Source organism: Xenopus tropicalis, chromosome 5 (genome assembly GCF_000004195.4).
Source record: "Xenopus tropicalis strain Nigerian chromosome 5, UCB_Xtro_10.0, whole genome shotgun sequence".
NCBI classification, from domain to species: Eukaryota; Metazoa; Chordata; class Amphibia; order Anura; family Pipidae; genus Xenopus; species Xenopus tropicalis.
Window position 1 is genome coordinate 103,447,411 of NC_030681.2, and position 72,089 is coordinate 103,519,499.

Genomic DNA, 72,089 nt, shown 5'->3' on the forward strand with positions numbered 1-72,089 from the left:
TGGAGAAGTCCTGGTCATAAAGAGTGGGTGGAAGCAAATAAAAGTATGCGCAGCAGGGGGAGAAACTAAGGAAATAGGGGGAGTTAGGAGACCAACTAGAAATGCAGGAATGCAACAAAGCAGGGAGGTGCCAGTCTATGAAAAACAGAGGTAAAAAGTAAGGAGCATCATGTATCATTTACCTTTATTATGGCCCCTTGGCAATACTATGAGCATAACCATTTTGCACAAAACTAATTACTAATGAAATAGAGGGCCAGGGAATGTGCGTTAATTAATCTCCACCCTTTATTAAATATCCACAGTGATATTAGAAGTGGAAAGTAAATATAGAGTTAGAGTTGTAGAAAGGTCACCTGGGCTGTGGTGTAGGGAACTTTATGTACTATGTATATTTATTCTTTACCTAAATATGTCACACAAAAATATACTTTTTTATATGTAAGCTTCTGTCACCTTGCTTATACAAAATAAGAAGGTTATGAATATCCTTTTAATTCATGTGTAGGTATCTAACCTCTTTTACCTGCAGGAGTTAATGTGTCTTCCATAAACTGGCTGCTAGTTACTGCCTGGCACAGTGAGGTCATAATTTTGCTGCTCCCATTTAGGTGTGGAAGGAAGAACTCTTCCCAGGATAGAAGGAAGTAGGAAGTGGAAGTGATAATCAATGTGCTTGAACCAGTGTGGTTGAAATGTGCTTTCTGCTGTAAGAGAGGCTTAGGTCTGCTGTTATGTAAAAGGGACACCATCTTACATACTACTGTGAATATATATCTGGGTTATATATGCATAAACACCAAGAAATCTATCTAAAAATGTGAGGCATGTTGATTGACATGGTGCTTATGCCATACATTATAAATATATATTGCCATTGTTGAGTGAACCAACAGCAGGGTTCCCAAACTTTTTCTTGCTGCAGCAGTGTAAGAAGCCATAGTAGCCAACTCCACATTTGCTTTCATTACTTTGCTGTACTAGACTAGTCAAAGCTTGTTGTGGGTCATGTAAAATGTAGCTGCATAAATGTACAATTGGAAGTGGTCGCTAAACAGCTTCCACATTCACAAAGCCCACATAAAATTTGCGCAAAGGTAAATTTGTTTACACAGAGGCATACATTTTGTTTTAGACTTTTCTGGAAGACTCCATCCTACAAAACCTCTAGGTCATTGGTTCCAAAACCTTAGGTTATGGTGGAAAAGTGGTGCAATGGATAGCTTTTCTGCCATGCAGTGCTAAGGCCCTAGGAATATTCCAACTTCTGCACTATTTGCAAGGAGATTGTGTCAGTTTTTCATCAGTTGCTCTTGTTTCCTCCAACACTCCAAAAACATAAACAAAGCATGTTGTGCAAATGTGATAAGGGCCCTAGATTGTAAGCTTCGATATCCAGACCCACATAGTTGGTAGATTATATGTTTAGGAGCTGCTACTTCAGAGCAGTGCTGTTAACATTCACTCCCCAAAACAATATCTGACCTGGCCACAATATAAGTCACTCAGTCAGAGCCACATTAAGGTACCAGTGGGCTCTGAGGAAAATTTTATTGGTGGGCCCCCACTGCCCCAAGGAATTTGTGATAGAATAACCCTCAAGCACATGAAGTTCAATATAGTAAGGTATCAAAGAATAGTCTGCGCTAACTGAAGTAGACATGATCCCCTGGTCTGCTACCCTGGACCAACAGCCCTGGGAAAAGAAAAATGACAAAATGGTGATGCCACACAAAAAAAAGAATAAATGGAAATGCCCATACAATAGCACTCTTCCAGTTGATTAAAATAATGGGTCTGTCATCTCTGCAGGATGCTTCTGCCAAAAGTTATTCCAGAAAAAATGTGTGCTTGTGGGACCCCCCTTCTTGGTGGGCCATGGGCAAATGCACCTTTTGCCCATTCATTAATTGCCTTGCACAAGTAATTTTGATTGACTCCTATATCCCTAATTTAGAAATGTGGACACCTTTTGTTTGGTACAATAAAATCTGACTATATGGTTCTTAACAGCAAATTCCAATTATTGCCCCCAAATCAGGTGTCAGATGTATCTTGCTAAAATAATATTTTGAAAAATAAAGTTAGCCTTTACATTTACTGCATCTTTTAATAGTGTGTATTTATAAATAGTGTGTATTTGTAATAGTGTATGCTACAATGGCATTACATTTCACCAAACATCTCCACATTAACCCTGTAAATGTGGTATAATCCTGCATATTTAGCTGTGCAATAATTGAATGCATATACAGTATGTTATAATTTTGGTGTCAAAAGAGGTGTTTGCTTAAAAAAGCTGCTAAACATTGCATTAAGCCTCAATTTTTTTTTACACAATTTTTAAAACCACTTTTCATAGAATATTTATTTCTGCCTCTCTCCAAGTCACTTCAATGGGTAATGCCAGGTCTGAAGAGACAAATATAGTGTTTGTCCATGTAATGCAATTGTAAGGACAGCAATAAACTTTTAGTACAAAACTGACAGTATTTTGACTACCATTTTAAACTTCATTTTGGTTTAAATCATTTTTCATTTTCAGAGAAGAGCAGCAGCTCTCTCTCTACGCTGGCTGCCCAAAGCCAGTATGTTCATTCGTATAGCCTGGCCTTCCTACAGAAATAACTCTTACTGTAATAGTCTGGAACACTGAACACCTGCATGCCTGCTTCCTGAATGCTACATGCACATTCACAATACTCATCATAAATACAGCTGTGTTATCCTCAGCAAACAGTCTTTTTTCTGTAATGATGATTTCTTCACACTAAAAATCTATTTCTGGTTTCAGGTGGTTATTTATCCAAATGTGCCACCTGCAATACTAAGGGTAGAAAACAACAGTGCAAGCTTTTGCTGTTTATCCTATTCCCCTATTCTCATAATTACAGTATAGTTTTTTTTTGTGCAGAGAAATGGGCTCATTAACAAAGAGAATTGCTTGTGCAATTGTGTTTACTTAAATGCTGTCCACAAAGGCACTTGCACCTATACACACTCCAACATGTTCCAGTGCCCTACTTCAGCCTGCATTGATGAATGCAAGTGAGTCCTGGAATTAACAGCTGCTTTGAGAAGCCTCCATGGTTCCCTTAGTGGGTTGTGCCTACCCAAACATCAGACTCCTAAAACCTTTTTGGTACTGAACACATCAGCATGCTAAAAGTAAAGCTACTTTATTTTGATTAAGGAAACTGGCACTTCAGAGTTATTTATCAATACAGGCTTTAAATTGCACGTGTTTGTGTGCCACCTACAAACTACCTCCCTCAAAAAGCACAACTGCATGAAATTTGTAACAGAAGGCAGTAATTATACAGCAGAACTGAGTGCAACTATACAGAAGTATATGGAGCATCTTGACATAAGTACAAAACCTTAATAAAAGGGGGTTTTCACTCAATTGACTGCATTTCATGCAACTAACTGCACACTTACAAACCACACGTGTGGTTATAAATCACCCCTTGGGGCAGATTTATCAGAATGTGAGATTAGAGTTCACCATAAAAAATGTACTAATTTTCTGTTCATTTTTAGAAATGTATTTTTTAATGGGTAAAAGTAAGACTTCACCATTTGTGCTTCTAAAAATCCAAAAGAAATGAAAAAAGTGGGTACATTTTCTGTAGTGAACTCTAATCTCAACACATAATGCTGGAATGCATCTTCTATTTTCATAAGCATACTTTATTAAAGGTTATTGTTGTTAAACCTAGTTTGTTTGCACTATATAATAAGTTAGGAAGTTAAAGTGTAAATTTAAATTGTCTACTGAAGCAGGTGCCCCTGATCTTATATTCCTTCATTAGTTTATTCTCCATTTGTCTGCCAAGCACCTTGTACCTTTAAGTATCAAAATAAAATGTATGCAGTGCTTCATGAATTTCAGCCCATTTCACCCAGTCCCACACACAGCTTTTTAAATAAGAAATGAGTGTTCAAAGTGTATCCTCCATTCCATTATTGCAGCTATTATGCCAAATTGGGCTACTGTGATGACCACCTACGAATGCATTATCTTGGCCTGTAGACATGAGCTCTCCAAAATTTGTTTTGTTCTGTCTGGTGCTCAAATAAAAAGTCTTTGGGGCTTCAAGAGTTGGTAGTTAAACAGATTATGCTATGTTTAAACATGTGTTTACTAAAAGCTTAAACATACACCAATGTGCTCATACCATATAAATGATATGAGGGCCGATTTCCATCTCGTATCTCAGGAAGTTGAGATATCTCATGTAGTTATAAGTTACAGTTATTTAAAGGTTAAGTTTCTGTTTGTATATACAGAAACTGCAAGTTATCACTGAGCACATATGTAAGAGATCCATTCGCAGAGGTATACAAAAAAGGAGGCAACCCTAAGAAAGTGCTCATTCGTATATTAAAACATGTGTTCTGGGCAGGTCTCCAGTAACATAATTATTGCTTAATGCCATAGCTTCTTGCAGCAGTTAGGACAAGGCACACAATGTGCTAGAGAAAGGGTGTTGTGCATGTAAATATTGCCTCTCGCCTAACTACTGCTATAAGCTATGATATTAAGCAATAGAGGCAATTTCATTGGAATGCTGCTCAGACTACTTTATGTACAGATCAAGTGACTAGGCATGAGCCTGCAACTAGTTTCTTTTCCCATTATTAATGCTTCGGAGCTGAGTACATTATTACTAAATGCTTATTTCCAAGATGCAATTCACTTACTGCTTCTTTGACTTTATGTGAACAATTTGGGAATCAGCAATTTATTTTATATGGTTTACAAGAATTTTGCCTGTTGCTCCATGGCCAAGATGACAGATAACATACATTGATCCAAATTGAATCTTTTCAACATATCTCAGCTCATTTATTTTATTACTGTTTTTTTGGCACCAATGGTCTGCACTGCTACCCCAGTACTTTGCTGGCTATTTATACTATAGAGGAGTTAGGCTACTGAGAAAGGCATGTACACTACAGACTGCTGCTGCCATATAATTCAGGTCCAGCTGAGTCACTTACCTATCTGCTCAGAAAGCAATTGAATCATCTGTATTTGAGAACAGGAAATGTATAGTGGCACAGTGTGACTGCATCTGATCTTACTGTGTCACAGTGATGTCTGCATTTCTTTAAAACCATTTATTTAAACAATATAAGCAGAAAAGATCTGTTATTCCCAAGAACACTACAGCATTCAGAAGTTATTCTTCCCACTAAATCCACCATGGCCAGTATCTTCTTTTTTTTACCAACAGGTGAGCACCACAACAGAAAATATTTTTCCATCTATTAGACTTGGGTTTAAAATTTACAGCTAAGAGCAAAAGAATATCAAGAATAACCAAGTAAAAGGAAGCCCTTCAGTAAACAGTATCATACTGTTATGATACTGATTGGTTGAATAGTGTGACTATGAGGCATTGTTTATTTCAATATGTGTGAGAAAAACAAATGAAAAATTATTTGTATATAAATATAATGCATTCCTTATATATATGGAGCCATTTAAGATAAATGATATAAAGCACATAGAAGGAAAAGATATACCAGCAATTTGGGGGAGGTGGCATTGCCTGGGGCCTATAAAGATTCTTGTGCATGGGTACCCTGGGAGTGCAAATCATATCCCTGCTCACATAATTCTTATAGTGTCTGCAAAGATTACTATTATCCATGGAAAATAAATCATAACCGGAATAACTAGAATGTAGTGTGTCATATTTTGATATGCTGTGTGCATATCAAACAAGTACAGTAGTCCACTTAAGCTTTATGAAAGTTGCTGTTCTCAGATGAGACCAATGAGATCTCTAACATCAGCTCTATTGTATTTCTCTACAATTTAATAGGTAGTGGGACTGCCTCATATACAAATTAAATGTCAGTGTCTCTAGCAATTAGGAATGCATATTGTTCCCAATATACAATCCCCTCTTAGCACAATCAGTCAGCTGCTGAGTAAAAAATGGTCCCAATCGGTTAAACTCCCCATGTTGAGCTGATTCATCTTGCTGCCAGCATTAATATGATTATTTCTGTTGTTCTTCGGAGTACAAATCATAGATAATTGTTCTCAGGTACTTTAGCATGAATTTACATTGAAAAGATAAACAGCTTTGGAACACAAACACTCAGGTTTAGAACATAAACACTCAAGGCATGATGATTTGATAGAATACCTAGTTAGTTCCTCAGACCCATGGAGTCAGATGAATGTATTGACACTATAGCCTCATATAGTACATAGTTACAATTCTAATTATATTTAAATAGGCCTTAATCCTTAATTAAAAGTCAGACACAGTTAAGAACATAACACATCCTATTCTCAAATGGATTGCTGTAATAATACCTTTCACTCATGATGGATGTGTGTATGTGTGGGGGGAGGGCAACTGTTGATTTTTGGGCTGGTACAATTAGATTTTAGCACAATCTGTGACCTGTGGTGTGATCCAGAATGGATATAAAGTGTTATAAACTAGATATATATGATTATAATAATAAACAAATTCTAACAAATTAGAACTATGATGCTATTTATTTTCCTTTACACATTACTGCTTTATAACTGTATGTTGCCTATTAAGAACTACAAAGGACAAATCAGCCAGTTTAATGAAGAGATGATGCTGTTAGGACCACTTTGAATGCATATCAAATAAAAATGAAACAAATATGTGCATGATATTGATACTGTTTACTGTTTAATGCTTTCCTTCCAAGCTGAGGCAACATGTGAGTATAATGAACATAGAATTCTTGCCAGGCATCTCTGTAATCCAGAAAGCTATTAGCCACACAGTAGTAAATATAGAACATAGAGGCCTTATTCAGTCAGCGAGAAAAAGTAGTCTATCACCTGAAAACTTATGGATGAAATTCAATTCAAGGAGAATTGAATTCAAAGAGAATACTTTTCTTCTAATTCATTTCCAGTTTTTTCAATAGACTTCAAATTTTCACATGATGAACTGTGTAAACTTTTTCTCACAAAATTGAATCTGGCCCACAGTATGATTCTTTATGCAAACCACAAAGGCATCTCCCAGAGTGGCCCAATCATGGCTTTCTAGACAAGCCATCACTGGGACCAATCCAGTCCTGAATTGTGATGGAGCCAATCACACATAAAAATACAGAGCCTACGGGGATCCATTTGTTAAGAGTGGCCAGATTAGCCTGCATGTAGTATCCAGGCAGTGCATAGTTCTTACAAGTGGACTTGGAACCAGAAAAAATGGCCAAATGTTAAAATTTGTATTATCAACAGTTGTTTTTTTTATCACAGAGGACTCTGATATTTCTAGGAGATGTTTCAGTCAAAAGTTACAGCTATTTTAGATGGGCTGTCTGTCCTGGCAAGTCTTGGGCAAATGCCTTGTTACAGTGGATATTGTATTTTAGAACAATAGTAAATTTGTCTGCAGTTTCTCTTGGTTTTGGTTCCACTTTGTCTAGAGGAGGAATAATTGATTATTTTCTCCCCTGAAATAGTCACAGATCTTCTTCATTAATTAACTTGAAGGACATAAATTTGCAGTGGTTTTTGTGCAGCACTATCCAATCCACAAACATCCCTCTCCATTTGGGCCTAAACCTACAGATAAATTCAGTGTTCTTAACCAATGGGTGGTAATCAAAAATATGTCCCAGGGCTTTTAAATGGGTCGGCATGATCACTCTGAAAACAGTCAGAATAGAAAATTGATTTTTTTTTTAAAAAAAGTGCATAAAAGAGTCTAAATCAATTAGGCTTACAATGCAAATTTAGACCCCTTGAAAAGAAAGGTAAATAAACACTAAGGGGTATATTTATCATGCTGTGTAAAAAATAGGAATAGGAATAAGTAATCTGAATGTATAGAGCAATAAAGGAACCTTTACACAGAAATACACAAAAATAAGGGAGGGGGTTGGGCACTATAAGTGTAAGTAAAATATGTAAGCATGATGAAAGTGCAACTGATCTGGTCAAATTAGCTACAAGCATATAAAAGAAAGGGGCTTGATCAATGCACATTCCATGGTCCCCTGTTTCATTTGTATTTAGCATCTGTGTGAGTGCATGTATTAACAAAAACATCCTCTCCATCCATTAGCTTTTATAAGAAGAGTGACTGTCAAGACTGAAGCATTGGTCTTCCCCTACTTTCAGCCCAGACCGAGACCCGTTCTAAAAGGCATAAGACCACTTTTAAAGGGATATATGTGTGTGGGGGTGCTACAACCACTAAAAACCAATGCCAAGTTCTGAAGACACCTTTCCCCAAGAAATCCTACCATGCAGGGAGGTGCCAGCCTTTGAGAAATATCCGGAGGTAAATAGTTAGGACCAGCATTTGGGGTTTACCTTGGCTTGCCAATTTTATGATCATAAATTTGTTCACCTGTTTAATAAAACATACACACTTGCACAGATTCTACAGTAAATTTTCATTTGAATTAAGTTTTTTTTCCACAAATTAATGCAATCAAATCTTTCTTTAATTAGGGTTTTTTCATAAATATGATAGAAATGCCAAAACAAAATAGCCAAAAAACTTAATTTGGCTTTATCACAATTTTTAATAATAAATATGCCTTGGTGTATCATAAGTTTTTACTTAAAGGTCTATATAATTGCAATCATTATGTATTATTCATTTTTGCAGAATGATACAAAATGTTACTCATTTGCTAAGTATAATACAAATGGAATGGCTGAAGAATTTATTCCTCCTATTAATGTCTTCTTTTGTTTTGCTTTAATCCCCTCCCTCACTAAAGACCAGAAATCCATTAAATCATTTGCTGCACAGGAAAGCCTCCTAAAGAAGAGTATAGCTTAGTTTATTAGAATAAAATATTGTGTAGCAGATTAGTTCTTCAACTTGGCAACAACAACTCTAGTGGTTTAGATTAACTATAGCCTGTCCCTAATGATTTACTTTGGAGGATTGTTATGACAAAGATATATGGAAATATTTCTTTTGATATTGCATCACTTATAATTGTTTGTCTCTAGAACAGAACTATGAAAAGTGCTAAACATATTAGTAAACTGACCATACATTAATATTTAGAGCTTTTATGGCCAAGTGTTAATGACCAGAGTTCAACTGTCCAGTAGTATGGTCAAATTACTTGTAGAATGCATGCACGGGAGGGGTTATTTTATTTGGAATGGTTTGGATCCATGAGGATCTATGATTGTTTTGCTATGAATATAGATTTAAGCTATCTTTAGACAACACTGAGTATGAGTTTAGTAGTTTATTTTAGCTCCTGTTTTTTTATCTAACATCATTGGAACATTAATGTCATTAGGATCTGAGCCAGATTCTATTCAGCACAGAGATTCCCCTATGGTTATATTTACAGCTGATCATAATGTAACTAGTTATATATACAAGCAACCAGATAGCCTGGGACATTTTACTGCCTATTATAAAAAACGCATCTTCTGTATCTGTTGTAAATGTGAATGTGGGGTGGTTCCTGTTGTGGAAATAATGGTTTATCCCTTAAATATCTGTTCTGTCTGAGCAGTAATCTGGATAAGAAGTTATGTATTTGGTGTTGTTGAGTAGGAAATGTAAAATCAGGTGGATGATTCAGTGACTTGAGTGATTCAGTGAGTTGAGTTGTCTTGGCAAAATGACTAAGTTCTGTTTATGGAATAAAGTGCTTCGCAACCAAGAATTGAAGAAAGACCACAAAGGCCCTTGAATTATAAATTTGTAGGGGGTTGGTAGGTTGCCCATATTGGAATATTTTCAGTTGGGCTCTTATACTTTTATAAATATACTTTTATACTTTACAACTCTTTTGTGGGAAGGGCCACCATCTGTAATCACAGGGCCCCATACTATTAAAATATCTGTCCCCAAGGTCACAATTATTGGGCCACTGGACACCTAGAGCCTTTGGGTGGTGGGCTCTGATGACAAGCAAATTTGTGCCTCATTTTACTATAACCTCACCTTGGCCCTGGACTGGAATTCAAAACAGGCCCTGGCACTTACAGCAGCCCCTCTGGCATTTGCTAGAATCCACAGATTGCCAGGCCTGCCCTCAATTCACTGTAAGATACCCTTTTCAATCAAAATTGTGCTTGGCATAGATTTATGGTATATTTCATTTCAAGCTATTAGAAGCCTGGAGCATTATGCCACCCATGATGCTATTTTAAACAATGGTATTTAAAAATACAATTATAGTCCCATCAAATCAAATTGTTTTAGCAAGATGTAGACAGTGGTATGCTAAGCAAATGAATAATAAGCATTGGTTTTATTGCCAATGGTATTTAGATTACTTTTACATCGCACAAACTGACTATAGAAACATGGCAGTGATCTGAAAAAAAGATAAGAAAAGGGACTGAATAAAAAAATGCTAATAACAATAAAAGCCTAGTCTTGGCATCAGTCTAATACTGAATTGCTAATTGATAGAATTAACTAAATAAACAAATTGTTAAATTATTTCACCAAGGTCTAACACATTACAGTTTTGGATTCCAGGTTACTGCAAACATAGCCATTACATATACAGGTATGTGATTCCCTATCCGGAAACCTGTTATCCAGAAAGTTCTGAATTACGGAAAGGCCATCTCCCATAGACTCCATTATAAGCAAATAATTGTAATTTTTAAAAATGATTTCCTTTTTCTCTGTAATAATAAAACAGTACCTTGTACTTGATCCCAACTAAGATACAGTATAATGAATCCTTATTGAAAGCAAAACAAGCCTCTTGGGTTTATTCAATATTTAAATGATTTTGAGCAGACTTAAATTGTGGAGAACCAAATTACAGAAACATCACTTATCCGGCAAACCCCAGGTTCCGAGTATTCTGGATAATAGGTCCCATAGCTGTACTTTAATATATCCACTAAATAATTTACACCAGGGGTGCCCAGACCTTTTGGCACAGCGATTGACGCATACCCCATAAAAGCGCTGCACTTTCGCATTTGCGCCGTACTTCCACATTAGCATGCTTAGGTGCAGTCCACCAGAAGTCCACAGGGGATCGACTGGTGGACCGCGATCAACGCTTTGGCCATCCCTGATTTATACTGTAAGCAGAACAATTACAATGCAATGTTTTATCATGGGAAATCTTTTATACTCATAATTTCACCACAAAGTCAAAAGTACTTTCAGCAAAACTTTAAAGGGATATTGTCATAATTTTTATGGTATATGGTATAATTTGTATTTCTAAATACACTGTTTACATAGCAAATAATTCACTCTACCATTTAAAATGTTATTCTTGAACGAACAAATGTATTTTTTTTAGCTGTAATATAGGTGTGTAGGCAGCCATCTCAGTGCATTGTGCCTGAGTCTGAGCTTTCAGAAGGAGCCAGCGCTACACATTAGAACTGCTTTCAGGAAACCTATTTTTCTTCTACTACCATGTAACTGGAGGAGTCCCAAGCTGGACTTGGATTTCTTACTATTGAGCACTATACTGATATCTACTGGGAGCTGCTATCTTGCAACCTTCCCATTGCCTTCTGAGGGGGAAAGGGGGGGGTGATATCACTTGCAGCTCAGCAGTAAAGTGTGACTGAAGTTTATCAGAGCAAGGATCACATGGTTGTTGCACCCTGGGAAATGAAGAATATGGCTAGCCCCATGTGAAATATCAGAATTAAATAAAAAAACATTTGTTTGTGTTTTTATTTCCATGGATTTCAATGCTGGATTCTGCTGAAGAAGCTCTATTAACAGATGTGTTTTGAAAAAAAATATGTTTTCCCATGACAGTATTCCTTTAAGAAGATTCAATATTTGCTAGTGTGTACTATGTATACAGATTAGGAAATCCATACATTCATGACCAACATTTTAAGAGAAATGAGGCTGGACTCACAGTTTAAGCAATAATTGATGTGCCTCATTCCTTCATAGATTCACACATTAAGAGACACACAACAGCCAACCATAAAAGGCCAAAAGGACCATTTGTTTATGGGCTGCTCCTCCATATTCTTTATTCTGTTGTAATGATTTGAAATGAACAGATTTGTATAAACAGATCATCAATGTGAAACTAGTCTAAGAATTCAGTGAAATGACTCACTAAAGTTTGCTTTTTAAATTAAATGTTATATTTAACAACTAAAGGGCTGCCATGCATTCACATGTTTCTAGTTATAACTCCACATTTAATAAGGAGAAAATACAAACTTCTTCACACTAAAAAAGGATTTGTATTTACCTAAAAAATCTTTAAATTGTCTGTGATTATTCACATTGAATGATCAGGCCACCTTTAATATAATCACACATTTAGATTGCCACTTCCAATAGTTCCATTTCCAATTGTTCAGGCTATGGGCCAGATCTGAACTGGTAAACTGCAGAGGTTTGGTTCAATTCTAGAAATCCTAGATACACAAAAGGAGGTTGTGGGAGCACTCCAAGGCTAAAGAGAGTATACAAATACAAGTGCGACTGATCTGGCCAAATTAACCACAAGCATACAAAAACGAGAGGGGGATTGATTAATGCACATTCCCTGGTCCCGTTCAATCACCCTCTCTTTTTTGTATGCTTGTAGTTAATTTGGCCAGATTAGTCGCACTTCCATTGTATTTGTATACTCTATTTAGCCTTGGAGTGCTCACACAACCCCTTTCTGTGTATCTATATATTTTTATATATAAGTTATTCTGCAGAAATAATGGCCAAACTTCCATTTGGTTGCAGCACCTCCACACCCGTCCCTTTAATGGTGGTCTTATACCTTTAAAAAAATGGATATTGGTTAATGGGCAGTCTTCTCCTTTACAAGCTGCAAGCAGGGGAGGATTAAGCCTGTAGAACCAAGCTGTGGTCCTGGCAATCTCTCTCTATAAAAGCTGAAGGCATGGGAGTGACTAAGCCCTCTGACTCAAACCAGCCCCCAGGTCAAGAATGGCAACAGTGCACGGGAGCCTTTGAAAAATATGACCAGAGGTAAATAGACTGGACCACCATATAGGGTTTACCTTGATGTGGTGTGGTGGCTTACCAATCTTATGATCATAATTTTGTAACTAGAAGCTTCTGTTTTTTGTAAATACATGCACTAGCTTTTTTTGTAATTCTAGTAAACTGTTAATTGAGACCAACTGAGAATTGAGAACAATTGGATCTTACAGGAAGTCAGGAAAACTGTAGCTCCACTTAATTTCTCACCAATGTACCATACACCCACTGACAGAGTATATTGGCAAATTAAATATTTTTAATATGGACATATAGGTGGATTAACTAGGATACTATAGGATCACTTTATAGTCTGTTGAAACTGCCCCTGAAGTGACATACAGTACATGCTCAAAGCATTGGGCATTATGGTCAAATCTTTCATACCATGCCTGACTAAATCTGTATTCACATCCTAAGATTGAGCTTTCAAGATGAATATAACTGCAATATTACTATTAATATGAGTTTCTAGGCACAGAGGAAGATAAATGCATATCTCCACTCCTACTCACACCAGTCCCACACACCATTACCCTAGCTCTAGAAATGAGGGGATTTAGTGAAAGAATGTTAACAGTTTTCTCACATAGCATTTACAAGTGATAAAACATGAGATAAGTTTTTCTAAATTGAATTGCATCTCAAATTGAATGCATCAGTTTTCACATGATAAACCCCTTTCTGAATGGAATCTGGCTCAATGTGTGTTATAGAAGCATATCAGAAGACATTACAAATACTGGTTTGGCCTATTTTCTCTAAAGCTTGAATATAGCAGTTCTCCCTCAAATCTCTGAGCATCTGCTTATTTTTGACTGTGCACATCGGGTACCTAAATCTTCTAATGTTCCTAGTATAGCGCCTAGAGATGTAATAAGATAAATAAAAGATATCATTATTATCATGATAAAGAGACTTTCTTACATGATTTCAGGAAATCAGTTTAAAGCAGCTGTCTCCAACCAGTGGTTCGTGAGCAATATGTTGCTCCCCAACCCCTTGGATGTTGCTCCCAGTGGCCTCAAAGCAGGTGCTTATTTTTGAATTCCTAGCTTGGAGACAAATGATTGAATAAAACCCAGTATAAAGCCAAACAGAGCCTTCTATAGGCTACCAGTCCATAAAGGAGCTACCTTGTACCTTTTTTGTTTAGGAAAGGTAGTTCCCAACTCTTTCTTTATAAGGGGTTAGCTAACAATATAATCAGTAGCTCATGTTAGTTTTACAATGTGACTTTGCCAATGAAATTAATTTCACTTAATGTGAAAGGCCTTAACTCTCCTTTCAAGAGGTCCAAAATCCTTATTGAAATGTAGTCATTCTGCAGGAATCTCATTTTAAATTCAATGATTCTCCAGATTTTTCCTATAGATATTTTCCTTGCATTTTCCAAGCTTCGGCCCCAGGAAAAAGAGTGATCATTATGATTAGCTCCAGATTTGTTTTTGATCTTGTACATATTGAGTCTGACATTGATGGCAGGTATGTGATAATGATTTGTAAACTAAATTGGTAAATTTTTACACTGTGTTACAATTAAACCCCCAATGATTCCCAAGTGAACTACCCACTTTGCTCAAATTCATACACTAAAACAAGGCTATTTAGTTATATATAATTTATAATTACATTTCCTTTCAGTTATAACCCATCAGAAAACTGTTGCAGTCACTATTCTGGTATGAATAACTGCATAAGAAAGGAGGAATAATAAAAGCTCATGAATTGTAATTGTATCACAATTTTACATTATACATATATTTTTAATGGAAATGTTGTAAAATGTGCCATTGTCTGCTGATATAAAAGGTATATCCTTACAAACTATGCTTACAAAGTGATATACTAGAAATGTACAATTATATACACAAATGTGTGTTGCATTTACATATTATGCAAGACAAAGATTTACAATCTTACAATTATAAAGCTGGCAATTTGTCAATCATACAACTAGCCTGTAGTTTATATAATCAGTAGTTTATGTAAATTAGCTTTGGAAGACAAACAGGAAAAGTTCAAATGCTAGAGTCTGCTTTGGCAATGTACACTCTCCTTCTTTATGTACAGTATATAAATATATCTCTTGCTGGAGAGGAGGGAGAATGGGATGGAAAATAATGTAAAAAGAAATTTGGCAACAGACCTGGGAGAGTCTAGAGTGACAAAATAAATCCAAGGGGGCGACAAATAAGGCAAGAAAAACTTAAAAACAAGAATTGAAAGCAGTCAAAAGGAAAATCACAAGAGAAACAGGAAGAAGAGAAGTTATAAAGGAAAAAAATAGAAAATGTAATTTTTCACAACACTTCAATACTGTACCAGGAGAGAGGGATTACCTTTGTAGTTAGAAGCACAGTACCTGTACTATTAATGCTGTAGAATTTTACTAGTATGGAACCTTGCAAGGGATAAGTCCAACTGTCTCAGGCATGCAGTTCATGCAGTTTTTTAGTCTGTCTAAAGCAGTGATCCCCAACCAGTAGCTCATGAGCAACATGTTGCTCACCAACCCCTTGGATGTTGCTCTCAATGCCCCCAAACCAGGTAGTTATTTTTGAATTCCTGACTTGGGGGCAAGTTTTGGTTGAATAAAAACAAGATTTACTACCAAATAAAGCCCCCTGTAAGCTGATAGTGTGCATAGAGGCTGCCTAATAGCCAATCTTAACCCTTATTTGGCATCTCCATGAACTTTTATGGTGCTTGTGTTGCTCTCCAAGTCTTTTTACATTTGACTGTGGCTCATGAGTAAGAAAGGCTGGGGACCCCTGGTCTAAAGGGTGCATGATGGTAGTCACACCTTTAGGCTGATGTAACACGGGGAGCTTTGTTGCCTGCAAACTGGATTAATCTTGCAAAAGTGTAGATTAGGCCCGATTAGGCTGCTTTGCCTCATGTGGTGATTTCAGTTCATACAGATGGAAAGGTGGTTTGGGGTGCTTTGTTACCTACAGGAGAAACTATTTTCTCTGGGCAACAAAGTCACTCTGTGTGCCATTGCCATAACTGTTGAAGACCTTCAGGTGGCCAGAATGTTTAAATAAAGAGCATTTTGCCTCAGTATTCAGGAAAACACATCAAATGCTTTCATTAAGACAGTAGTGATTATGGTTGTTTTTCATGTCTGATAATGAACACAGGAAGGTGCAGCATAGGGGACCCTAATCCCCATGTCAGCCAATTAGAAATGTATATGACAGAAATGACCCATCACCAGAATGAAGTGCAAAACTGAGAAAAACACAGAAAGTATTGGAAGGGTTTCTATGTTTTAAATTCCCCTATAGAAGTGCTTTGTTGAAATTATGGGTGTCTCATAAATATTCTCAAAAATAATTTTTGTCTTTTGACTTTGTGATGCACTGCATGAGCAATGTCATTAGCTATGTCATTTATGGATCAGAGTATATAATATATTATATAAATATTGAATATATACTGTACTGCTGGGAAGTTGTAATTCTGAACATGTAAATATTTTTTTTAGGAAAATCTGGATGAAATTTTTTATTAGGTGTGAAGCATCCAAGTCATCAATTATTGTCTATTCCTACTTACCCCCTCTCCCCTTAAATATTTCCTATATGTGTAAATGAGTTTACCCTACTATTTATTTAATAATTCCATTCAACCAGAGTTGAATAGCTGCTCAGTTATGACATCTGTAGCTTTCCTTTGACCAAGACACATAATTATAACAGAATTTTAGCAGAGAAGAAACACAGCTAGTTTAACAGATGATTCCACTAGTGATGAGTGAATCTGTCCCGTTTTGCTTCACCAAAAAATTTGCAAAACTGAAAAAAATTACGTGGGTCAAAAAAAAATTGCTGCACACATAAAAAAAAACAATTTTTTTTTGCCACAAACTATTTTTTTTTTTGTGCAGCAAATTTTACCCACCGCGCATTTTTGCAGTTGTTTGAGAAAAAAAAACACCAATGGCGAAATGCAGAAATTCACAGCGAATTCATACCTGCTAAAAAATTTAACTCATCACTAGATTCCACACAATCCCTCTTACTGGGAATATAAAAGCAGGAGTGGCAAGGGAAAATGGAAAAGCTGAAAAAAGAATGAATCCAGTGAGGGAGGAAGAAACGATTAGACTGGAAAAATGGTGATGACACATAGTTACATAGGGTTGAAAAAAGACCAGAGTCCATCAAGTTCAACCCTTCCAAGTAAACCCAGCACACACAAAACTATACTTACCAATCTATACACTCACATACATAAACTATATTTACAACCACTAATACTAAGGGGCACATTTACTAACCCACGAATCCGAATCCGAATTGGAAAAATTCCGATTGGAAAATGAACATTTTGCAACTTTTTCGTATTTTTTGCGATTTTTTCGGCGCCTTTACGACTTTTCGGAAATTGTCGCGACTTTTTCGTTACCAATACGATTTGCGCGAAAAAACGTGAGTTTTTCGTAGCCATTACGATGATCAGATTTTTCCGCAGCGAATTTAGTTGCCTGTTTCGCAAACAATTTAGTCCATCACTAATCAGAAGCCAAGGAGTAACAAAAAGCAGTAGTGCAGAGAAAAAGAGGGAGAGACTAGTGAATAGTACAGAAAACCCTAGGCAGAAAATACACGATTTAAAGAATAGAGACAGTGTTAAAATGTGTAAATAATATGGCTACATTTCGGCACTAGGCCTTTATCCTATAATAGACTGATAAATATTTCTTATCTCAGTTCAGAGTACAGAATCTGATTAAATGGTACATATGCTTTAGTAATGATAAAAGCTTTCTGATCTAGAACTAGACGTAAACATAGTATAGATAGCCTTGGACTTTTCTGATTATTACAAGGTGATTTAAACAATTCAGGATGTAATCAGTTACTGATTTATTAGAATATAGGGCAATGTTATTCATGGAACAGCACCAGGTAAGCGGAATGCAGCTTTGTGCGAAGGGAAGGAGACGTCTTTCCTTAGAACTCTATTTTTTTAAGGCCTTTTTGCCTCTCCAGTTTCAGCTGATGATTCAGCACTGTCAGTACAGGAAATTTAACTTTTAACACAAACCACAATCTAAAAAAAAAAAACTCTTTAAATGTGAACCCAAATAGCATCATTTCCAGCAAATAGGACATCTGAAGAAACATCAGTAAACATGCTACCAGTTTGCTTTTGTTATAATAACAGTATTTCTTATAAACCTTAGTAAAAAAAAAAAAAAACAATATTATTGCTCTTTATTGAAATGTATAACTGTCCTCTGTGACTCATAACAGTTGGTCTGTTAATATTTTCTCTTGATTCCACCATCCCATATTCTGGCTCTGCAATTGACCAAGCTACTAAATGAAGTAAAATCCCTCCAGCCAATGTATTAATGCTCACTGGAGATCAGGTTTTATGTTTGCGTGTGTGCGAGACTGTTATGTAACAGCTGGGATTTCCTCAGTAATGCACTTTGCTTAATATGAACCAGTCCTTATGAGGGCTAATGGTGGCTGTGAATGGCCATTGTGAGCAACTGTGCTTCTTGCTAGCAAATTTTCTCACAGTTCTTGATATCATCTGGCAACGCTGATATGGAACCCCATTATGCTTAGCTAGAAAACCCACTGTATACTATACTGTTAAAGAGTAATGTTCCTTGATACAATGTGATCACACTTTAGTGCATGTATAATATTTTTATTTCCCCAATGTATAGTTATAGTTTTTGAGAGATAGTTTGCTAGGGTGCTTCCTCAAGCTATTTTTCCCCTACTGCAAACAACTCAACCATGGTGCGTGTCAGCAGTGCATTGCAAGTTGCTGGCTCATGTTCAAATCGGCCAATTAGAGTGGGTAAAATCTGTTGGTGACTTACAGCATGACTGTGCTGGTTGCAGCTGAAAAAAATTGTAATGAGCCTTCAATAAAATCACAGGCTGGCACAAACTGGGTCACAGTGGTCCAGTTTGTGCCAGCCTGTCATTTTATTAAAGGTTCAATGACTACTCCCTAAAGATAAGCAAGGGCCAATATATAAGTTGCCAACTGGGTCCTTCTGGCCATGTATAGGGCCCACTTACAGGTCTGCCTGATTGATACCTGGCAAATTTCAATCGAGCAGGTTTGATTTTCCTGTCAAATAAGGACTGCATAGGTGTGTTGATGTGGTCATCATCCAAGGACCTTTAGGCCCCTATGTATAATACGATAATTAGCCCATTAGACTTTTTTTGCCCAGAGTGTAGGTGGCCAAATTAGGGCCTGGTCTGCTTATTTGGAAACCTCATCAAACGAGCGTATGTGGCAGTGTACAGTATGACCAGCTTAAACTGAAGGTCTGGGGCATGATCACCTGGACCAACCATCTGTGTGGAGTCTATCTTACATTCAACTGACTTATATGACTTTTGAAAAAAAATTATGAACATCTGCAGAACAAAATAATGAAAACCATTTGCAATTTGGTGATTTTTATTATTTTAGTTCCACTTTAAATGCACATAAGCCAAATAATTTAAACAAACGTGTATCATATTTCAATAGGGGTTAATGATCAGTGCTGAGTCACAGGCTACATGCAGCCAATGGATATTTATGGCCCCTAGAAGTAGATCTACAGGCATTTCTTAATGACATAGGTGTTTCAGTATGATATGAAATGAATAGTAGATATATTAGATATTTGGAACACTATGTGGAAAACTGAAGAACCCATAAAAAAATTAAGATTTTACCCTGGCATATTTAATGGAGATTAAAATGTTTATGCCTGATCTGGAATAACCACTTTCCAAGTAATACCATCTTCATTTAACTTCTCAATCTCCTAATGACTCACTCAGCCCTGACCTATTAAATTGTAAAGCTTGCCAGGCAGAGACCTCTTTCTTTCTGTCTGTCTGTCACAATCTTATGCTGAGATCTTCCCTTCCAGTAAACTACTCTGTATTCTCCTTTGAAGACAAAGCACATTGTACCTAACTGCTTTTGAGGTTACACAAACAATATTCTTCACTTATATGTTTCAAAAGAATGTGGTTTATTATTATCTTATTGTGAAGCAATGACATATTCACTTCTAAACTATAACCCACAGAACTTTCAGTCTAACTTTTGGTGTGCATGACAATAAAGGAATAAAGTATTTTCCCTGGGTTTAACACTGTGGAGTATCAGATAAAACCTACTTTTGTGGAGATTTTCTAGCTAGACCATGGCCTAATAAGTATTCTGAAGGCAACCAAACGAGTGGAACATTATGATAGTTCATTAGGTTTTTGCTGTTGTTCTGCAATGTTTTCTCTGTCTGTCTGTCTGTACAATTAATGTATTGTAAATACGGACACTGTTGCATATAGAAGTAGCACTATATTATTATAATAATAATATTATTATATATACACATACAGATATATGATGTTACTGCCATCTATCCAACTATAAGAACTCTGCAACACTCCAGCCCAATATTTTCCATATACATAGAAATTATAAAGAAGTTTCTGCAATATTTGGGCATGTAGGGGCTATAGCTGGTCTTCAGTTAGAGATCCGTGTACACATAGAAGGTAAGTGGAAGAGATAATATATACTGACCAATATAAATACCAACCCTACTAACCAGGAAACATCTGCTGAGGCTAGTCTTCAGAACTTGTTAGAAGAAAAAGTAGAAAAGGCACATTTTTATAAAGGAAAATGGTGTGCAAAAATATTGCAGCACAATCTGCCAACATCTGCATAAGGGATTTGGGATGTTGGGTAGGGGCTTCTCCTGCTATGACTGGCCTAGATCTAGTGTGCCAAAACACACAGAAGAAGCCAATCCATCACAGAAGGGAAGTGCAAGTCACTTGTGAAAGAATGTGAGTACCATTTTATGTGTTCTATAATTATATTGTCTTTGTTATGAAAGTTAAAGATTTGTTTATGAAAGCTTGTAGGAACCAGGAGTTGGTATATATCCTCAAAAGATGAGGAATGTCTTGGGGGTATATTTGAATTTTGCATGTGGTATTGTCTTGTAATATTGTTGTAGTTGTAATATGGCTGGAGCCTTGAAAGTGTGCATGTAAGGTGGTTACAAGAGAAGGGGAAAGTCAGAGGTCATTGGAGAATTAAATGCGTCAATTTTGAGACTATGGGTTTCAGATTTCAGTTTGATGTATAAGGTGGGGCTTTACTAAAGATAGCGCTTTAAGGTAAATACTGGTACATTAGTGCAAATAAGGATGACCCTGATGATCAATTGTGATAAAAGTTGGAGTTCGGAGAAGGAGGATTAGCATAGAAAGTGGATCACTGGCAAAAAGACATACGCATTGTTCATTTTTCCAAAGTCTCACATAGTTTCAGGGAGATTAGTCGCCCGCAGTAGCCGAGATTAACCATGGTTGACTAATCTCCCCGTTTGCCATGAGCATAAACTGCTGTAGGTATCTGAAAAAAAGAAAGATCAAGTGACAAGTCACATTGAAAGCAAGAAAGTGTTGAGATGATGATGAATTTATGTGTTACTGCTGGGCAATGGACACAATGCAACAAGCCGTTATCAGACAAGTAACTGCCTCCTTCCCAGTGAACAGGGCCATAAGTATCATGCTTTGTCATGAAGTTTAGTGAGTGAAAAATGACATGGTTTTTATCTTCTCCCTTAAAAATACAGCAAGACCTTAGACCAGTGATCCCCAACCAGAGGCTCAGGAGCAACATGTTGCTCACCAACCCCTTGGGTGTTGCTCTCAGTGCCCCAAAACCGGAAGTTATTTTTGAATTCCTGACTTGGGGGCAAGTTTTGGTTGAATAAAAACAAGATTTACTACCAAATAAAGCCCCCTGTAAGCTGATAGTGTGCATAGATGCTCCCTAATAGCTAATCTTAGCCCTTATTTGTCACCTCCATGAACATTTATGGTGCTTGTGTTGCTCTCCAAGTCTTTTTACATGTGACTGTGGCTCACAAGTAAGAAAGGTTGGGGACCCCTGCCTTAGACTGTCACAGAGGACAAATGGTTGGGCTGAGCTGGGAAGCAAAGAAAGTTTTGTTACCATAGGAAAAGGTTCCCTCAAGGATACATGTTTTTTTGTGTATACATGTAAGATTTATTACCTTAATATAGAATCATTTATTCCCAGCACAGTTTAAAGTGACATAGGGACATAGCAGATTAAGAATTAGCCAGACAAGGGCTCAAATAATTCTTTCCTATTATTAATACTGGCATTATTGTTTGTTTGCTTTGTGAATTTTTTTTAATACTATAAAATTTCCTTCATTTTCATAATGATTTAGTGATTCAAAATAAGAAAAGCTTTCCACTATAGTTTGCATGAGAAATGTAGCAAACTAAAGGTTATGCAAATCCAACTGTCGCTATGTGTGCAGAATCAATTATCCTATAACAAAGCATCTAAAGAATAAACAGGAACTTCATCTTAATTTTCTTTAGCTACAGTTGTTACCAAAAAGTGCCTGTTGTCCCAAAAAATAAATTCACATGTGCATGTAACTGAGGCGAAACCTATAGTGTGTGGCAAGCAACCCAACAAGTGATGTGGTTTCGAAACACGTCTGCTTCTGGGAACAGGTACATGGTACATAGTGGGGTACGGAAGGAAGGAACTCACACCTCCTGGTTCCCACTGTGCATACTTAGGTTGAAGGGAAGTGGCCCTTATTATTTTGGTATTTTATTGAGCTGTCCTCTGAGAAACTAGCACAGGGATTTCACTTCCTTCATCAATTCAATAAGAAAGTTTCTGAGATGTGACATCATTTGCAAGCCACAGAGAAAGTTTTCTCTTTTTAATGTTATATTTGAGGTTTTCTTGTTTGCATTTTGACACAAAAAAAGACCAAGTTTAGCACCTTCTGCAGCTGTAGAGTTACCCACTTTGTCCCAGCAATTAATATGTTGTGGGTAACATAACAAATAAGTGCTAAAACTTCAGAATAAAAAATGGAACAATCATTATATTAATTGTAGTCCATTTAAAAACAAACTCTGACCATGGCCCAGTTTTACAATGATGCAAAAAATAAATAAATCTCCAAGGATGCATTCAGTCACTTCCCTTAATATATGCCATATAATTATGCAAAGATGTCACACAGTGGTATAAGAAGAACATATTACCAGAGCCAATGATGATTCTATGTTAAATATATAGGCTACGGGTCACTCAAATTGTCTTGCAGAATGAGCTTAGTACCAGTAGCAGAGCTATACATCCACGGGCCAATGACTCTGCCACCACTGAGCCCCATGAAAGGGCACGTTCAAATGCAGTCACAACCCTAGCCCGCCAGATAGTTATGTCAGTGCTTAGCACAAAGGAATACATACAATGTATGCGGTTATGATGTTATTGATTTGTACAGCCCATTGTTCCTGTGGAATATTCAGGTGATACCTATACTTGCACATACTTGCATGTTTATGACATTTTTTTGCACAGGCTAAAAATACCCTAAGGATTTTTTCTTCCTACAGAATATTTAGTGTATTGTTCATGGGGTCACAGCCCCTTCTTGCTCTAGTAGCAATTATGACACAATAGAACAGCTGAGATAGGTGTTCCCTAGCTTGCTATACAAGGTTAGTCTATGTAAGGCTATAAAAATATATATTAATCTCTTAAAGTATCGGTTCCTATTAAATTCATCTTTTTGAATAGTGCAGTGATCAGTGATCAATGACAGTGATCTTCCAGGACCTTTTATATTTGGTCTTCTGTTTTTATTTATTAATTTCATTTTGTGAACAATTCAGCAGCCAGAAAGTGCTCCCCGTGTTTTAGTCTGACTTTCAAACCACATCCTGTTTTTCCCCTTAGGGGTTCATAGAGTTTTAATGTATTTAAAATGACATCTTGGTTGGAATATGTAGTACTGTCTATGTGTTTGTTGGCAGTTACGCAATGCTGTGAATTCCTTGACAAAAAGGCCCATCTTTAGTGTACGTAATATGTGTAGATAGGCAATAAGCTGTGCTGGAAGTAATTTTTAGTAAAATACATTTTAATGTATTGTTAAGATTGTATTAAGTATATTGAAGCAGTAAGTCCCCTTTAAATGCCTTGCAGTTCTTCAAGAGGCTTTGCACTTTTCAGACAAGATAATCTCAGCAGACAGGGTTGGTGCTTTTAAGATGCCCTCTATATATTTTATGTAAGTTGGCACAGACTCATGTCCTGGAGGCCCCTTGCTTACTGATGTGCAAATCTTGAAGAAATCTTGTCTGTGGATGTTTTAGAAGCATATTCATTTCCCTTCTGGTCGTACAAAATAAATCCCTTACATTTCCAGAAATGGCTATTGATCTGCCGTCCAGTTTACAAGAGCGATCAATATGAATTTCCCCAAGCCATATATTTATTTGTTATCAACCTTTTTTCAGCATCCCCCTTACACTCCTACACAGGGCTTTCTAGTGCTGCTGTAAGCCATCCAGATTCAATGGATGATTTCATCCTTTTCCTGGAACAACACATCACTAAAAATACATCCTGTACAAGGGATATCTTTCAGACAAGCTGATTCTGAAAATCATTTGTATACAAACAATCCCCCGCCATGACATATTATAACTCTCACTTTCAGGTAACATAGCATCTGGGTGCTTGCAAAAACAAACAACATTTATTGAAAGCTTGTGGTTTAGTGCCATTAGAGGAAAGTAACCAATTACCACTACAATACAAATATCATCTATTTTAGTCATCTGGAGCCTGAGCATAAAGATGCAGAATGAAGCCCCGCAAATGTTTGCACCTACTACCCAATTTCATATGTCCTTTAGTGAGTGGGACTGAGCAGAACCTATTTTCATTTTATTGGGTTGGATTTGGTAATTGGAGAATCTGCCAGTCTATGGATAATGTATTTAAGGTATCTTCCTAAGTGGATAAAGTATGGAAATATAAAAATGAGTTTGACTTTCTTCTTTAATATTTTCAGAACATGCACCAATCTTATATGAAGGATGCCCCACAGTGAAAGAGGATCTAGTTGGCGTAAAGGCAAATTGATATTTGCTCTGGGGTCAAACATAGTCAGCTTTGTTTGGGACCAGGCTTTCACTATGTGCATGAATGGCTTTATAATCCTATATTGCTATATAATAAAAGGTGCAATGTTTGCTACTGGTCTAGCCATCTAAAGTAACCAATTACAAGGTACCTTTTAAAGGTAACCTGTTTAAAAGCAAAAATCTTGCTATGGGCTACTGAACCTGAACAAACTTTGTGAAGTAGATTACATAATGGGGCATGTATCTAGTGATATCTAAAGGCAAGGATCTGGGTAACAGACTCTAGGCCTCAGATGGTGTGAACACCTGGAAGGTGTTGGTTTCTGAATATGTCAGCCATTTCTGCAAAGGTTAAGCTTGAATGTCTTTTAGAGCCCATGATTTGCAAGTACAGGACTTGTACCCAGCATTGCCACTTTGTGGAAGACCACCGTTTTTACCACCAATCCCTCAGATTTCTAAATAAACTTTTGGCACCTTCACTATTTGTACACTTATCTGCATTGTCCCCACTGTCCCACTACTGTAGGACAGTAGTAGGATGGGTAGGATAACATTTGTAACTGGGCTGTGAACTTAGAAGGCTTGTAGGCTTTTAGGTGGGACAAAGGTAATTAAAAGTGTGTAGATATTTGCCTTTAGGTAAAGCAACACAAAAGGAAATACTTATTGTTGCACTGGGAACAGTGTGAGGGCCTTATGGGTAGAGGTTTCAGTTGCTCTCATATTGGTTTATTAAGTTATCCATGGAATACTTAGGGGCACATTTACTAATTCACAAATCCGAATCCCGAATGGGAAAAAATCGGATTGGAAACGAACATTTTGCGATTTTTTCGTCGCCGTTGCAACTTTTCCGCGAATTGTCGTGACTTTCGTCGTCGTTACGACTTTTTCGCGAATTGTCACTACTTTTTCGTATTGAGCACTCGTAAACGGCGGGCAAACCTTTGCGACTTTGCATGATTTTGGAAGCCTCTGATAGGACTCAATGGCACTCTGCAGCTCCAACCTGGCCCAAGGAAAGTCTCCCATAGGGCTCAATGGCACTCTGCAGCTCCAACCCTGCCCAAGGAAAGTCTCCCATAGGGCTCAATGGCACTCTGCAGCTCCAACCTGGCCCAAGGAAAGTCTCCCATAGGGCTCAATGGCACTCTGCAGCTCCAACCTGGCCCAAGGAAAGTCTCCCATAGGGCTCAATGGCACTCTGCAGCTCCAACCCTGCCCAAGGAAAGTCTCCCATAGGGCTCAATGGCACTCTGCAGCTCCAACCTGGCCCAAGGAAAGTCATGATACTGAAGATTGAATGGATCCGAAACTTTCGTACTCGGCACGACAGTACAATTATTTCGCAACGGTGCCGAAAAAGTCGCGACGGCAACGAAAAAATCGCAAAAATACCAATCATAACGAAAAAAAACGCATTTGGACACTTTTCGGACGTTAGTGGATTAGTAAATGTGTCCCTTAGTATAAATGAGGAGAATGTGGCCCATCTACATTTACAATTGGGAAAGGTTTCATGAACAGGTTGAGTTGCAGTTATGGGCAATTTCTATTATCTAGTCATTGTCAATAGTAATAAGATAGGCAAGTCAGAAAAAGTGAACAGGTTTGTGGATATGCTAAATTATTTATTTATTTATAATTAATTTTCTGTCTGAGCTACCTCAAAAATGTGTTGGTTTGGACCTTGCTATCGGTAATAATGCAAAATTTATCTCCAGGACTAGGGTGGGTGAGCATTAAGGAAACAGGTAATAATATGGTGTCCTTTGAGATTATATTGCACAGACAATTTTATAAAGATATGTGTAAGACCTGACATTTAAGGTATGCAAACTTAGTAGGGCAAGGCCATCTCTGCAGCATATTGACAAGGACAATATTTTCCAAAGGGTTTAGGCTAATGTTGCAAGCAGTGGTTTCTCCGCCAGCCTACCACCCTATGTTTGTGTGCAGAGACAGGAATGCAATCCCCCTGCCACTGCACATAGGGATGGATTTCAGGCCAACAAAGGACAGTGATTTTCCTGCCGTGTGTGACATGACTCTATGCACTGAAGGTTAATGTAATGTTTTTAAAATACAGTTAAACAAATAAACACTGTACCCTCTGTATTCTTTAGATATAAAGAAAAAATACATCCATTATAACAAAAGAAGACAAAGTAAAGCAAAAACTGAGATAAAATGCTTTCGAGGTAAAACATGTATATATGAACATTGAGTTAGCTGGGTCATGTAAGCTTTATTAAGTAAAAGGAGGCCAGCTGAGTATGCAAAAAAGTAGGCAAGCAAAATTTGAAAGTGAAAAAGATGTTGCAAATAAAAGTAAAACAAATCCCAAATTATATTTTCAATATATAAATAGTAAAGGAATAAACAAGATACTGGGAACCATTAGTATCATAGTAAGGTAAATTAGTTTTTTGCCAAAACAAGGAGAAGGCAATAGTTTTGAACTACTTATTTTTTTTTTATTTACACCAAATGATGAACCAGTTCATTAAGATTTTTTATTAGACTAACATTTGCTAAGTTTACATATAGTATAGGCAAGGTACATGAAGGAAGTGCAAAAGAGAGTAGATCATCTGAAAGTATACAAATAAACCCAACTTCTGGTACCAAGCATTCTGGATAACAGGTACATACACACAAAAGTATGTATGTATACATTGATATTGTGTTTCATATATATGAAAATGTACATCAGTTTCATCTTCATATTGTGCCCTAATATTGCCTTTAGCTGCCATTCACACTTTAGGGTAAGTATTCTCTTTTAGGTTTATATTAATTAGCTAGGACTAAAAAGTTCCCTTACTTGTCTCACTCCAGTGAAAATAAGTGGAAATCCCAAACAAGTTTAAGTAGCTGTCAGCAACCTAAGTATAATGCATGTGGCATTATTGCTCTATGAAATCAGGGCCAAGGTGATATTACGTACCAGTATTTTGTCAATATGACAGGACACACATTCTAGTAAAGCACAAAGAGAACATGTTGCTCTGCACCTGAGGTGATTCCTTCAAACCCCACAAGGCTGCACCCTGCTTTCTTTTTATTTGTCGTATCTTGTGGTTACGCAGGCTGCATTTGATGTCAGGAAGACTCTTTAGTTCTGACATGCTTTCAATGAGTAAAACAGAATATAATAATTACAGAGTCACTAATAGAGTGACAGCCGTGTCCTGTAGGGATCGCAGCCAAAGCAGGCTCAAGCCGCTCAGCTGGACTAATAAAGTGATTACATAGACAGGGAACAGGACACATTGTGCTGACCTCTAGTCTCATTCTCAACACCCCCTTTAATGAAAACCACAATGCAACTTTACAAGCAGTATGCTTAATAGGGAATACATGGGTTTCTTTTTTCCATGGGGCAGTCCTGTAATTCATTGCAGGTCTTTTCATGTCATCTAGGAATCCGTATACAAAATGCATATCCTCCCTTGTTTCTGTTAGATTTTTAATGGGCTTTGCAAACCAGCAGTTTGCTTGTCTGTTTGAGATATATGTTGGCTTTTGTCATAGTTATAGTGTCTTTTCTGAGATTTTGCTAGGAACAGGTGGTTCATACACACATAAACACATGTGTTTATAGCCTAAAGTTACAGATTAGAAGACACCTGCTAAGTCCAAGGTCAAATGTAGGCATAACTGTATTAATGATAATAACAGTGTAAAATATATGAATAAGGGAAGCATTTGGTAACTGTCATTTTATATGGAATAAGCAGCTGGGTGTTTGTTCCAACCATAAGACAATGTTGCTACTCAGTGAGCTACCAACCATCCTGTAGAAGTGTATAGAGGAACTATTCTGGTAAAGTTCTAGGAAAACCCTAGAGATGGGTCTTGTAAATCATTCCCCCTGACTCTGTCGCTGGGCAGATGGAGCAGCTGTGAAATGGATAACAAATGTAGGAAGTTGACGCTGGCTGTGTCTGTCAACTGTTAGAGGAAACAGACCAATTATTTATATTTGGGGCAATTTTCCACTTTAATTATGCATTACATCCATGTAATCTAGTGTTTATGGTTGAAGTTTGGAATTCAGAAGATGATGTAACTCCATTAAGGCTCTTACAGTCCATACTTTTCTTATGAAACTTAAGGGGGCATTTACTAACGCTCGATTTTTTTCATTTTGGGATTTTTGACGGTAAGATCTTTCTTTGCTCCATGGTTTTATTGGTTTGGGGGGGGGGGTTGACACATGCATTTGTACAACAATATGAAAAAAACACAGTTTTTTTTTGTTCCTGCTTTTTCAGTTTAGATCTTTTGACATTCATGGAAATGAGTTTAGTCGTGGTTTCAAAAAAACTATAAAACCATGAAAATCCAAATGTTGATAAATGCAGCCCCCCTAAATGTTTAGAACTTGACCTTGAAAAGTTACATGTTGCATGAATTTCCCTTAGGCTTCTAGATTGGATTTACTAACCCTACTTAAAGGACAAGGAAAGGCAAAGTCACTTGGGGGTGCCAAAACGTTAGGCATCGCCAATTGACTTTAATCGCTTACATTGTACCCCGGGCTGGTGCCCCTGTTAGGAGACAACAGCACCACCCCCAAGTGACTTTGCCTTTCCATGTCCTTTAAGAATTAATCTACAAAAAAAACTCCCAAGATTTTTTAAGTGAGAAAAAACACCAGAAAGTTTTTTACTTAAGATCACTAAAATAGTGGGAATTTCATAAAACTGTTCCTTACCTTTAATAAGTAATTAAGTAATGACCAAGTACTAAGTAAAATATATCACTATTTTGCAAAATGTTGTGCAAAGAGTTTTGAAAAGAATGTCGGGATTTATTCATATCTATTATAAATTGGCAAGCAAATTCATTTCCTGACTCCAATAGATTTATTCAAGTAATTTACTGTAAACTGCTAAAAACTACATTTCGGAAACTTTTTCTTTTGCCCTTGATTCTGTATTGCAGTCACATGACCATCCATTTATGAATCATTTATAAATCTGCTGCATACACAACTACACAATAAGAATCTGGAGTTGCCAGCAGTCTTAGGACTTACAGCTATTGGATAATCCGATTTTAACTGTACATATCAGTGCTATAGTTGCTACAAGTTACAGGTTACACAGTGCCACTTGCAGTGTCAGATAAGAGTAGCTAGTCATAATCGGTTCTACAGACAGCATCACCACAATCCAAAGTGCCCTAGTGGCATAGAATTGCCTTGCATCTGTACTCTGTTGGGCTCAGATCTTGAATGCAGTTGATGCAGAATTTAGCAGCATGTATCTATGATACACACTTAGGCAAACCAAAAATGTCCATTTCTACTTTCATGACAAAAATAATCTGAAATCCAACATATGTACAGAAAGGGTGATTTATCAATTTCCAAATTTATTGTTTTGTTTTTTTGACCAAGATTGCGTAAAAAAACAGTGAAAAAATATCAACAATTTTTAATATTGATAAATTTGCCATTTATAAAACAGCAAATTGAATGAATGTTGAATAAGGAAACAATTTACCAACAATACACCAGTAAGCCTATGATTATGCACCCTGTAGGTATGAAACACGTAAGGCTTCTTTTTGTTTTTTATGTATAGATTTAATAAACTTTAGAACAATTTTACTTATTAAAAGCTGCTTTTGACATGTTTTGGGGAAAACCGGAGTTCCTGCCTGCTGTTTCTCTAATTGCGATTACCAGTAACTGTTGCTCGTGGGAACTGCTTTTTGTAACCCAAAATTCCTCCGTATCTTTTAGATTTAGGATAAGACATATCACTTTGTTGAGGTCACATAAAATAATAGATTCTGAATACAAAGCCATGGATGCCCAAGGCAAGCAAAACATGATCCTTTCCTTGAGAGAACATTTTATAGTCTCCTTAGGCTGATGGCCCATGGAGAGATTAGTTACCCGCCTTTCCACCAGCAATTCACTTTATTGCATTTCAGAGAGAATATTCGCCCACGGTAGCCAAGATTAACCAAAGGCATATGTCACCGTGGCCCATTGCCCTTATACAATTTAAAGATTCTACCATTTTAAATTAACCATTTCACGAACCAACAAATCTTTCATACACTGCAAAACACAGAACATTGCCCATCTGCTGGCTAAAGCAGAGGAAGCTGACTTGTCAGATGCTTGCATTGTCCAACAACGTGTGCAGGAAATTAGATAAAAATGTTTTACTCCCATGGCCAAGGTAAATTGCTATTTCAGGAGCTGGTTTGCGGAAACTATTAATGAGTTGTAGCTATCTTATTTTTAGATGTTGCATTTTCATTGGAGGCTGGAAATGATCAGACGAGGAGAAGTGTTTGTTTACAAAGCTTAAGGAAAACAATAACTAAGGTGCACTGCATGCCTTGCTGGAAAAATGAAACCAATTTTGAATACATTTTTTTTAATATGGTGAAGCACCAGTCCAACTGTGCCATTTAATGGCTAAATACAAAGACAAAAGCCATGAGCAGAATAACTTGAATGCAATGGTATGCTATGAAAATACAATATTTTTTGAGACGCACATTTCAGTGCCTTAGAAAGGCTCAATAAAGCAGCCACAATTTCTGCCAATTTCTGCTATTTATGTGAGTTCACATAGCAACTAAATGGTGATCCTTACAAGTAATGCTGGAGACAAATAAGAAATACATACAGAAATTAAGCACAATGAAAAGAATTTTGCCTCCATAAAACTGGAATATTTAGTGTAACAAGTAAAGAAAACACAGAGGAAGTGCAGAGGCTTGTATTTCCTAAACCCAGTCCTTTCCAGTAAGGTAAGAGTTTGAAGCAGGGCCTTCACTCGCTTTTAGTTGTGTTATAGTCAGTGACAATCAGGAGCGGATTGGGATTTAAAATAGGCCCTGGCATTTCAATTACACAGAGGCCCAAACAGCCCCCCACCAGGCCAATAAATAATGACTATCTATGGCATCTTACAGCAGCCCCTCTGGCATTTGCCAGAATCCACAGATATCCAGTCTGGGTTTGGTGCCAATAACGCACTCTTTAAAGGACATGTCAACCCAAAAATATTTTTTTGCCTAATAAAACATAACTCTAAGCAACTTTCCAATATCAATTTATTAAACATTATTAGTGCTTTAAAAGTTATTTGTAAATGTAACTGCTATAGAAAACAGCATTTGCTGAACTCCTGGTTGTTACTTTTGTTGCAAGTGCCAGGCTCCTCCAGCAAGACTGTCAGTCTGCTGCCTTGTGTTACATTGTTTCATATGCCAGAGCCACCAGGGCAGAGACTGACACTGCTTTTAATAGCAATTATATATATACAAATACAGGTATGGGATCCCAGAAATCCATTATCCAGAAAGTTCCAAATTACAGAAAGTCTATCTCCCATAGACTCCATTATAAGCAAATAATTCTAATTTTTAAAAATGATTTCCTTTTTCCCTGTAATAATAAAACAGTACCTTGTACTTGATCCCAACTAAGATATAATTAACCCTTATTGGAGGCAGAACAGTCTTTTTTGGTTTATTCAATATTTAAATGATTTGTAGCAGACTTACGTTATGGAGATCCAAATTACGGAAAGTTCCCTTATCCGGAAAACCCCAGGTCCCGAACATTCTGGATAACAGGTCCCATACCTGTTACTCAAAAACCATTACAAATATGTACTGAACGCATATTGCAAAGTTACTCTGGGCACCTTTATTACAAATCCGGTGCTGCAGAAGTGAATGACCGTAGCACTTTAGAATACAGCTTGACTCAAAATGTAATTTCCATCTCTGCTTTCAAAGGGATACTGTCATGATTTTTATGGTGTACTTTTTATTTCTAAATCACACTGTTTACAAGCACTCAACTATTTAAAAAAAAAAATTGTAACATATTTTATATATATATTAAGTTTTAATCATCAGGGGAAAAACAGAACATTGCTTCCAATGATATGTCGTGTAGCATTTAAAATGTTATTCTTGAACCAACAAATATATTTTTTTCAGTTTAATATTGGTGTGTAGGCAGCCATCTCAGTGCATTGTGTTCAAAAGGAGCCAGCGCTACACATTAGAACTGCTTTTAGGTAACCTATTGTTTCTCCTACTCCCGTGTAACTGGAGGAGTCCCAAGCCAGACTTGGATTTTTTACTATTGAGTGCTATTCTGATAGCTACTGGGAGCTGCTATCTTGCTCCCTTCCCATTGTTCTGTTGATCGGCTGCTGGGAGGAGGGGGATGATACCCCTCCAACTTGCAGCTCAGCAGTAAAGTGTGACTGAAGTTTATCAGAGCATAGGTCACATGGCTGTGGCACCCTGGGAAATGAAGAATATAGCTAGCCCCATGTGAAATTTATAAATTAAATATAAAAAAAATCTGTGTTTTTCCAAAAATGGATTTTAATGCAGGACTCTGCTGAAGAAGCTCTATTAACTGATGCGTTTTGAAAAAAATACGTTTTCCCATGACAGTATTCCTTTAACGAATTCCTAGTGTTGCCAACTGATTCAGTAGAGGCAGTAGGGATGATTTACTTACACGGGCACTATACATGCAGATACCAATAGCAGCCAGTCAGCAATTGCTTTTGGTCAGGCTACCACAAGCCAGAAAATGAAAGAAAGTATTTTAATGGGCATGAGCAACTGTACTTTAATTTAGCACCTCTGTTAGAGAGTTAGCACCAGTGTAACAAAACATTTTTGGTATATTCCGCCCATACTTGGTACTGAAATACACAGGTAATTAAACTCCTCTTTGGATTCTTTTCTGGAAATAGACTAAGGAATGCACTTTAAAAGATGATAGATTTTCCATCGAGTGTTGCCAAGTAAGGGCAAAGTACTAATAGGTTTAACCTGTGATTTGTATGTGCATGGCCCTTACAAGGCAAGGTAAGAAATCCTTCTTATATATTGTAGGAGATACACGCAAATTCTAAGTACCACAATCATGCTGGGTATTCACTGTTTTGGAAATGTGCCATAATACAGTAGCAGCCAACCAGATATGATAAGCACAGCAGAACATTGTGGGTTGGCATTACTATGCTAGCATAATGACTCACAAAACTGGAATGATGATGGCCTAACGGGATTATAGAGAAAATATGCAGAGAACACTGTGCTTAATGGGCCGTGGCAGGATTCCTGGTGATGTTACTGATTTGGCGATCCTGTGCTGATGGAGAGGTTTTTAGTGCTTACATACAGTAAAACAGGAAGTAGCCAGAATTCTAATTCATATCTATATTCTTAATTGTGAAATGCAGTTTTTTGCAGACTTAAACCTTTATTGGTTTATAAAACATGTTTCTTACTCTTAATTCCAACTGACCCACCAATAGACAGTACGGTGAACATAGCACAGGGGTGACTGTAGCGTTAAAAAATAGCTGTTTATGGCAGATTCCATTAAAACCACACAAGGTTACAATATCACCTTGCTGTCGACAAAAGACTAATTTCAGCTGCTGCACAAAATACTATATATATATATATATATATATATATATATATAAATAAATATATATATTTCCATTACAGCCCCAGATCTTGCACACATGTCATAAGATAGCATTATTTACCTTTTTTACTGAAAGAAATGTATCCCTGTGCAAAGAGAAGTTCTTCAGTTACATCTGCATGCTTTACATTTTTATCATATAACATACTCAAGCTGCGGCAGAATTACTAACCCCTGTGTTTCCATATAACTACTGACAACCGTGGGAAGCTCTGAAACTGTGAGTTACTAATGTTTTGTATATAATATGGTATTTTTCTTTTAAAGATATTACTTCATTTGGCAGCAAGGGCAGACATCTCCGGACATGTAAAGCAAGCTAGTCCGCAGATAGAGGCAAAATACCCAGTCTTCCTTCCCATACATATGTAATTATTATGACTTTATATCTGGCCTTTTACAGTCCATGAAACCTAGGGGCCCATTCATGAAAGCAGATCTTTTTTTTTGAGAAAAAAAATTGTATTTTTTCTAATTTATAGAACTTTTCGCTATGTCCACCATATTTTCATTAAAAATCCACTATTTTTGTGTTTTTCGTTTACTTCCACTACGACTACGAACGTTTCGGAATTCATTCAAGCTTTGGTGTTGTGACTATCTTTTGGCCAGGCTGGATCTATAGAGTGCCATTGAGTCCTATGGAGGGCTTCCAAAATCATGCATTGAAGGTATCAAAGCCAGAAAGGTTTTCGTGCCATTCGGATCCGAAAATTCTGTGACTTTCGGATAGCAACCACAATATTTTCGTACGACCAAGAAAATTTTCGCACATCAAAAATTATCGTGGTTACTCCGAATTTTTTCCAATCATGATTTTAACCACACAAATTTCGTGGTTTCATTAATGGGCCCCTTAGACCTAACCTTTATTCTATACAGTGCCTATGCAATATACAGTACAAAGTCCTCTCAAAAGGTGTCCCAAGCTCAAGGCATTTGCTTAGGAGAATATCTATGTAGTCTTTACCTGCAATTCTATTTGTTTCTTTTTCAGCATTTTTACTTACCTTTTTTTCGGGACTCTGTTACTCATTCTTATTTTTGTGGTATTCACTCACCTCTCTTCCGATATTATTTTTCAATAAATGTCATGTAGCAGATGCATTAATATTACCTCTGTAAGCCAATCCCAATTCTAAACCTATTGCTCTGCGCAAGTTTGCAAATATTTCCAGATATTCACTGGGAATGTACATTTTACAGATACATGGGCAGTTTATGGTTCTGGGTGCCACTGAGAATGGTATGTTTTTCTTAGTTTGACTGATGATCTAGTATTAATGCTTGTGTGTTAGGACTGAGGTGAGGTGTGTACGATCCAGTGGATGGTTCCAGGTACCTGGAACTTTAAGCATTTGATAGTTAAAAGTGATAATATAGCATGATGTAACCCATGCCTATTAAGCAATAATTTGGTCATCAATTAGCTTTCTGCAATTTTCTAAAAAGCCAGCACATGTTCCAGTTATGTGCCAATCTGTAAAGAAAGGCAGAATATTGTCATCTGGGAATTTTGTTTTACCATATCTTCCTTGTAAGGATTTAACCACTCTTGTGTATAATACATATTATTCTTATCAGTGTCACAACCAAAATACATCAACCTTCCTTTGCAAACTGATTAGCCAACTAGCTGTATTAGCTGTATTGGCTGGACCACTTTATTTCAGTATATGTTTAAAGTGGACCTGTCACCCAGACATAAAAAGCTGTATAATAAAAGCCCATTTCAAATTAAACATGAAACCCAAAATAATTTTTTTAATACCACATCCATACCCATTATAAAAGCATTTTAAAATCCCAGCTGTCAATCATATAATGCCTGCCCCGCCTCTATGCCTTAGGCATAGAGGTGGGGCAGACAGTTACTTTCACTTTCAATTCAGAACTTCTTAGATGTTGCTGCCCTCCTCTCATTCCCCCTCCCTCCTCACCATGTAATTGTGTAACCAGTGCATGGGTATGGGCATCAGGTCCCCCCATACTGGCACAGAAACAAGATTTTGGCAGGATACAATGCCTGCTTTGATAACAGTGCCCACAAAATGGCCCCTGCCTGCTTGCTGCAACTGTGAATTCCAAGGCTGCAGAAAATACGATTAAAATAATTTATATAGTGTAAGTAAAGTTTAATTTGCTTGCCAAACACAATAGAAAACAATTTAAAAATTATTTCTTAAGGTGACAGGTCCGCTTTAAGGGGCAGTGAAACTGCCCCATTCATGATATTATCCTAAACCACTTGGCCATATTGGACAAATACCTGATTTCTTTTCTTTTTTTTTTTACAAGACCAAATGTCAGGATCTTGTGCCATATGTATGGCCAGTTAGACTGAAGATTTATCAACACAATGGTTTATTCTCATCAGCATATCAACTACAACAGGATTGCCTCACATATTAAGATTAATATCCTTTTTTGGGTATCCACTGAAAACTGGTAAAGAGTATATAACTTTGTATAACCAGCTGTTTTGATTGATTTCCATGGGGCACTGCACTAGTTCATTTGGTTCACTGTTCATAAATAGGCCCCACATCTTGCATGTCAGAACTGTACTTTGAATGCCAGAATTGATCAATATAACTAGAACTTCTTACTACTCAGCAACATTCATTTAAATGTATTTTTATTAGGCTTTCAAAGTGTATAAAAGCCTATAGTCATAAAGACAAATGTTACAACTTCACGCCTTCTTAAAGTGAAAAAAAACACATGGTATACACATATAGTACTAAGTCAAAGGGAAACATTACTCAGCATTAGTGGTGAAATTCTTAACAAGCCTGCACTAGAATTTCGCATATGCATTTTGTTTTACCAGGAAACAAAACACCTTTGACTCTAATGCATTTGGTGTGAGAAAAAAAAACACGGAGACAAAAAATGCCCGTTGACGCCAATGTATATGGAGCAAAAAAATGCCCATTGACTCCAGTGCATCCATTGTTGTGCACAAATTGTTTTGGCACCAAAGAAAATAAATTAATAAAATTAGATAAAATAGGATCTGTGGAAGGTGAGGTTCCCATAATTTGGTGCTTTCTGGATATGGGGTTCCCAGGTAATTGATCCTATACTTGTATTACAAGTTCTGAGGAAACCAATGGAGCTGTACCCACAATAACATTACAAGTTATGAGGAAACCCAGGGAGTTGTCCCTGCAATGGAGAGTGTAATTTACTCTTCCATTTGGTGTGGTCATGACATGCCTTGCCTATGAAATGCTAGACCGCACCCCATCCTGGTTTCTTGTAAAAGAGATTATAACACAATATGAGGCAAATGGAAGGCAATGATATAGGCTGTGGCCACAGAGCAGATGCCTGTTTAGCCAAGGCTAACACTACAAGCTGAGGCACAAATACCTACCTTTATGGAAGCTTAGGAAAATAAATATACTTTCAGCTCTTATTTCCTTTAGAAAAATCCCCAGGGTAAACAAAGAAATGAAGCAATAGTCCATCAGAAAAGAAATACGTTAAGGCATCTTTTGTAATATTTGCAGTAAATAATTTTGTAGCATTTCCCCAGTGCTATCAGCAACAGGTGATATATAGCTACACAAATTCTAAATGACAAAATGCATTATTTGAAGCTGAGACAGTTGCTTGCCAGGCAGTAGGAGTTTGTAGAAAACCAATGTATCCTCTTTGTTGTCAATGAATGTAAATCCAATGTAAATGTTTTCAAACCATGCAATCTCTGTACAGTGTCATTCAGCCCACACTTTTACTTCCTGTAATGACTTCTCAAAGGCTAATTTTAAATGCAGGACACGGCGGAACATTAAGCACACAGCTGAAAATGTTGTTCTTTTGTGCCAAATAGCAAGAGTTTAGTAAGAGGGGAGAATAACAAGTATTTATATAGCCAGACTCTGCAAAAATAATTGCTTATGCTTTTAAACCATTTCAAGTTTCTAGAATAACGCGAAAATTCACTAGGCATTTTATTAGAATTGCAGTATAATTTGGGCCTGATATTATATCACTTTGTAAAAACACTTTAAGAAATAGGGGGTATTACAGGCTCCAGTATTTTCATGATAAAACTACTTTCAAAATGATCTGTAAAGCCAAATTGATGTATCAATAAAAAGGTTTTATGTTCTAGTTTTTCCAGCAGAAAACCACAGCAAGTAAAAAGAAATTGCTGAATAGAGTATTGCTACAATAGACCAGCAAATGTGAAGCTGTAGCTCTACAGTTGGTGCTGAACTACAACTGTCAGCATTCCATTTACCGCTTTTGACTGTCAGGTGTAATTGAGTTAGTTAAGTTCAAGCAGGATCCTTCTAATAAAGTATTAATAAAAGCACTTAGATTATGAGCACCAGGTCCTGACTGGAATAAAAAATAGGCCCTGGCAGTTCATAACAGTCCCCCCGCAAGCCCAACAAATAATGACCATGAACACCCTCACTTTTACTTGATGTCATTTATATAGCATCTGCAAGTTATAATATACACTTTACATTCTTTTCTAATTGAAAGATTTCTTACAATATTTAACAAACAAGGGTTACAGAATGAAAATATGTTCAGGGGGACCCTGCTCACAAGAGCTTATAATCATCCCAAATAGAATTCATTTTCTTTAGGTTCCTGCAGACCCTAATATTGTGCCTCAGGAAGATATACAGTGTCATAGGGGTGAAGTCATTCAACACACCTTCAGGTGAACAATATTAATATGTTTTGCCATTTTTGTGATGGATAAGGGGCTAGCTGAGTTTGGTATGTCTCCAACAGAAAAAATAGTAACATTTCCTGATTGTTATATGTCCATAATCTACCATAGAGTTCCAGTTATACTTTGCAATTTATAAGTAAAGGGGTTTCTTCTCCTTCTCTGCCAGATTTTGAATGGTATCTTTGTAACAGTTTGCATTTACAAACAACATAAGTTTCTTAACCTTATAACTTATGAAGAGTATAGTAGTGCTGATACATATTTATTAATCCACATATGTGCAATGGCATTGAACAAATTTGTTGTTACATAAGAAAATATTTCCCAACACCTCACAGGTCTGTTGTTTACAAAGGTCAGGATTTGATAGCATGGTGCCCCTTGGTTCATGTACCCCCCTCTCACCACCCCAGCTACTGCTGCTCGCATTAGTCACATTCTTGCACCCAATGAGTTCTACTGGTGGTCATCTTGCAGTCTTCAGTGCAGATGTGGCTGATGCATTTGTAGCCTTCACACAAATCCAGGTCTAAGTAGACCAATAGTTGCTTAGTTATATTCTGTTATCACATCAAGGTCTTGTTCCATGTGACCATCTCATTTCCACTGCTCTACAAATCTCTTGGTTTTTACTGAGCCATCAGGTGAACTTCAATCCAGAGCTCTCATATCATGACTTAATGAGGATTTTACATGGCAGATTGACCTAAAAAAGGCAAAAAGTGAATACTGTATGTAAAAATGTCACATTTTAAGAATACATAGACTGAAGTTTTATATATAAGTCCCTCTTTCTTCCCTATTAATAACATTGGCATCAAGGCAACCCTACTTAAAGCAAAGGCATTTTCCCTCAGTAATACTGGATGCTGCATGCAAATGGCCTTGTGTGCCATTGCCCTTACTTAGTCAGGAAGATAGCCAGCTTCCAGACCCCATTAAAACAAACATCTGGGTAGTTTAGTATAGTGATCTGTAAAGCATGCTCTTCTGAAATATTTTGAAACAACAGACTCAAATCTACACCTGAATCTGATTAGAAATGTATATAAGTAGGCCATTCTTTTTTTCAAGCTTTGGAAAAAATTGGCTAAATCCTAATCCTCTATATCACCTGAATTTCCAGGGGGGAATATCCAGGGGGCCCCCCGCACCAGACTTGGGTCTGTAGGGATGCAAGGTCTGCTGAAAACTAGAGAGGCCATCATCCCCATTTCCAATTTGCACGGGGGGATTACCAATTTGTAATGGGTGTTAGAGATTAGCACTGCTGCCATACCTACTGGTCAGCCACACCAACCACCACTGCTGTCCTACTTAAGACACATTAATTATATAATTAATGAATGTGATACTTTTAAATACAGAGTCATTCTAAAACACATGTAGGTTTAATGACAAAATATTTGAAAAACTATATAAAGATATCAGTTAATAAAAAATGACTGGTTGCTGACAGAAAAAGATCCTGATCCTGGCCATCAAGCGAGAACAGGGTTCTGTTATGCATTAAAGAGCAGAAGATCAGAATATGCTGGTGATAAGAATAATTATTATTATTATTATTAATAAATATTTAAAAGTCGCCAACATGTTGCGCTCTCTACTCTCCTGTTCTTTAATGAATTGCTAAACCTTGTTCCCACCCCATGGCTAAGGGAAAGGGTAACCCTACAGTTTAGGCACCTTTGTATAACTGCACTGACAAACAGTGGATCATTTCATCACTGGCTGGAATATTCTTGAGATAAAAGAGAACCATAAAAGTATATGTAATTTGTTCAGTGTAACACCCCCACCCTTGTACTATCAAAGTAATTTTAAAAAAACAAGCAGGAATTTGACTGAGCAAATAAGATAGAGACAGAACAGAAGAACACGGCTCAACCTATATCTGTACATTAATCACGCTCTGCTGTGCACATGCAGTTCATCTGAGGCCAGCTCTGGATATCAGATTGGCTCTTTAGCACTGCTCTACTGTTTATTACATTTAAAGGAATTTCTCTCTACCTAATGCATTAAAAGAAAGGCTAAAGAAATTCCTGGTTGTCACTGGGCTGCGAGGTCAACCAGGTCCTAATGTGCTCTCCCCCTTCTTGTACATTTCTTGTAAATGTGTGTGTGTTTTAGCATACTCATCATGGTGTAAACAGTTACTTTGTGGAATGAAGGAGTTAATGACTATGTACAAATTCAGAACATTTCAATTGCATTCTTTTTTTTTTTTTTGCATTTTTCCCCTCCCAAGGCCTGTTGTTCTGTCTGTTCTTGTACCCTAGTGGGAACAGGGGCAGTTAGAATAGTATGAATGCAAACAGGACACTGATAAGCCTAAAACCCTTTGGCAGGCATCCAGAAACAGGGGGTTACCTGAGGTGAGGCTTCTCTGTTTTATAGGTATCTGGCATTCTGTGAGCTTGGGAACAATTAGGTTTCATGTTGAGATTAAAACGGCTAGAAAGCCCATTCAGTGCTCTGTTTCTGTTTCTACAGACTGGCATTTCAATGCCTTAATTCCCTTTGAAATTTGTCTGCATTATACTGCATTCTGGTCTTACTAAAAACAGTATTAATGCCAAAGTACAATCATCACTTTTTAAAGCTGCAAAATGATCCCAGTACATTTGTGATTATGCCTAACATTACTCTAGGTGGGTTTACAGAGCAGATTAAATATGTTACTTGTTTGCAAAGGATTATTGTTAGCACTTAGAAATCTATAATGATCAATTTAATGATAATGTGCTATGCTGAATGCACCACCAATAGGAGTTGCAGGATTCTTACAAGCAGGGGGCACTGTAGTATTTTAGACAGCACCAGTTTAGAGCAGGGCAGAGATGCTTTTTGTGGGGCCCCCATTATAGTTTGGAAAGTGTTGATGAAACACTGCAAATAGTATAAAGACATATACAGTGTAGCAACTGTTATGTGTTCACTGTATTTACTACACATCATATATGTCCAACTATCTGGGCATGGATGGCCGGTTGCCTTTCAGACAAGTAAACTTGAGACCCTGGCAAACCTTGCAGCTTCCTGCTTTTCCAAACATTCAGATTCATTCGCCCCCAACTCACAGAACAACACAAAGAAGTCAGACTACTGTATAAACTGGCCCCTTGAATTAGGCACAGCCCCTCTAGGATGCAGTGTACCAAATGTAAACAAGCAGGGTAATGGAGTTGCCATGTGTCTTATGAGACACTTGAGGTCATCCTTGGTGTATATCTAGGATCCCTGCCATAAAGCAAGACAGAGCTGTTTTTTTACTGTAAGAAAAGTAAAGACTGTTAATTGAGAGAATACACTTTTTCACCAAGCCTTTTCCTTTTAAAGGTGCATCAGAAGCAGCCTTTTGCGGTACAGGTATGGGATCCGTTATCCGGAAACCTGTTATCCAGAAAGCTCCGAATTATGGAAAGCCTGTCTCCCATAGACTCCATTTTAATCTAATAATTTCGATTTGTAAAATTGATTACCTTTTTCTCTGTAATAATAAAACTGTACATTGTACTTAATATAAGATATAATTAATCCTTACTGGTTGCAAAACAGTCCTATTGGGTTTATTTAGTGTTTTATCAATTTTTTAATAGACTTAAGGTATGGAGATCCAAATTACAGAAAGACCCCTTATCCAGAATACTCTTGGGCCCGAGCATTCTGGATAATGGGTCCTATACCTGTACAATATGGCAATTATTTTCTTGTTTGAAAAGCCTCATTTACAAATTTCAGGGAAGGTTGCAATGTGCAAAAAACATTTGTGCCCCATGAATACTGTGCTGCCTGCAATCAGTAGTGTATTCATCAGAGGCCAGCAAAGAAGGCACATAAGCTTTCTCCCACTCCTGCCCCTCTTTGGCAGAAGGAAAGAGCAGGGCACCTCTTACAGAGTATAGACAAACTTGTGAATGCTGAGGGGTGTTACTGTGTGCTTCTTTGTACTCTAAGGCTCCTGCCATACAGGGTGGATTCTCGGCCTGTGGATAAACCCAGGCCAAGAATCCGACCCCTATGCTTCAAAAAGTTCATTGATAGATGCAGGCTGAGAATCCACCCCCTACGCTTCAAAAAGGTTATTGATGCACCTACACCCATTACCTCAGCCTGGTTCACACACATTAAATGGATGCATACTTGAGCAGTTACACATTGAAATCAGCGCAGTGTTCCTACACCCAGGCCAACACAATGGTTCCAAGTGCAGGCATATTAATAAGCTTTTGGAAGCGCAAGACTAGATTCTCGGCCTACATTTATCTGCAGGCCAAGAATCCATTCCGTGTGGCATTAGCCTTACATCTGGGGTCATTTTAAATAACCTATTAAGTGTTTGAGAATTGTAACAGAACTAGAGAATTGAAATGTCCTTGTTCTCTCAGATGTATCATGAAGGAGAAATATAGATCTGCTAATCACTTAACCAGTGATATACATTTGGTAATGTTGCTCACTACAAGCTTAAGTAAACACAATGAGAGATCCTTCACAAAGAAATGTGCGGTGACTGCAACTTGCTGGAAAACTATATACAGTACATATACAGTATATTTAAGATATGAATAATTCTGATACTTATCTGTTGAATTCTGTTTGTTTTGTTTGTATTAGAGCTTATTATATTTGCAGCTGGCTGCTAAATGTCTAAGTCTATGTAAGTCTCTCTAACTTAAGGGAACAATTTTTAGTTTCTGATCACTATAGCTTTCCTAATTTTAGTAAAGTTACAGTTAAATGTATTAGTCTATGTAAGTCTCTCTAATTTAAGGGAACAATTTTTAGTTTCTGATCACTATAGCTTTCCTAATTTTAGTAAAGTTACAGTTAAATGTATTAGTTGCTGCAATAGGGACTGAAATGGCAGTTGCTGATGAGAAATGCAATTTATGTATCACACTCTAACAGTTTAAAAGGCAGGTCATCAGGCTTTCTGAGATTCTTCTGGAGAATATAAGAGGGTACAATAATTTGTGGTACACTAATTTTTCTAAGGAGTGCAAGCTCTTTAACACTAACTCATCAGTAAATCTGGTCTTTTATTTCACTGCATTGATTCCATCCATTTTGTCGAGGTCTGTCTCTCCTCTGTAACATAGATAGCATAGATACACCAGCTGAGATAACATGATCTTCTGCCTTAAGATGGCCATACATTAAAAAGATCTACTTGTTGCCAGGTCACCAAATTGGGATCTTTTCCCAATATGCCCACCCTATTGCCTATTGTTGCTATACAGGCCATCAAAATTAAGGACTGCAGATCTGGTCTTTGATCTCACAGGTAAATCAAATCTGCCCAATCAACATCTGGCTGATTTTTTTGTGCAGGTATCAGTCAGGTAAGGCCCCTCAGCGGGCCTCAAATACAGCCCAATTATGGTTCAGAAATGCTAAAGTAAGGACTGGGTAATTAGAGATTATTTGCAAACAGTCGTTAGCAGACAGCAAAATGTTTTTAAAGCGACAGTCCATTTTGGACATTGCAATAAATTCTAAGGCATCTATGCCTATCATAACAAGTATCAATGATCACAACAAACATGGGTTTCTGGGTTAAATGGGCAATTGTGATGAAAAAATCATACAGCAAGTGATATTGTTGTAATGCTGTCATTTATAAAAAAAACTACCCCCATCCCTTAGCACATACAGTTCTGTTGTATTGCTGCTTCGTTTTCCTTATCCAGATAACTGGCAAACTTTGATATCTCATTATGTATCCCCAGTTGTCATGCACCTATTTTATAGTTAGGCTCTGCAGATAATTTGTTCATCTGGCCTCAGTTATTCCCAAGTAGTTAGCGTTTTATTCATATGCCAATTTGTTTTGATAATTTCCCATAATCGGCTTTATTGTTAATACCATTAGGAGTAAATTATCATCCATCTGTTGTATACTTGGCAGCTTCCCCGATATGTTGTTAGTAGTACACAAATATCTGTGGGTTGATTCAGTGAAACCCTACACCACATTACAGGACATTTCCAGGGTTCCACAACCAGATATCTCCACCAGCTAAATATCTTTAAAACAGAATTGGCATAATTGGCACAACTGCACAGTCAGGTCTTTTCCCCAGTTCCCCAGAGATACATATTTTACATACTATTATTATTACTATTATTAACATTTATTTATAAAGCGCCAACATATTCCGCAGCACTGTACAATAAGTGGGTTTTATACATTGGACATACAGAGTAACATATAAAGCAATACATAACCAATACAAGAGGTGAGGAGGGCCCTGCCCAAAAGAGCTTACAATCTACAAGGAGAAAGGATTGAAACACATACATATTGTATCCCTGTTGCACCCCGGCAACTACTTACATATTGGCAAACAGATAAAACCACAAAATGCTGGTTCTAAGTCACTGGGCATCTGAGGGGGTGTTCTTGTTTCTTTGCATGTGACAGTAGCTTTGACAAGAACACTTGATAAAGCATTAACAACTTGCTTCATTCAGTCCCTATGTAAACAGGTCTTATTTAAAGTCTCCATGCTGTGACTTTGGAAATGCCATGCAAATAAATCAGTGTGCAGATATATTGCAGTTTGACCACCCACACTTATGACTAAATTGCCGGTGACAGACAAAACCAATGGTGCAGGTGCAGAGCTTTCTAGGCCTATGCTTAACTGAAAAGTACTAAGCAAAATTTCATATTATTATTATTTTTGAAAGTAAACGTGCCCTTAAAACGTGCTTCTGTATGTGCCCTGTAAATGAAATTTATTTAATTCTATGAAGGTGGATAATGAAATACATAACGAGAATTGCAGCCAATGCAGTTGGGGGTTGGATTTTCCTTCTTGGTCAGTTTGGTGATCGCACCAAAGTCTGATGAAGTGAACACTCTGACCAAGGATCATAACATTCAGTCAGAAATGATAGAATTGTATTAAATGATCAGTTGGGTGGCTGCATTTATTTTTATACTTAGACTATAAATCAAAACTGGCACATATATGAACTAAACCAGATATACTTCCAGTATCCACAGCAAGGATAGAATAATGATTAAAAAAATCAATACAAATCTATACAAACTAATATGCTTGTTGGGACTTTTTTACCATTCCGGACTGTATTTTTTTACCTCCTTGCCAGTGTTTTAAGGTTATTATGTTGGGTTGAAAAACCCAGCATACTGTTCTTCAACTTTAACTTATTCTTCCGCTTTTTCTTCTTAACTTAGCGCCCCCCATTTTCTAAACGCTACTCCTCCTACAGTTTAAGGGATACAACACCCAAACTCTCCACACTTCTTCGCCCTATAGCAGAGCAGGTTGCTTGTGCTTTTCTAAGCGATCCTGCCCCCTGTCTTTTTGTGGCGCCGATCCAAACACCCCAATTTCCCCATTGACTTTGACAGGGAAAATTTTCAAACTGCTGTGGCTTTGAAGTTACGCCCCCCAAACTTGAATATCATAATCATGGGTTCACCCCAAATGAAACAGCAACATTTGTTGGATGACCCAAAGTGGGAGGGGCCAACAACAGCCAATGAAATTTCACCCCTTGATTTCATTTATTGAATTTTATTAGTTTGATGCGATGGTTCCCAAACTTTGCACAGTCAGTCACTGGGTGACTGCGTATTCAAGTTTTTTGGGGTTTTTTTTAAGTGGGTGGAGCAACCAACAGCCAATCAGATTTCACCTACTGAATTTTATTGGTTTAAATTTAAACTGCTGCCGTTCTTTAACTATTAATCCTAGGGTCCCTAAACTTTCCAGAACTAGTCACTGGGTAACTGCAGTTCCAGGTTAGAAAACGTGGGCGGAACCACAAACCGCCAATCAGATGTCACTTGTTGACTTTCAGGGGGGAAAGCCAACAACAGGTCAGATTTCATTCAGTGACTTTGCGTTTTTCAAACCAACAGGAAGTTTTTCTCAAACTTCCCTTTCTAGTTAATATTATTATTTATATAGCACCATCAATTCATGCAGTTCTTTACAGAGTAAAGGGTGTACTTGGGATTAGGGTGATTATATATAGTGGTGCAGATTATACAGAACTGATCACAAAATAGTATGTAAAATGGTATTCCCTTGTTTGTCTTCTTCAATTCTGCATTTATTTGCTAATAAATAAAGACAGATAGTAAGACATTAGTTAAAAACCTAGTCAAAAACCTTTCTGAGGACTGGATACTAAAACTGTACTGCATATCATAGATGAAGCCTTAATAGCATTTTGTAAATATAAAGGGTGTATAACCTTTTTAAAGGTGTCATTTACAAATGCCTCAGACAGAAGTGCAAGAGCACTAAGGGGTACAAAAATGCCCTGAGTCTGTCTGTGCTCTGCACCCAGAGCAAGGTGCAAAGTGCAGTGTCAGCAGACACAGGCCAGCCCTGTCCTCACTGTTTGCAATAGGCAAGTGATATGTACAGTGTCCCACTGCAGCCTGCATCTGCTGGCAATAGCTAATAAGCCCATCTGAATCATGCACAAGTTAGGGGATGGATGGGGAGGATGCCTCTCCCCTTGTGAATACAGTGCTACACAATGCAACCATACATAGGTCTCTGTGCTCCAAAACAGACATCAGTGAGCAAGATGCAAGGTGCAAGGTGCAAAAAATGGCAGATTGTGCCTGTTTTAGCACTTTGCAAACTGGCTTCCATATTGTAACAGTGGCGAACTCACCTCAAGCAGCAGAGCCCCCAAAGTTACCAGATGCAGCAAAAAGTCACTCCTGATAACTTTAAGAGCCGAATTTCCAGTTTTTAAACCATAAATGTGGCTCTGCTTATGCAGAGAGTGCAATTGTAATCGCTCCACTGGTAGTGTTTCCCTTCCTGGACCCCCTCTACTGCAAGAAAACTTAAGCGCTGGGGGATGGGGGGCAGCATTGTATTGCTAGGGCCAGAAATGCTGCTGCAGTGTAACAACTCTTATTATCTTGTTGACAGTTTTTATACTGACTGACATTTTTCAAGTTTATTATTATCCACAAGTTCTTAGGTCCTTCTCAAAAGTATATATATTCTTACACTTATCAGCATTGATTGCCAATATTCCCTGCAAGAATTCATATGCTCAATGGATTTAAATGTTCAAATGTTTATTGCACACTAATGTATTACTGAGAGACAATTATTTCTATGTCTTTTTATTTTGTGATGTGTTGTAGCTAGTGATGACCAAATCAGGTCCCGTTTTGCTTTGCGGAAAAATTTGCTAATCCTTGAAAAGATTCGTGAAATGCTGAAAAATCAATGAAATGGCATGAATGTTGTGCGTCAAAAAATGGCACGTGTTACAATTTTTTTTGCTGCAGGCATCAATTTTTCATTTTACAATGCGTATTTTGTTGCCCGTTTTGTGACTGAATCCGCCAATGATGAAACACGGAAATTTGCCACAAATCCATGTTTGGCAAATTATTTTGCCTATCACTAGTTGTACCTTAAACAATTTGAAAAGTCACAAAATTTGGAATGACTTAATAATTTGAAACAATTTCTGAATCTCTGAAAATTGAGACTAATATTGTTCTACCAGATATTCATTGCTTCCTAAGGTGCATTTAGACGCCAGTTTAGTAAGTTATTAAAAGTCATTGCAAAAAAACACGTCTGTATTCTGCACAGCTAAGCAGTTAGACTCGTGATTCCACCATCTGTACAGACCTGTAAGATAGATAAGATAAAAGTAATAAAAATCAGACTGGGACATATAATACTGTATATGTGCATTGATTTATTATCTTTTTCTGTTGAGTTAATTAAAATGTTACTTGCTAATTAAAATTTGCACATCTGAAATATATATGGTAAGTATAATGGATTCTAAGAGGGAAACTTGAGTAAGAGTCTTCATTCCTGTCGAAGTCCTGCAGTTTCCATGGGTTGTACTTCTTTAAGAGTGATCTATTAATAGGTTTTACATGAAGCACTAAGGAAGAAACACTAAGGGGCGTATTTATTATGCTGTGTAAAACTAATTCGCCGAAAAAACGGAGTAAAAAGCTGTGTAAAATAAATGGAAAAGATCGGCGTCTGAACGCCGGATATTACGCCATTATTTTCCATAAGTTCCGGTAGAAGAAAAAATGCGTAAAAAAATGACGCTGATTTTACGCCGTTTTTACACGCCGAAGGCTGGCGATGTGTGGCAAATTTTCTCGCCGTTTTTTTACACAGCATAATAAATATGCCCCTAAGTTTAAAATTCTTTGTAGATAACCATACAGAATCTCCAACCCCAAAGAAGGAGTCGGTCTACGATGTCTGTCAGCTGCCTGCTTTTGATGGACAAAAGCCTTCTCCAGAGCCTATGAGGAGCAGTAAACCAAATAGACCTAAAGTCATGAACAGCAGCTTTAGCAGCAGGTACATTCAAAAAGGTAGAGAAAGGGGAATCTGTCCATAAACACAAACAAATGGGGAAAAGCCCAAAGCTTCATGCCTGAGGTAATTATGAGCAAATTTAGTCCATGGGTGAAGTTCCGACCAGTTGTCATGATTTTGAGAAATAAAACAGTAAATAAACTTTTCCAGGATTTGATTGGTTGTCTTCCTTTGGCCATTACTTTGTGGATGATATGCTGAAGAAAAGTTTAGGCCAATTTCCAAAAAGCATACCAAAAGCCAAGGGGACCTTGGAAATAGCTCCTGCCCCTGTATCGGAGGAGTCAACTTCTAAGGTAAATGAACAAGACGTATCTGGGTGGAACAGAAAAAAGTCTTTTGGGCCTCAGGAGACCAGAGAGACTTAGGGGCAGATTTACTAAGACACGAACGAGCGTATTTTCGCCGCTTGAGCGAAAAAATCTGAAAGAGTTTCCGGCTGTTTACAATCGTTCGCTATGAAAATTTTGTGACTTTTGGATCGGCGATACGATATTATCGTGACTAATACGATTTTTTCAGAAGCATTTCCGTGATATTTGCCATCTTCAGAAATTTGCGTATCCAATCGGAATTTATCCCATTCGGGATTCGAACTCGTGATTTCACGAATCTGCCCCTTAAGAGTCTTTATGAGTGAAAGCTTTGATGGGAGCCTCAAAAATCTCATGGAACGTAGAGAAACTAAGTGAAAGTGGAGTTACTACATGTAATCTTATGTGAGAAATACTAGGTTTTACTTCACATTCAGCAAAAAGGCTTGTTGTCGCATTCGACTCTTGTTGTCTTTTCAGTTCTAAGGACACTTCTACAAATGTCTTGAGGCAACTATGCAAAACTAAGTTGTCTTGCCATGTGCTTTGGAGACAGTGGGGCTTCCTGCTCTTCCAAGAAGAGCCATAGCTTAAGGATTGCTGGCCGAGGCCTGTAGATACCTGCATGTAGCTTTTGGCTGCTTTGGAGAATTTTGTAGCATTGTACGGTCTACTTGGTTACATTAGCTTTCTTGTGTGAGAACTGGCAACTGTTTTGACTGTTCTGCATTTGTAAAAATAAATGCTGAAAATTCTGTGTTTATACAGAGGTATATATCGCTGATGATAAATAATCAAGCACACTTGATTTTCAGCTACTACCTTGACAATGACATTTTTTAACAACATGGCCCTCATAAACATCTAAGCAAATGTTATAGAAGGATATATGTCTTTGTTACTTGTGGCTGGCTATAATAAGTTATATTGTTCCATATAAAAGAAAAATGTGCTTGCCCAATGCAGGGTGACAAAGTTAATATAGGATATGGGATCTTATTTCCATTTTTATTCATTTTTTTCTAACATGAAACAATGTCACATAAAAAAAAGAATTACATTGACGTGCAGGTACTTTGAAATAAAAATATCACAGAGCAAAGAAATGTCAGTGTAAGGCTTGTTATTCATTAAAATGAGACAGTTGGTCAGGGGCCTGAACAGTTTTGTGTGGCATTATATAGAATGTCGCAAAAGCTGCCACTGATCTTCAATGTTAATATGGGCACCCAAGCAATTGCCCCAGGTTGCATAGTGACCAAAATCATCAAAAGGCCAACATGGATATGACATTTTGGGGCTGATTCACTAAAGGGCGATAACGCTAATCGCATGCTTTTTTGCATTAAATAGCGCATTACAGCAATGCGTTATTGTAACGATACCTGGTGGTCTAGCGGGGCGGCGGGGACGCCCGCCGCCTCCTCCGGTGCGGGGACGCCCGCCGTCATCTTCTAGGCGCGCGAGCGCGCCTCTCTCTGTCCCTTATGCGCATGCGCGCTCTTGATGCGCACGCATGCGCACTCGTGTTGTCGCCGGCGCACGCGTGACGTCATTTCGGCGCGAAATTCAAATATTTAAAGCGCTCACTGTGCTCTATTCGTTGCCCAACGTAGGTTTTCCTTGCTGATTTCCTGGGTGCGATTCCTGTTCTTGTTCTCCTGTGTTCCTGACCTTGCCTGTATTTGACTTCTCTCGCTTGCTGCCTGTATTGACCTTTTGCCTGTTCTTGACCTTCCTTATTGCTGCCTGGACCGACCATTGCCTGCCTGACTATTCTACTGGATTCTGATTCTGTGCTGCGCTGCCTGACTGTTGCTGACCCCGGCCTGTGCTGACTACTCTAGTGTTTCCCATCTGCCTGTCTTACGATTGGTTCCTGTGCTTTCTCAGAACTCTCTCCTTGGGTTTCTCACAATAAGACCTGGCGGCATCCGAGTAGCGAAGGGCTCCTCCCGACGTGAAAGGCGGCGGTTATAGGCGGAAGAGTGAGCCGAGACCGGACCATTAGAGCCTGTTCTGAGTTTTAGGATACCACTCGTGACAGTTATTTTTAATGCATTGCAGCAATTAGTGAATGAAAAGAATAGTAACGCATGATTCACAAAGGTACATGAAGCGTTAAACGCATTAAATATCGCAAGAAGCTGTGTGAATATTAACACCTACTTGAGGTAGGCAAGTGAGCGTTTGGCAACACAACATGGACTTTGCAGTTGGATTTTTCTTGCCTTGTGAAGAAGAGGATCAAGTATGTGATCATCCTATAGTTTTCAGGGAAAGATCAACTCTAGAGGGATTATCAGAGGAGGAAATAGTGAGGTGCTATAGGTTAAATAGAGCAGCAATCTATGGCCTATATGAGGTACTGGAGCCTTATCTACAGCCACTAGCACACAGAAGCCATGCTGTTCCTGGCACTGTCAAACTTCTGTGCTGGGGTTGTGAAAATCCCCTTCTGATGCCTGGACAAGTCGGGTGGAAGCCTGATGTACAGCCCCAGTAAAGTGCCACAAATTGTAGTAGCCTTTGCTGTACTGCACAATATTGCCAATCGGAATGGATTGCCTGGGTTTGTGGCTGATGACCTAGATGACCCAATTCATCCTATATATCGTGTACAAAGTGCAGATGACAGAGGCAATGGAGTACGTAGAGAAATACTAAACAATTACTTTGCGTGTAAGTACCTAAATCTTTACTACAATAAAAACAAACACAAAACAACATCTCAAACAATACTCTACAACATCTCAAACAATACTCAAAATTCTAATTTTTTTTATTGAGCTCAGCAGTAGTGAGTGGCAATGTACAACATTTCTGCATTCACAGTAACTAGGATTCATAGGATTTACTAAGCACTTAAGGCTCATGTCCCTTGGAGCGGGTGAGGTCCCCCCCCCCCAACAAATAGTAAAAACAGAAATGTTTAATTACATAGCACTAGAATCACATAGGACAAATATTTGCAGGGGTCTTGCATTATCATCAACAATAAACCTCTTTTTCATTTCAGGAGATCGTTGTGGTTCTCTGTGGAGCTGTCTTGCTGACTTTACAACCCACTGACCTTTTTGATGTTGTTGGCAAAAAATGATATATTTTTGCCAATCTTCTCAGTGATGATCATCATGACATGAAACATACATCTTCATGGACAATAATAAAATTCTCATATTTTTGGACATTACAAAGTTCATGTGAAGAAAACCTTTTTACACCTCCAGTTCCACACTTATAAAATTTAAAATTTATGAATGCTTTTATTGTGTTGGCTACAATAAGCAATCCCATCACAACATAGTGACTTTTTGCTACTCATTGTTGCCCAAATGAACCCCTTTCTTCCCAGTGTAATCAATGAAATACTAAGGCATGCTCTGACACTAACCTTACTAAACTACTGCAACTTGCTACTAACTGACCTCACTAACTCCCATCCCTCCCCCTTATATTCTGTATAACTGTACTGTGAAGTCCCTCACTTTCCAGCTTCACTTGCTTCCTCTGGATGATAATCTTTATACAGTATGTACCTTCAATGTCTGCCAGGCCTGTCGTCCTCACTGTTGGCCAAATGTGAAGGTGCACATATTTTTTTTTTGTTTTTGTGTTGAGTTTGTGTCATATTTACTAACATCTGAACTGTCACTGCTGTCATTAACATGAATAGGTATTTCAGTTTTAAATTAACATTTACTAACACTTGCATGTTTGGTGTTTTGGGCTAAATCTCTGATCTAGAAGTTGCTTCGTTCCTTTCTGTTTTCAATTGTGTGTTTTGTGTATTGTGACCTCTGTTTTTTTTACTGTGTTGTTTGTTTTTTGGCATCTGTGAGCACTCATGCCTCCTTCATGCTATTCACTTGTTTATTACCGCCATTACTATGTACAATATTGCTGTTTATTTGGTCGCTGCACAGGCGCTAATTGCGCATCTGCACGTTCTGAGCTCTCCATCTCAAGCATTACAGCGGAACTGCACAAAATGGTGGAAGTCATGTGGTACGCGATGCAATATCGCGCGGTAATATCGCATGCAAAATATATTGCACACGGCGGAAAATACCGCTTGAAAATGTGTTATTGCCAGATAAATAACGTCAATAAAATCGGTTCTTAATTATGATGCGTGTCCTTTTAGTGAATCGAGTGTTAAGTCGCTAAAAATAAGAAGCGATAAAATTTATTACGCATGCTATAAATAGCACTCGTTTTATCGATCTTCAGTAAATTTGCCCCTTTATGTTTCCCATGGCTCATTATTGGTTTTTAGCCTGTTCCTCAGTGTGCAGTAACAGCCAAAGCACTAGTATTAAACTATTCAATTACTTCATAGATCGCTTTACATCTACAAGAGTAGTTGCAGTGCCCGTAATTTCTCCGCAGTCAGTTAAACCACTTTAGTCAAAACACAATTGCATATTCATATAGTTGTGCTTTTAGGGCTCAGTCCTGCCTTCCATTCTGAATTGTGCGCTGCAGTACCTATTAATGCAGGGGAAACCAGGAGCTACCACCACCCTCTGACCAGGAGGTAGCTCCAGGGTTCCCTTTGTGCCTAGCATCAATAGGCACAGCACACTTGTGTGAACCGGGGGCAGATATAACCTAATTGTGCTTGCAGTTGCATTGCAAATCAGATGCAAATTATTATTATTAACATTTATTTATAAAGCGCCAACATATTCCGCAGTGCTGTACAATAAGTGGGTTTCATACATTGGACATACAACATTGGACATACAGAGTAACATTTAAAGCAATCAATAACCGATACAAGAGGTAAAGAGGGCCCTGCCCAAAAGAGCTTACAATTTACAAGGAAATGTGGAAGTGCATTGCGATTACACCAAGCAGGAAAAAAGTGGGAACAAATCATGATCGTAAATGCACTTTGCTCACTGAACTTGCGGACGTAAATGAGCTCTCGCTTGGCACGGGAGAGAATTGTTTTTTAATCAATGACTGCTGCAGTTCTGCAATGCTACAGACTTTTGTGTAGAACAAATGTGCCATGCTTGCAAACCACTGGAAAATAACAGAAGCCACAGAGGGTCGTTTGGGAGTTATGAAAACAAACAAAAATATCAGTTTTATATCAGTAAGAGGTCATGTTGTGTAACTGCCTGCACAAGTCAATAAAACTCTGGAAGGCAAAGTCTAGGAGAAAGTTGATTGGGCAGTAATTCAAGCTTTTCTTATGGCACTGGAACTATGTTTTGTCTGTTAAATGATCATATAAATATAAATTGCAATGTCTGCTCCAATTTAAGATAAGCTTTTGGCAAATGTGTGTAACTGATGTTGCAAAGTAATCATATTGTGACCTTTTCCATTTTTAATTTTACAATAATAGGGGGTTGTGGTGAGCAAGAGGATACTGAAATGGCTCTCTGTTGTGGAAATAAAGTAACATTTCTACCAAAGTACATGTTTCTTATACATAGAATAATGTGGAATTACCTGTGATCTGAGAGTCACCTCACCTACTGTTCCTTGGACAGACTGATGTCGAAAGTGAAGAGCGTACATAAAAAAGTACTCCCATTTACAAAAAATTACCATAACTTTTACAAAAATATTGCCAAAAATTAGGTATTGTTTTTAGGTATACATCCAAATCTTTTATTTGAATTTTAATCCTATACAAAAACACATTTCAATTACTTTATTAGCGACAAACCCACTTTGTTTGGGTACTGGATCATTTTATGTTTTTATAGAATATCTGAAACGATATAATCTTAATATAGACCAGGTTGATTTGAATCACTGCAAGGGAGTGGAAGGATATTGCTTTACAAGGCAAGCAGAACACCTGTGCCATGAGCTACATTACAATGAAGAATTCCAAATATTAAATAACTCTGTTTACTTGTGTAGTCCTATCCTCACCACTTTTCTCTTTGCATAAGCAAAATTGAAAATGGTTTTGCAATTCAGTACATAAACTGTCATTGGAATCTTGTGTACAGGCTCCTGTTCCACACAGAAATAAGTCCTATATTTCATTTTCTAACTAAAACAAGGAAAGCTACAGAGGGACAAGCACTGTGAAGGCAAGTGGATTAAATAGAACCAAAACAGCCATTGTTAAGGAGAAATCAGATCTACACACACTAATACAAAGGTGCCTGGCCCCACATTAGGTAACTGCAAGGAAGAGACCTATGGTGCTGTTTCTGATGGTTTGATCTGCATGAGTGCGTAACTAAATGCTCAGGATCACTCTCCGTTGGTTTCAACATAATACATTTTCTTACACATCCAGTAGGATAGGCCTTTAAAACCAGTAAGTAGCTGGCTAGTAATAATTATAGGGAAGCAGGCCAGAGAACAGGGAGGCTAGTACAAATAGGCAGAGGGGAACAGATCGCTGGACAGATGGTAAGACAAGTAGAGGAAAGAAATAGACTGAGGGTCATGAGTGTGTGCACTATACTGAAGCTACCTGAAAAAAACTTTGCTGAGTGAGAAGACATACAAAGAGTTTAATGTATGTTCCTATTATAAATGTAAACATGGATCCCCATTCTTTTCCAGTGTTAGTAATCCCAGCTTGGCCATTCCATCTTCACAACTACAATATATTGGTATTGGTGACCATACATGGACAGCCTTTATGGCTGGGACTGGCAGCAGGAAATCCTTTTACAGTCTGGTGGGCTGCATTTTGGGTGCCAATAGCAGGACATTTTTTTTCCCAGATCTAAGGCACTGTACCCACCCTTTGCCCAAAATGCTCCCCTGTCATTATTGATTTGAGTGGATAATGTCAGTGGAGGCTAGGTGTACCAGGTAGGAATAAAGGGAGATGGCTAGAAGGAGTTTTTCTTTCTAAATAAATGTTTTATATTAAAGTATTATTTATTCTTCAACAGCAGTCGCTGAGTGAATTTTGCCTCTGTGTAGATTCCACTTGCTGCACACATATGATAATATCCTCCAAACAGACATACAACTTATATACATATTTTAATATGCATGTTATATGCATATTATGTGACAATACAATCTATTCATATTTATTCATATTTCCTTTGTATTTGTGTATAATGAATGGCATTATTTAGTATTACTATCACTACATTTTATTTGATTTACACCTTGCTTTTTTCTAGCTGTAATGAAAGTATTAGTGGCTCAAAGCTTGCATAAGATACCATGGCTGTCAAACTTTCTGGTCACGGCCTTTCTTTTTAAAATTCCATAGCTCCCAAGGTGGCCATACACGGACAGATTTAAGCTGCTGATTCAAGTCCTTCGGACCAATATGGCAGAATATCTACCCATGTATGGGGACCCCTGATGGACCTACCTGACCAATATCTGGGTGAAAATTTCCAGGTATCAATCAGGCAGGTTTCATTTTCCAGTTGGATCCATTGTTGTAATTCTATAATTTGGCCTGGATATCGCCACCCTTAGGTGGGGGAAAGATCCACTTGTTTGCCAAGGTTGCTAAATAGTGTATGGCCACCTAAAAAGAGACCATTGTTTTTATATCAGCAAGTTACGATTCTGTACTAAGCACAAATCAGCTGGGAAGTGATTGCATTTAATAATTCCCAGTTTTAAAGAATATTGTGGCAGCATTCCAGGGCCGAACAAAATAAAACTACAATAGAAGTGCGCCCAATCTGGCCAAATTTACTATATATGCATACAAGAGAGGGAGTCACCTGTTTTATTAGTTATTTAGGATCTGTGCATTTTCAAAAACAAGAGGTTTCTCTTTACAAATTTATGATCATAAAATTGCCAAGTCACCATATCACATTAAGGTAAACCCCATATGGTAGTCCCAGATATTTACAAGGTATCTTCTGTTATCATTTCATAGACTGGCATGGGCCAGGAAGAGCATTCTGTGGAGGGGCTGCTGTAAGTTGCCATAGACACTCACTATTTACTGGGCTGGTGTTTGGGTCTCTGTGTACTTAAAATGCCAGGGCCTCCTAGCAAGGTTGTATTCCTTGGGAAAAGTGTCTCCTGACTAAAGCATTGGACTTAATGCTGTATTTGTGTATATGGCCCAAGATACTGGCCTCTGTATCTCGTCTTCTATGCCTGGCAAAGCTAATGCCTATTGCATTTCCTATCAAGAATTGGATTAGTCATTGTCAAGTAAAACTATGTACCTGTATTATTTGATAGGAGTTCTAAGGCAGTATTTAAATATGAGATTAAATGTGAGATTAAATAAAGTGTGATTTTAGATCTCGTTTTATAAATCTGGTTAGTCATGTAAAGCAATAATCTTGCATTCTGTTCTATAACTGAACCCCAGCACCTTTGCATACGTATCTTAAGATGCCAATAATAAAGAATAAAGAAGCTGAATGCCAATGCAGAGAACAGCATGTGCCTAACTTCTACTTTGCAGGGATTCCATTTTGATATGATTATTCTAAAATCTTTTTGTAAATGCAGGCTGATACTGTTGATCATAAAGAAGTAGGTAATCACACCTCAAAGTCCAGGATGTGTATAAGTATGTCTGCTATTGAAAGATGACTTCTTTTTCACCATATCACTTATGAAAGATGTAGTTATGAAATACCTTTATGTCTAATTTCATTGTGACTTTCTGCAAGCCAATAGGAACTGCAAACTGTGACAAACTGCAAGGGGGTCACAACCAATGCATGCCTACACCTGAAATATTTTGCTTGACGTGTCCAAACTACTGATTGTTCCATAGTCCTCCCTGCATTTGCCCCGTACTTGGTACCAGAGTCCCCAAAATCCCTTTTTGTTCACTGCTCAGTGTGGGAGGGATATCATGAGCTGGACTCACAAACAGTGAATTTTGAAGTTTTCAGGTCTCTGTTACACCATCTCTACAAATGCACCAAATCCCAGTTTTTTAATGTGGACGTTAAGCTGTAAACAAGGTACATGGAGGTAAATTACAATTGTGAAAATGTAGTTTGGGTTATTTCATTTCTAAACTGCTCTGCTTATGTTTACTAGGAGGAGCTTACTGACTTGTACTCATTTTCCACTCGTAAAAATTAATATACTTTTGTCTTAGACTCTCTTTATGTCTCACTGAGACTCTATTCTGCTGGAATTAAAATTTCAATGGTTTCTTTATCAAGGAGACAACCCAGCATATTGCTTAAATAACTGCTGTAAAAGAAGACATTTAGCTAAGCAATTTAGCAAAGATGAAAGGATAATAATAACACCAGACAAATGTAAAGCAGTGGAAAAAAACAAGAAAACACTGAATTATCCTACTGCATATTTTATTGAAAGAAAACGGTTTAAAAAAAAGAACAGGAAATCTGACTGCATTATATAAAGGGAAATCAACTCGTTTATTTAAATTAGTGGTTTTCGGACCTGAGTTGTTTTGCCAGCACTGGTTCTGTTATATCCTGTGGCACAATGACACAGAATTGTGTGTATGTAGGCAGATTGTGTGTATCTAGAATTGATGCTTGTAGTGGTTGTGTGGCCTCAAATATCACAACAGATGTATTGATAAAAATTGTCCCTTACTGTGTTGGGGCTCCATTAAAAAATACAAAAATAACAGACATTTCTTCACTAGAAAACTGAATTCCACACTGTAAAATGAAGAGGGCCCGTATTATAATGTAGTAGTGCACTGCGAAATCAAACTCAAAAACTGTGCACACTTTATGCCATTCTCAAATAGGTTTCTTGCAGTAAAAGTCAATTGCAAATGAAAATAGTGCTGTTCTGAAAATCATGACTGCTAAATCTTAAAAATTTGAGTTTGAAAAACAAGAAAAGGAATATATTAGAAATCTAGTTTTTTGCTGAGAAAACGCAATCTTAAATTTTATAATTTGCGATTTTAAATTTTGCTTTTAAGGGATTGTTAACCTTTCATTTAACTTTTAAGATGATGTAGAGAGTGATATTCTAAGACATCTTGCAATTGGTCTTCATTTTTATTATTTGTGTTATTTTTTTTTCAATATCTCTTTTTTTGTAACAATTACAATAAAACTGTAGCCTCAAAGATCAATCATATTTTGGTTGCTGGGGCCAGTGACCCCTATTCAGTCAGAAGAAGAAGGCGGCTCATAATGCTAAGACAATAAAAAATAAATAATGAAGACCAATTGAAAAGTTGCTTAGTATTGGCCATTCTATAACACTCTAAACTTAAGGGTAAGCCACCAGGAATACTGTCATGGGAAAACATGTTTAATAGAGCTTCTCCAGCAGAATCCTGCATTGAAATCAGTTTTTTAGCCATGTGGCCTGTGCTCTAAAAAAATGCAGTCACACTTTACTGCTAAGCTACAAATTGGAGTGATATCAGCCCCCCACCCCCACAACAGCCAATCAGCAGAACAATGGAAAGGGAGCAATAGCACTGAGCAGCTCCCAGTAGATATCAGAATAGCACTTAATAGTATGAAACCCAAGTCCTACTTGGGACTTGGGACTCCTTGGGACTTGGCAGTTACATGGGAGTAGGAGAAACAATAGTTTATCTGAAAGCAGTTCTAATGTGTAGCGCTTAACTTCAAACAAAACAAAAATTAATAAACGATAATAGTCTAAAGTTGAAAAACTAATTAATTAATTAACCTAAACGCTTCAAATGTCGGGGAATAAAAAGAAAGATAGGCGTACCAAAAACAATAGAGAGACCCGGGTGTATAAACCCCGGGTCTATCTCACAGTTGATCTTAAGTTAGATTCCCAACACCGTCAATTCGGCTTGCAACAGTATAAAGATCCAAAATACAAAAAAAGGCTCACCGTTGTCCAAAAGTGGTTCGGGTGCTCAAAGCCCCGAACCCGTAGCTGGGGAAGGCGAAATCAAGCATATACGAAAAAGGCTCCAAGTACACCGAACACAAACGGCGTGCTTAAGACTCGATTTTTATTGCTCCATTTAAAATCTATACACCTGACGCGTTTCGTGCGTTTATATACTTAATCATAGGCCAATAACAATAGGTTATCTGAAAGCAGTTCTAATGTATAGCGCTGACTCCTTCTGAAAGCTCAGACTCAGGCACAATGCACTGAGATGGCACCTACACACCAATATTACAACAAAAAAAACTATATTTGTTGGTTCAAGATTAACATTTTAAATGGTAGAGTGAATTATTTGCTATGTAAACAGTGTAATTAAGAAATAAAAAGTACACCATAAAAATCATGATAGAATTGTATGTAAACACAAATATAAGGGTTTCTAATTTCTTTAATTCTATCCCCAAGTGGTCTCACTGTGAGCTGTCAGTTTCTGTAGTAAATCTTTAATAAACTTATCTCATTGTGCACTTTACAGTATGTGTATAACAGATTTGGCATGTTTGCCCTGCTGTATCTGCTACGGAATGTGCTCCTCCCATGGTTTATCCCAACACCCTACAAGCAGCTGCAGCACCTTCACTGACACCTCTTGCGGGTTGGATATGAATGCTTCTATAGTGAGCTATGATGTTTACATTCTAAAGGCACATTTGTAACAGGCATACATTTCAGCATCATTAATTCTGTTAACATGGTGATGACACATTTTAATAAACAGTGTCCCATAACCCCTCTGGAAAATATTTTTTTTCCTTCGAAAAATGAATTCTTGTCATCCTCTAGGAAACCATTTAGCTCTTTCCCTGCAGCACCAGTGAGAGCATGTAGTTCACCAAGGGCGGGGTGTCACAGTGGCATATTTGAGCCTCAATAAAACTTAGATGAATAAAGAAAAAAACTTACATTTAAAATGTAAGACCTTATGCAGACCCCAAGCACAATAACAAGCCAACTGTTTAGATCACCCCACTGCAGTTGGTTTATGTGGGAATTGCTCAGGGCCACTTTAATAAATGGTGGGTTGTCTTGGTGGTTTCCTGGCTTATTATATTCAAATACACCTACTGTAGGGTATTACGGAAATGGTGGTTTCAGGGGGTCACCTATGATGTTTTTACCTGTACCTGTAGTAGCCCCACTAGCACTAAGCAATCCAATTTGGAGCAGTGTGAATGAAGCCAGCCCATATAACCAGACCCTGATAGTAGAAACAAGACTAAAATCAGTGGAGAAAAGACTGGATGGCTGAAGAGTTAATCTTGAAAGAACCCAAGGTTATAGATCAGGACCCAAGGTTGTCAATGAACAGGCATAGGCCCAGCATAGGTGAATGCAGCAGCACTGATAAATCTGATGACAAAGTCTGTAGCAAACAAAAACTCTGAGTAGGGCTTATTCAGAAATATTGCCAATTTGCACCTGGGCCTTGGTATGTCATGGCATTCTAAAAAATGGTAGAGGCGTGTGCAGCGCAGCAACCTTCTGACAGATTGGACAAAAATTCATAATAGTGTACAGGTATAAACATATGAGTATATGGAAATGTGCCAAAGCAGACAGAAATGGCAAATCTTCCCAGGTGCCTGACACCACTTACTGATACTTTATTCCAATCTATCTATGTCACCCTGAATAGGAAACAAATTCAACTAAGATAATTTGCTACGGGAGTTGACTGTTTTTTGGAGTTCTTTTTTTTACAATGCACAAGGCCTACTTTTATTAAGATTAAGATTTTGATAAGAATGGTCCACCTAGAGAGGCAATGGGTAAGGCCTGTAATTGATGAGGTAGGATTGCTTACTATCCATACACAGGCAACACTGGCTCCAGATTTATATCTCATAGCAATCTACGAGAAGTTAGCTTTTTCTGGTCTAAAGCTGTTAAACATATGATTGGTTGTTATGGATTACTCTAACCAACCCTGGTACTATAGCATGCAGCTGCATGAGTGTCTCTGGACATCTAATTTGCAATTATAGTCAATAAAAACCCTGGACTACTTTTGTCCCTTTCTCTTGAGGCCATAAAATGGTTAAAGCAGCAGGAAATTTTCAGGCAATAAATGCTTGAACTAGAACATTGTGCAACAATATCTGTAGTCATAGAATTGACCTACTATTGTTAATAGAGTACTCATAAGCAAAATGAGTTTGGAGTCAATCCAGAATTTCTCTATTTTCTTTTGTGTTTAGACAAAGAATAATTAACCTGCTGTGTTCGTCACAAGAAAAAACTATTATTGCTATTATAATAATTTATTTATATGCTGTTAACCCTGAGAACACTGAGAGATTTAGAGAAATAGAAGAGGCTGTTCAATGTTAATGTAAATTTTGCAGCAAATCAGACTGAAGGATACTAAGGACTGCACAGCTTGCAACTACATGTTGCATTAGCAGCTTAAGGAAATCACCAATGTTTACCCTGCTCTGATGAATTGCCCACAATAGGGGTCATCTAAGAAGATACCTGACCCAAGTGTTAGAACAGCAAAGGAAACAAAATTGCACTCCTTAGTGCTGATTCAAAAGTTACTTTCATCAGATTAAAAATGCTGGGTGCTGCGGTAGTGGACAGAGTCCTGTCTTTAATGCCTGTAGTATGTATGGGCCCTCTGCCATGCAAGTTAGGGGCCAGAAGGGGGTAATGTGTGATGCCACACACATTGTCACTCTAGAAGTGAAACGATCTCCACTACAAAAAACAAATGATTTTGCTGAATCAAATGCGTCAGTCAGAGGCTACTTAACAGGCACCCACAATTACAGGAGGGTAAAAAACACAGTTATATCTGAATTTTGCACATTATGACCAGTTAAAAAAGAGCCTTTTACCACTTAATTTGGTCCAAATTTAGGATTTTTAAATGAAATCGGTATATTTTCAGTAGATCCAGTTTTTTACTCTTGGAATCCCATTGTGATTTCTAAAAACCACCTGCAGACATTAAAATGAAATGATGTGCTTATACAATATATTCCCAAGGTAAAATTAATTGATGACTCTAGGGCAGTTCCACACGTGGACTAGGAGATCAACTGGATTGCACCATGAGGGTGTAATTGTGAGAATTCTTACACATTTACATAAGAGGTGATGAAATGAGCATAGCAAAACATAAATATTGGCATAGTGTTATAGCATCAGTCTGTATACACTGCAAGAAAACCTGGGCAGCTGGCAATATTATGGAAAGTTCCCTTCATGTACCTGTTTATATGACCATACCCCACCAGAAATAGTTTTTGACTATCCTCTCTCTGGGTTTTTGTAAAGGTGGCCATACACGTAATGATATTATTGTACATAACTTACGATAATCATTGTATGTAGGGTGGAAGACGAGGCAACCAATATCAGTAAATTAGATAGTGATATTGGATGTCTTTTTTTTTTGATTGGGCGCCTTCGAAGGCACCCAAATGTCGACAAGCATTAATGCTGAGTTGTCAGATGGGATAGAATTCTTTTGTTTCTACTTGCATATTAGATGATTCAGCTCTTAATGTTAGTGAAGTAGACAAGCGATCTTTTCTGCGACTGATGGTCGCAGGAAAGATCCTATTTGTAACGTGTATGGTCACCTTAAGGGGATTATAACACAAGAGAAAGATTAATAAGATCACATAAGAATAGTGTGACCAGAAAGCCTTAGAGACAATGGCAGCTGAAGCAAGGCTAAGGCTACTGCCACATGTGGCTGGTTCTCCTGTGTATAAATGTAGGCAGAGAAAGTTGATCCACTCCCATTCACTCTTAGATGTAACTGCAGTGACAACCATAGTTATAGCTTTTTGTGCACACACACACACAAAGATTTTTATTTTATGTGGAAATGCATTCTCTATGACAGGTGGAGAAATAGCCACATGTGGCAGTAAGAAGGGTCAGCTACCATTCCTATTATCCTGCAAATGAAAATGGCCTTTCCTTGGACTATAATATGTGCAATGGTCAGTTGTGGGGAAATTTATGATTTGCTATGCTCATTTCATCACCTCTGCAAATGTGTAAGGATTCTTCACACCTAAGTTAAAAAGTTTCTTCCTGTACTTTATTGGGCACTTACCCAGTGAATGCTAATTATAATAGTGATGAGGCCAAGGTGTTTCTTAGTGATGAAAACATATCTGTATCTATTCAATAAAGCATTACGTCAAAGCTGCCAACCTTTCACAAGAAGCCTTTGTGTGATGTTTTCCCTCACTGAAGTGTCATGCTTCACCTTTTTTTGTTGCCTTGCCTGTTAATCTTGTGTTAGTGCCAACTTTCTTAATCCACTGCATAAGGGTGATCATTACACCATCCCTGCCAGAACTTGGTGACCGTCTATGGATCTCGTGAAAGGTAAAAAAGAACTGTGTGAACTGTGTAAAAATGGGCAGATTGCATCTGATATACTGCAAACAAAGTTATGTGTGTTTCTTATTTTACTTATGATGCATCTACTTCCTCGACCCGTATTACTTATAAAATAGCATTTCTATGTGGAATTAAATCATATGAGCTTATTTTGGGATATTTTAAGACAAAGGTGCAATACTGATGTTGGCCCACAACAAAAGCCTGCTCTAGCCACGGAACAAGCAAAGAAAGTAAGAGTATCACTAACAAATTAACACTGGAAATCAGCTGGAAATGAGCGGCACTATTTATTAATGATTTTATTTTGTTTAAAAGAAAGAAGCATCCATCCATCTTCCATTCATAGCTGCCAAGATTTGAAAATATTTCCAGGCACACTTTACCCCCAGTCATTTGCACCATTTAGGAAATGTACAAATGACGGCACATAGTTCTTTACCCCCTATAAAAGACAAGTTTAATGGATATGTAAATCACAGTACAACAGCTTAATGATGAAATTTGAGAGTCCAGCATTTTTAAACTTATTTCTGGTTATAAGGTGATATAATATCCTTTGTGAAGTTCTTCAGATTTAAAAACCAAGGATGTACATGGTGAGGTAACACCAGAAGATTGTCGCTGGAGCACATGGACACTGGATAACTATGGCCATCTCTCATGAAATATTCTTTTGGATAGTCTAAGCATATCAAATATGTCTATTAAAGTACATATAGACGCTGAACAGGGCAAGATGGCAACAATATAGCAAAGTGATATCGGTGTACAAATCCTAGCATACACTTAGAGCTGAAAGCTGTTGGAGATTTATTATAGTAATAGTTTCACAACAGTTGAAAGCAGAGGACTTAAGTAGTACTGGTATAGGACCCATTATCTGTAAACCTATTTTTCAGAAAGTTCCAAATTACGGAAAGACCATCTCCCATAGACACCATTTTAAACAAATTATTCTAATTTTTAAAAATGATTTCCTTTTTCTCTGTAATAAAACAGTACATTGTACTTGATCCCATTATGAATCATTATTGGAGGCAAGACAATCCTATTGGGTGTATTTAATGTTTAAATGATTTTTGCAGAGGCCTCCTTCTACTTCTGAACTCCTAAAGACCAAATATTGCCCCATAATTCATATTCAAACATAACTCATAAGAGAAAGCAGTGCATTGCAAAAGTCACTCAGGGGGTGATTTATCAACGTTGGAATTTGAATTTTTTTCCACAGTTTGAACATTTCAGGGCTAAAACTCCCAATATTGAATTATGGTTCAGATTGTAAGTTTATCCAAATTAGAAAAATAAAGCTCTAAAAACTGATGCATAGGCCCATTAGTTGCTTAGGTTTTGGGGGCAGATTTATCAAAATGTGAGATTATAGTTTAGCAAAGAAATGTCACCTACTTTCTATTCATTCATTCTATTTACCATTTATCAAATGGTAAATTCTAACTTTCACTCACTGATAAATACACTACACAAATCCCATAGAAATAAATAGAAAGTGGGTGAGTTTTTCTATAGTGAGCTCTAATCTCACATTTTGATAAACCTGCCCCTCATATAGGATGCACTTTGCATTCTCATTGGTATTTCTTCAAGCTAGATTTTTTCTGGGTTTTTTTGTTATATGTCCCACATAAACAAAGATATAAAAGGTAGACTCAAAACGTGTCTGACTTATTTACTAATAAAGAGCACAGAGCTGACATGTTTGTCTGCGGAATCTAAAGGTTGTAGTGGGTTTTGAAACATAGTAAGAGATTCTAATTTACAAAAAAATAAGGGTATTCAAAGATGTGCTGTGAAAAGGGAGATCTGAATGAATAATCTATAAACCACTTTACCGCATAACAAAAAATCTTTAGACCGAGGGAAAAAGAGAACAAGACTATGTCTTAAAAGCTCTCGGTTTGTATCAAGAATGAAGAAATAAAATGCAGAAAACAAATCTATACAACTTTAAAAGACAGAAGAAAAAAGCTAAATGAAACGTCTTTTTGAAGATTTGGAGAGTAGCCGGAGAATGAGCACCAGGCCGGTAATTATGATTGCACTGTAGTTTCATCTTTCTGAAGGTTTCATTTGCAGACAGGAACAGAATGTTATGCTTTTATCTCTTAAATAAAGACTGAATTGCTTTGATGACAGAATGAATATTTTCTTGTTTCGGTTTTATCATTGTGAAGTTTTTTTTTTTTTGGTCAAATGCATTTTGTTGTTTAGTACTATTGATTTTTGTCTTGGTCATGGTCACTGGAGAAGGAAGCTCTCAGGGTCCTGTCTGGGCCTTGTTGCGTACATGTTGTTGTGAAGGTACTGGAACCCTCCAAAACTTTCTGTATGGTTTCCTACCCTGAAAAGATCAATTTGAACATTTTTGCTTATGACACAGACACTACAAATGCATTGATAGGAGTTCTTCCATCAGTAAAATCCATTTACAACAAAGTCTACCATTGTCTTGTGGGAAAATCACAAGGGCAAGCATGGGGTGCTGTAGCATGGCCTAACTGCAAATAAACTTTTTTTGTACTATAATATTTAAATGTTTATTCACAAAAACAAACATTAGTTATATTAAAGGAGGGACTGTTTTGATAATAAAAATCCACTTAACTGTAAACATTGAGCACATTAATTTTACAGATACTCTTTATTTTTCTTTCCTTAACCCAACATTATTTTTCGGATACAAAAAAATACACTCATGCTGCGGGCCTTTAAACGATTTCAACTGCTGTAACTGGCTGATTTAAGAATAAGTCAGCAATTTGCACTACTAACAAACAGCAATTTTTTTCAGCAGGAAGGAACGGTAGCACAATAATAATAATAAAAACATATATCTCTACTGTTATAGAAAAGAGAATGAAACCTGTTTGTTAAAAAGAAAAACAAGTAGCACAGTTTGGCTGCAAGTTTATAACAATGGCAGTTCCCCTTTAGGTACACACCTTAATCAGTTTTGATATTGCTGGATTAAAAGATGATTTTTATATAACCTTCCTTTAAAACCATGGTGAAGGCAAATGAATATTGGTATTTTTTATATTTAACTTCTTTCAAAAGGTGTTGTAATTAATAACAGACCCCATATATCTAAAAAAAAACCAACATCTGGATAATTCACCCTATACCTGTATTGTATATGTAACATCATATGGGCACAAGACTAAAGGATATCATTACCATACTGTATATGGGCATCAAACTGCAAATTAATAATGGATTAAATCCCTACTACCACTATGCATTGTAAGTACATTTTCCCAGTGTTCCTGTCTAAGCTGCCATCTTTTCGCAAAGACTAATGTATTTCCCTCTGGATGAATATCATATTATTTTAATAAACAGCACCAAAAGGAAGCCCCATGAAGAAATTCTTTGATTGTACACAAGCCAAAAAGCTTGCAACCTATTTCTAAAGTCATATAAGAGAAAGGGAGACACACAGAGCCACTTGCTGAAAATCCTAAGGTGGGGGTAAGGGCATGAGCTGACCCCTTTATTTAGAATATGCCTTACCTAACTAAGAAACAACTCTTTCTTTCGGATTCTGGTGTTGAAAAGAAATTCCACAGCCATAATACTTGATGGTCTTTGCCGCTGAGGTATTTCATAGGGAAATCCTAATACTGCAGGATCCAGCCAAGGATGTCAGACATGATATGCTTGCAGCTATAAACAAAACTTCCACAATGAAGCCTCTATTCATATTTAAGCCACCTGTAGAGTACAAGTTTCCAGTAGCAGATTTCTTATCCCCATTTGTTTTGCTTTCTGTTTATATATCACAATCATTGCGTTTATTTTCCCCAGCTGAATATGCTGGCACTGTATCCATGCAGAAACTGCTCGCTTGCTGATCATTCTGCTTTACTGAATTATTAACCCTTTTCAGTACTACTGATATAAAACCACAACAATGCGTGTAAAAGTTAATATAAACCTTTTATTAGAAAATACACTCTCATGTTAAAAGTATCCCACATTTCACCAGTAGTGTGCAAAAGTGTAGTTCGAGCTCCTAAAAGCACAAGGGGTAATAAAAGAAGAGGGAATTATTTTTTATTTTTATATATATATATTAATGGGATCTATTCCCTGTAAATTGCCAGTGTTATAGCCAGTAAAGCAGAAGACTACAACTTGTGTTTTGCAGAGAACATTCCTTCTCTGCATATTTCCATTTATATCTGTGCTCCTGTAACTTCCTTTCACCTGCATACCGCACATATTTCTTTCACCAGATGTTGGTGAGGCTCTTCTTTTTGTTCTGGCCCTCTCTTTTATTGTTTTTCAGGGTCACTCTAGAACCAGTTATATCATATACAGTTGAGCTCCAAACATCTCCGGACACGACATGCTGCTAAAACCAGGTCTTTATTGTTCCATCTAAAAACTAGACGCCTGACATGTTTCGTGCGCGAACGCACTTACTCATAGGCATACATGTACAACAGTAGGAGGGTTTAAATAGTGTCATAAGCAATTAAACATGCAAATTAAGACATCAATACATACACCCCCATCAGTAAAAAAGCACACATAGTGGAATCTGGAACCTGTATAAATCAAAACTGTAGGCTATATTAACAAGGCCAATCATTTAAAAAAGACTTTTTTTTGTAAAATGCATATGTAGAATACATCCAATCAATCCAAGTAAACTGTTCAATACATCAATATCAATAAATATAGTAAAAAGTGAATAATATTAATTTAATACATGAATGGCAACATTAAATGTTAGAAATTCTTTTATGTACAAATAAATAGACTCATAAATTCAAACATAGCAGCTAATGTCAAAAATAGAATTGAGGCCATTAGGATATCGTGTATCAAGAGTAAATATCCATTTGACTTCAGAACGTAAGAGCCTAGCATATAAGTCACTGCGCCTTGCATCAGGAAGAATTTTATCTATGACTTGAATATGAAAAACGATACATCAGATTGGCAACATTGTAAAAAGTGTCTAGCCACGGGACTGTTGCTACTTCTAGCAGCTATATGTCTAATATGTTCCCTCATCCTGCTCTTAAGGGAGCGTGTTGTACAGCCAACATATTGAATGCTACATCTTGAACAGGTTAGAAGATACACAACATATCGCGTATTACAGTTGGCATAAAAATGCATGTTAAATACTGTCCCAGACACTGAACTACTAAAGGTAGTGGATTGCCTGATATGTGAACAAGTAACACATCTGCGTGCTCCACAGCGATATGTACCCTTTACTGTAAGCCATGTCGCTCTCAAAGGCCGGGACCGCCACAGAGTTGGTGAAAGTATATTACCCAATGTGGGAGCTTTTTTTGCAACAATATTGTAACCACCTTGTAATACCAATGCCAAGTCAGGATCATTATAGAGAACAGGAATTAAATTAGAAACTATACGTTTAATCTTATAGAACTGATTAGAAAACGAAGTTACAAAAGTAGGAGAAACATAACCCCTTCCAACTCTGCCATGATGTTGACCTTTCCTATCAGTGAGTAAGTCTGATCTCTCCATCCGTAAGGCCTTAATAAAGGCTGAGGACAGTGACCTCATGCTATACCCACGATCAAGAAATCGATCTCGCAATATGACAGCCTGCTCCAAAAAGGCACTCTCTGTGCTGCAATTTCTCCGTAAACGCTGAAACTGTCCCACAGGGATGCCCCTAAACATATGTGCTGGATGGCAAGAATCTGCCCTTAGCAAAGAATTACCAGCACAAGCTTTACGAAAGGTTGTGGTTTCCACCACAGTGCCCCTAGCAACCAGTTTCAAATCTAAAAAAGAGATAGTATGGGTATTAAATTCACTGGTGAATCGTAAATTAAGCGTGTTCGTGTTCAGCTCAGTGAAAGTAAAAAAAAAGTAAAAATTCTGAATGTGACCCCTGCCAAACCAAAAGGAGGTCATCCACATATCGCTTATAAAAAACTATATTGTGTAAGTAAAGTGAATCACCTCCATAGATGTGGGTCTCCTCCCACCAGCCCATGTACAAATTGGCATAGGCTGGTGCAAACTTAGCACCCATCGACGTACCACACCTCTGGAGGTAAAAAACTTGATCAAAAAGAAAAAAATTGTGAGACAATAAATAACTAATAGAATCTAAAATAAAATGCTTGGTGCCCTCATCATAAGTGCTATACATATCCAAGTGATAAGAGATCGCTAGCATTCCTTTCTCGTGTGGGATGCAGGAATACAATGATGCTACATCAATCGTGCCCCAGGAAAAATTGTCAGACCACTCTAAATGATTAAGCAATTGTAAAACATGTTTTGTATCCATGACATACGAAGTTAACCGTTTAACCAAAGGCTGTAAGTAAAGATCTATATATTCCGAAAGTTTCTCATTCAAAGATGCTATACCAGATACAATTGGTCGCCCTAAGGGCGGACGCTCAGGCTTATGGACCTTAGGTAAATGGTGGAAAAGGGGGACTCTCGGAGAAGTCGGTATCAAATAATCCCTGATTCTCTCATTGAACAATCCAGACTTATAAGCATCATTAACTAATTCCACTCTAGAACCAGGAATACATTTAAATGACTGGTGGGTATGAGTAGATTAGAGAAAGACAAAAAAAGACCAACTGCAATTGAATTTATAATGTCATCAATATACTGTAATGAAAGTCATATTTTTGGAAATAAGCAACCACTCCGCTTTTCCCTCTGTTAGGCAGATGCCAGAATAAGAACTATGGCAATTCTTCACCCAGATTGCTCAACAGAAAATTCATAGGAGCTAGAAAAATCCCAATGGCTTATATAACTTAAGGAGTCTAATAAAAATACCCGCTGGATTCATAATGATAAAAGCTTACATGTTGATTGTATAGAGATAGTATTTCATTTGCACACCAGAAAATGTTTTGTCTGCCCATTAACCTATAGCAGCACAATGATTAACTAACAAGCGTATAAAGGAGCATAAAGGAGGATGATTGGTACTTCAGGACTGAAGATAATTACAGAGAAT